The sequence below is a fragment of the Sorex araneus genome, chromosome 3, assembly GCF_027595985.1.
Source record: "Sorex araneus isolate mSorAra2 chromosome 3, mSorAra2.pri, whole genome shotgun sequence".
NCBI classification, from domain to species: Eukaryota; Metazoa; Chordata; class Mammalia; order Eulipotyphla; family Soricidae; genus Sorex; species Sorex araneus.
Genome location: NC_073304.1, coordinates 215,755,394 through 215,821,305, shown reverse-complemented (window position 1 = coordinate 215,821,305; position 65,912 = coordinate 215,755,394). Strand labels below are relative to the sequence as shown.

The window sequence follows — 65,912 nt, the reverse complement described above, 5'->3', positions numbered from 1 at the left end:
AAAAGCAAAAAAAAAAAAAAAAAAAAAAAAAACCCGCATTCTCAAATGCAAAGCATGTGCTTCAGTCTTTCAAGCCATTTTGCCAACCACTGACAGCATTGATTTTAGTGCTATTACTTAACTCATAAAGGCTCAGTGCCATTTTTTGTTCTCTATTAAATGTACTATTTACTAAATACATGCATGTACATATTTTACTGTAGCACTGTAGCACTGTCGTCCCGTTGTTCATCAGTTTGCTCAAGCGGGCACTAGTAACGTCTCCATTGTGAGACTTGTTACTGTTTTTGGCATATCAAATATGCCACGGGTAGCTTGCCAGGCTCTGTCATGTGGGTGGGATACTCGCAGTAGCTTGCCAGGGTCTCTGAGAGGGACAGAGGAATCGAACCCAGGTCAATCTTGTGCAAGGCAAACGCCTTACCTGCTGTGCTATCTACCATCCATATTTTACTAAATAATATATTTATTTTCATAAGTCTAAGTGGATATGGAAGTCCTCTGTTATCTGTGATTTTGCTATGTCAGTGACTGACTCAAGGTTTACTGGCCTAAGAATACTGAATGCAAGGAGATATTTTGACAGAGGCCAATCACATAACTTCTATTTCAGCTATAAATTCTATTTTAAATTTTTCTATTTTATGGTTAGTTATTATTGTTGATTTGTTAATGCTGTGCCTATTTCACAGGTGTGAATGTATCAGGACAAACATCCATGTGTAGGTTTGATAATATCTACAGTTTCAGGGGCTGGAGCAGTAGCACAGTGGGTTGGGCACCTGCCTTGCATGCGACCTATCAGGGTTTGGTCCTCGGCATCCCATAGGGTCCCCCTAGCACTACCAGGAGTAATTCCTGAATGCAGAGCCAGGAGTAACCCCTGAGCATCACCAGATACGGCTCCAAAACAAAAACAAAAATGGTACTTTGAAGGTCAGAGAGATAGAACAGTGGATAAGACATTTGCCTTGCACATGGCCGACCCGGGTTCAATCCCTGGCATTTTATTTGTGAGGGGGGTGTGAGATCACACCAGTTGTGTTCAGGAACTACTTCTGGCTCTGTGCTTGAGGATCACTCCTGGCCGTGCTCAGGGGACTATCAGATACATCATTAAACTCAGGTAGGCCTATGCAAGGAAAACACCCTACTTGGTGTACTCTCTCTCCAATTTGTCAAACTGAATCTGATCTCCGGCATCACAGATGGTCTCCCAAGCCCCACCAGGAATGAACCCTGAGCACAGAGCCAGGAGTAAGCCCGGAGGACTGCTGGCTGTGCCCGAACAACCAAAAGAAGAAGAAGAAGAAAATGTATCCCACTGGCTTCTGGTTTCTAAAATATTTTGGAATCTATTGCTGCTCTAATTACCATTCTTTTGTAGGTCATCAGCCTTTTTCCTTCTGCTTTCCAGATCTTCTATTTATATTTGGTGTCCAACAGATCCACTCTACTGTGACCAGGTATGAATGTCTTTTTTCTTGACCTCATTTGGGACATGCCGTGCTTCCTGGATCTGTGCGCTTACGTTTTTCACTGATTCGGAAAGGCCCAGTTGTCTCCTCAAATATAACTTCTCTGCTTCTCCCCAACGTCACCCTCTGGGGCTGCCCTTAGGTGTACATCCAGCTTTCCACTCTGTTGTGACTAATGTCTCACAGCTCTCTTTGACAGGGATATCTAGCCACTGGGCAGGAGGTGGAGGGAGGTTGAAGAAAGTGTCCTCTTTGCTCCATTCTGTCTGCATTCTTGGGCTTATCGTCTAATATAACTCTACTTTCAAGAATAACTTACAGGGCTGGAGCAATAGTATAGCAAGTAGGGCATTTGCCTTGCATGCAGCCGACCTGTGTTCAATCCCCAGCATCCCATATGGTCCCCTGAGCACCACCAGGAGTAATTTCTGAGTGCAGAGCCAGGAGTAACCCCTGAGAATCATTGGGTGTGACCCAAAAAGAAAAAAAAGAATAATTTATTTACTAATCATACTATCATTGATTTTTTTAAAATCACAGTATAAACTGTTTTGGGGGAATTTTAGTTTGGTTTTGTGTGTGACCTGGGGGCCACACACTGACAGTACTCTGGGGTTACTCCTGGCTCTATGCTCAGGGATCATTCCTGAAAGTGCTCAGGGGACCGTATGGAGTGCTCGGGACAAAGCATGGTTGCAAGTATTTTAGTATTTTAACCCCTGTACTATCTCTTCTGCCCAGTTGAAGTCCTTTTGATAACCATTTTATACACTTCTCTTATGATGTGTCCAGTGTTATGCTTTTTAAAAAAAAAAAAAATTATCGCGGGGCCAGAGCGATAGCACAGCGGGTAGGGCGTTTGCCTTGCACGCGGCTGACCCGGGTTCGATCCCCGGCATCCCATATGGTCCCCCAAGCACCACCAGGAGTAATTCCTGACTGCAAAGCCAGGAGTAACCCCTGAGCATTGCTGTGTGTGACCCAAAAAGAAAAAAAAATTATCGGTGTTGTAGAGTTCGAAGTGTCTCCAGGAAGTACAAAAAGTTTTAACGAGATGATATAGCTGGAATTAAATTTTCAACTGGGAGATGGAGGTGATTAGTGTGCATGACTGCCAGCGCTTCCAGAAGTACAGGGAGATGAAGGGAAGTAGCCCATCCCTGACTCTGAGAGCCTGGAGATTTCAGTCACAAAACTCACATACCTGAATTTTTCAGTAGTTTAATCTCTTTTTTTTTTTTTTTTTTTTTTTTGCTTTTTGGGTCACACCCAGCGATGCTCAGGGGTTACTCCTGGCTCTGCACTCAGGAATTACTCCTGGCGGTGCTTGGGGGACCATATGGGATGCCGGGGATCGAACCCGGGTCGGCTGCGTGCAAGGCAAACGCCCTACCCGCTGTGCTATCACTCCGGCCCCTCAGTAGTTTAATCTCTGGATTACGCTCATCCTGAACAGTGGAGTCCTGCCGAGAGCATGGCAGTGATTGTGGAGTGTGGAGGTTGTGGCTGCCAGGGCTCTGTTTGAGCAAGTGCCTCTTTCGGGGTATCCCGGATAACTGTTATGCTTTTTATAAGTTGTTATTTTTCCAAGTTGTACAGTCCTAATGATTTCCTGTTGTATTTTTCTTTTGCTTTTTTTGGGGCACAGGGGTTCTTTTCTTTTTTTTATTTTATTTTTTCAAATTTTTCTCTACTTTGTTCTAAGCCACACCCATCAGTGTTTAGGGATTACTCCTGGCTCCACATTCAGAAATCACTCCTGGCAGTAATCAGAGACTGTGGGATTCCAAGAATTGAACATAGGTTGACCATATGCAAGCCAAGTGCCCTACCCACTGTACTATTATTCTGGCCCCTCCTGTTGTACTTTTCTGATCATTGGGTTATTTCTGTAAATACTCTTTACATGTCCCTTTTGCATTGTTTTCAAACTTATTTTTATTTTCTTCCCCTACTTCTCTCTGTCATTGTTATGATAAACAGAGCTTCGTGAATTTTGTTGTGGTGCTCACACATTTCAGTTGTGGCATGTGCGCGCGCACACACACACACCACACACACACACACACACTTGGTTGGGGTATGCCAGAGAAGGACACTTTGTTGTGGTTCCGAGGATGACAAACAGCACAGAGGGCAGTTCTGGGGATTCAACTCATGAACTCCTGCCTGCAAGGGACGCGGCCCCCACTGGGCCCTCCCCAGGCCCCAGATTCTTGGCTTGACATTTTCAACACTTGCTGTCTTTGAGGAAGGTGGTGGGAGGGGTGTGGTTTGAAGAGGTTGTTTCTTCTCATTCTCGCTCAGAGTTGTTTTGTCTTCTTGCCTGTCTGGTGGTCTCTGTAAGATCACCTTTAGATTCTGACCATAGGAGGTCGAGAAGAATAACTCATGCAAGGGTCAGAGTGATAGATCAGGAGGGAGGGTGCTTGCTTTGTGTTCAACCAACCCAGGTTCAATCCCCAGCGCCCCATATAGGCCCCCAGGAGTAATGCTCTGAGCACTGCTGGGTGTGGCCCCAAAACAATAAAGTTTCATTTCAAAAAACAAGGTAAGTTTCATTCTAGTGGCTTCTTGAGAAGAAAGGATGGAAAAGATATTCTATAAGAATTGTAACTGGGGTCTGGAGTGATAGTACAGCGGGTAGGGTGTTTGCCTTGCACATGGCCAACCCGGGTTCGATTCCCAGCATTTCATATGGTCCCCTGAGCACCACCAGGAGTAATTCCTAAGCGCAGAGCCAGGAGTAATCTCTGTGCATGGCCGGGGTGTGATCCGAAAAGCAAAAAAAATAAAAATAAAAAATTGTAATCGGGGCTGGAGTGATAGTACAGCAGATAGGGCGTTTGCAGAGACCACCCTCGGTGGGGATGAGAATTCTGATCCCCTTTTCAGCCTCAGTGTTCCAGTCAGTACCACATATGGTCCCCCAAACCCACCCAGAGAAGAACCCTAAGCACAGAACCCTAAGGTAAGCCTTGAGCTCAGCTAGGTGTGGCCCCAAAAATAAATAAAATTAAAATCCTGTTGGGGACTGGAGAGGTATTACAGGGGCTAAGGCACTTGCCCTATATGCAGTCAACCTCAATTTGATTCCTGACACCACATATGGTTCCTTGAACACTGACAGGGGTCACCCCTGAGCACAGGGCCAAGAATAGCCTCTGAGTGCCACCAGGTGTGGGCCCCCCCACCAAAAAAAGAATCCAGAATTACTGGGTAGTTGATAAACATTAGGCAGCGAGTGCTATTTTCCTTGCTATCTTTGGCTTAATGTTGCAAAACAATAAAATTCCTTCTTTTCAACAGAATTGCCAAAGGAAGTTGAATAATTAATTTTATTTTAAAAGCAAGAGCCAGGGGTTTGATGGGGCTGGAGTGATAGCACAATGGGTAGGGCGTTTGCCTTGCATGCGGCTGACCCGGGTTTGATTCCCAGCATCCCATATGGTCCCCTGAGCACAGCCAGGGGTGATTCCTGAGTGCAGAGCCAGGAGTAACCCCTGTGCATCACCGAATGTGACCCAAAAACAAAAACAAAAAAAAAAAGAGAGAAAGCCTGGGGTTTGAGGGTAAAGGGTGTCACACTTGCGTGCAGCCCGCTCCAGTTCCACCCCTGGCACTGCACGTGTCCCCCAGGTACCACCCGCAAGCACAGAATGGGGAATAGATCCTGAGTACTACCAGGTGTGGCCCAACCCTCCCTACCCCCCCAAATAAGAAGCAAGATCTAGCCTGTTTGTGGCTGATGGCCTATAGACAATTATGTCTGTGTAATAGCGGAAATTGACATTTCTACTTCAGGTTAAAGAAGAACCAGCGGAAACCACCCATTTTAATCGTAATCTGTTTCCTTTTTACCCTTCTCCCTATACTGTTTGCTCAGTGATGGGTCTGGAGCCATAGCACAGCGGGTAGGGCATTTGCCTTGCACGCGACCGACCCAGGTTCAATTCTTCCGTCCCTCTCGGAGAGCCCGGCAAGCTACTGAAAGTATCCCGCCTGCACAGCAGAGCCTGGCAAGCTACCTGTTTCGTATTTGATATTCCAAAAACAGTAGCAAGTCTCACAATGGAGATGTTACTGGTGCCCGCTCAAGCGAATCGATGAACAACGGGGACGACAGTGCGACAGACAGTACAGTGCCCCAGTGTTGGGTCATTCCTGTCAGAGTCCCTGTACCCTTCATGGCTCACAGCAGCTCCTGGGCTACAGGCTCCCATGTGATGTCGGTGGGCCCCACTGCTGGCTTATGTGACACAGGAGGAGAAAGACTGCCACTTTCTCCCGATCTGCCTCTGCCACCTGGGACCCAGGGTTACTAGGTTCTTGTCTCACCTCACAGAAAAGAATTTCAGGAATAGACCAGCAGTGAAGTAAAACAGATTTTATTATATCGGGGCTGGAGTGATAGCACAGCGGGTAGGGCGTTTGCCTTGCACGCGGCTGACCCGGGTTCGATTCCCAGCATCCCATATGGTCCCCTGAGCACCGCCAGGAGTAGTTCCTGAGTGCAAAGCCAGGAGTGACCCCTGTGCATCGCCAGGTGTGACCCAAAAATAAAAAAAAAAAACAGATTTTATTTGTTAGGTTTTGAAGGGAAGGAGGAAGAGAAAGTGGGAGAGGGGCTGGAGCGATAGCACAGCGGGGAGGGCGTTTGCCTTGCAGGCGGGCGACCTGGGTTCCATTCCCAGCATCCCATACAATCCCCCTAGCACCGCAAGGAGTAATTCCTGAGTGCAGACCAGGAGTAACCCCTGTGCATCACTGGGTGTCACCTAAAAGGAAAAAAAAAAAAAAAGAAAGTGGGAGAGAGTGGAGAGCGATGTGCTCAAGAGAGAACCCAGCGTTCTCTAAGGGCAGAGAGAGCCCCTACACACATCCCAGCATCTAACATGAAAGCATGAAAGAGGGGAGATGCGGGCGACACATGTGCTCCAGGTGTCACATGTGCTTGGTCGGTCACGTGGGCACAAGCAGCACATGGGCTCGGGCAGCATATGCATACCCTTCCTTTGTTCAACGTAGCTTTTATAGGGTATCTTCTCGGGATGTCTTGGTCTGGAATGTTCTGAAGTCTTCTCTGGGCTGAATTGCTAAAGTTAATCAGATTAAGGGAGAGGTCTGAGGGTATTCGAGGAATTTCCTTCATGGGGAGGGGTCAATCTCCTCAGGGTCCACTGCTGAAGGTTTTATCTTGGGTCTTGTTTGACCTCAGGACTTTTACTTCCCCGAAAGTTCATTGTAAATTCTGGTGGCTTTCTTCCCTAGAAGTTTCATTGTCCTGGGATCCTTCCCTGTCTATGTGCCTGCCTACACCACATCACATGATCTGTGGCTTCCAGAAGGGCAAGTGCACAGCCCAGCGTCTCGGGCAAAAGTGCTGTGAGTCATTGATTACACTGAGGCTCCTGTATCTGTCCCCAGAGTTGGCTGGGGACATGGGGATATGCTGATTGATGCTCCAATACATCTGGTTGGTGTGTGTGTGTGTGTGTGTGTGTGTGTGTAAGGGGAGTCACTTCCAGCTGTGCTCAGGGTTTTCTCCTGGCTCTGTGCTCAGGAATCATTCCTGTCAGTGTTCAGGGAACTATATGTGATTTTAGGGATTGAACCTGGGTTGGCCCCATGCAAGGCAAGCACCCTGTGTCTGTGCTACGGCTCCAGCCCCAACACTCCCATATGTTTGGGAGTGAAAATAAAATCCCTAAGAGGGTCCAAGATGGTTCTCCAAAGGAAATCCCAGAGCTCGATCCCAGGAAGAATGCGGGTTCCTCAAACCCAGCGTGCAGTTACCGCGGAAGAGCCTTCACCTAGGGCCCAGTGGCGATGCAGAGTCCTCCCTACCTGTTGCTACGAGACAATCGGCCAGAGCCAGTTCCGATCAGGTTTCATGGCGGGCCAGGCTTCCTGGCACGGGGCCGTGTGCATGGCACCTGCGGGAGCCGAGATGGCCCAGAGCCAACTGGATCTAAGGGAGCTGTGTCACCGGAGACACCCCGAGTCTGGAAGATCCCCGCCCCCCGTGCCAGTCTGGCCCTCGGGTGATTCCGTCTCTCACCCTACCCGGGGGACTGTGCCCTTCAAAAGCCGCTGGCGGGGGATGGTGGGAGGGATCAGCCGGGCAGGGGCCCAAGTCGGGCCCCACTGAAGTGCTGAAGGACACGCACTTCCCGGCCAGGGAAGAGGCTTTGCAGCTGCTGTCCTGCGGCCCTGGGGTTTTCCAGCCCGCAGACCACAGCTATTCTCGTTCAGTGGATTCTGTTCCTTTCGCCTTCTTTCTTTAAAACAAACAAAATATATATGATAACACATTACATATTATGCCTGTTAAGTATAATAAAATATACTTTTGGTTTGTTGTTACATTATTATTTTTGTTACAATATATTATACCCGCTGTATCGAAAGCACAGTGGGGAGGGCGTTTGCCTTGCATGAGGTCAACCTGGGTTCGATTCCTCCATCCCTCTTGGAGAGCCCAGCAAGCTACCGAGAGTATCCCGCCTGCATGGCAGAGCCTGGCAAGCTACCCATGGTGTAATCTGTGGGGTCCTGTCCTGTCCAGCAGGGAGGACCCTTCGTGGGGCTAAGGAGGGGACGCAGCCGAATGAACAGACGCAGAGCCAGGAGGAGGAGGAGGGAGAGAGAGTTTATTCACTGTAGTTACAATACTTATACCTCTCTGCTGGGAGGGGGGTGGTATAGTATGCATGCTTGGACCCCCATAGGAACAGTAGTAGAATGCCGATCAAGCATGGCCGTTGGCTAGTGAGACAAATGGTGAAATGATAAGATCACAGGAATCCCAGGCAGCCTCCGCTTGACTAGACAATAAGAGCCAAGCTCTGTAAGATGGCTCCCTACAGTAATCGATATGCCAAAAACAGTAACAAGTCTCACAATGGAGACGTTACTGGTGCCCACTCAAGCAAATTGATGAACAGTGGGATGACAGTGCTACAGTGCTACATAATATATATATATATATATATATATATATATATATATATATATTTGGGGACCCAGTGGTCGCTTGCCCGAGTCAGGCTATGAGCTGCATTCCCAGCACACTACCCTCTGCCCCGTCACCACCACGTGAGATCCGGGCTCTGTTGGTGCTGTCCCAGGTGCTGTCACCAAGTTTGCACTTCCTCTCTGCAGGCCACCAGCACGCTGACAGCACAGGGTAGGGCACACAGCCATGCAGTTCGTGTCCATTAGATCACATTAGAGTGTGAAGCTCTGTTATGCCCTGGCGGCAGTGTGTTATTTATCTATTGATGTTTCTTTTTGGCGGGACCATACCCAGTGTTGCTCAGGGGCTATTCTCAGCTCAGTGCTCCCTTGTCCCCCAGTGGTGCTCAGGGGACCGTGTGGTCCTGGGGATGGGACTCAAGCCCCCTGAAGGCACAGGCTTTGCTCCAGCCTGTTGAGTCACCTCTTTGGCCTAAGGGCACAGTTTCTGTTTTGCAGAGTCAGGGGCTGAGTCCAGGGCCTCACACGTACAAAGAATGTGTTCTACCACAGGGCTACATCCCTGGATACTATTTTTTTTTTTAATATAAAACTTGAAAGAGCTCAGTCCGCAGCCCCACCTCTAGAAGTGAAGCCTGTGTGTCCGCCGTCCCTCGGCGCTGGCTTCACGCCTCACCGGGAGCCAGCCAGACGCTGTGAGCGGTTTCCCCGGTACCTGAAGGACAGACACACCCAACGGCGGGGCCGGCTGGAGCATCCACGTGCTTCTCATCAACTCGAGGTACTTTCCCCAGAAACCTTTTCTTTTCTTTTCTTTGGGGGCGAGGGGTGTATTTGGGCCTTATCTGGCTGTGCTCAGGGCTTTCTCCCGGCTCTGCTCTTAGGGAATCACTCCTGGTGCGAGGGAATGAACTCGGGTCAGCTGCATGCAGGACAAACACCTTCCCTGCTTACTATTGCTCTGGCCCCTGAGGCATCTCTCTCTCTCTCTCTCTCTCTCTCTCTCTCTCTCTCTCTCTCTCTCTCCCCCTTCCCCGCCTCTCTGTTCACATCTGACAGTACCCAGGGGCTACCCCAGGTTCACTGCTTGGAGGTGCTTCTGATGGTACTCAGGGGACCATGCGGTGCCAGGAATTAAACCCAGGCTCCTCCATGACACCCTCTGCTCAGCCCATCGAGTTCTCCCTCCCTCCCTCCCCTCAACTCTTCAACTCCTCAGCCTTCCTGACAGTGTCCCCATCATGTCATAAAACACAGGAAGTTCTCTGCCCGATTTCAGTTCTGCCAACGCTGAGCTCCAAGGTTTCTCCTGGCTCCGGGAGGTGCTGAAAGGGGCTGATGTTTCTGACTCCACTTCTTGTCCTGCTCCCCCGACCCTGCCAGTCACGCCTTTACTTATTCCGGCTCTTCCTCGCTGTTGGGGTTTTAAAGAATACACTGAAGCCTCTATGCCCCGGCTTCTATTTGGATTGGTGCCGGTATGGAAATATTTTTGCTTATGCGCTTGATTGATATTTTGGCTGGGTATAATCTCCCCTCAGGATCAGTTAGGATTTCACTTGGCTGTAAATAAGAGGTCCAAAATAGCTGCGGTTCTAACAAATGAAAGTCTATTTTTTTCTACTTAGGAGACTAGAGGGGACTCAGTTCCTTCTGGTTTTCTGCTCCACATACTTAGGGGATGGTCCCAGCCCTCCTGGCCCAGGACGTGGCCTCATCCTGGCTTCCCTGACAGCAGGAGGGATGAAGGAGAGTGCAGTGAAAGGACCGAGGGTTTCGCAGGAGGCTGGGCAGGACCCCCAGCTTCTGAATGACTCTGTGCCCAGTGGCCACCCAGTCTCCCTTCTCAAGGAAGCAGGGGGCACGGGGGCAGAGGGATGGGCGATAGCGGCTTTCTTGCTTCCTCTGACGTTGCAGTCACTGCCTCCTCGGGCCCAGCACACAAGGCAATATCAGACACCAATCTGATTGTCACCCTTGCAGGTGACCTGTTCCTTTCCCAGCAGGGCTCCCATGAGAGAGACTCAGGCACAGAGACCTTGGTGCCGGGGAGAGCGAATCATTTGTTGAAATGTGAGCGATACATGTTCTTTGCTTCATCTTTTTATGGAGATGGGGGGAGGGTTGTGGGTTTTGTGTGTGTGTGTGTGTTTGTTTGTTTTTTTATTTTGGGGCAGTGCTCAGGGTTTACTCCTGACTGCACGCAGGGCTCACTCCTGGTGGGCTCAGGAGACCATATAGGATCAGGGATTGAACCCAGGTCAGCCTCATGTAAGGCATTTTTCTGATGGAAAGAATTCCTGGGGCTGGAGCGATAGCACAGTGGGGAGGGCGTTTGCCTTGCACACGGCCGACCCGGGTTCGATTCCCAGCATCCCATATGGTTCCCCTGAGCACCGCCAGTGGTAATTCCTGAGTGCAGAGCCAGGAGTAACCCCTGTGCATCGCCGGGTGTGACCCAAAAAGCAAAAAAGCAAAAAAAAAAAAAAAGAATTCCTAACATGGACTCGAGAGAAAGGACAGGACAGAGGCACTGGGCTGACCCCAGCTCTATTCCTGGTACTGTGTATGGTCCCAGAACATCACAAGGAGTGACCCCTGAGCACAGAGCCAGAAGCAAGCCCTGAACACTTTGGAGTATGGCTCGCCATCCCCACCATTCCCCCACCCCTAAATATCCACAAACTTCCTAACAAGTTAGTGGGGCAGGAACAAATCGGAGAGTAGATGGGGGCCTGGAGCGATAGCACAGTGGGTAGGGCTTTTGCCTTGCATGCGACCAATCGGGGTCAATCCTTGTCCTCCCATATGGTCCCCAGAGCATTTCCAGGAACGATGCCTGAGCATTGAGTCAGGAGTTAGCCCTGAGCATTACCAGGTTTGGCCCCAAAACTAATTAAGTCATTGTCACTGTCATCCTGTTGCTCATCGATTTGCTCAAGTGGGCACCAGTAACGTCTCCATTGTGAGACTTGTTGTTACTATTTTTGGCATATCGTATATGCCACAGGCAGCTTGCCAGGCTCTGCTGTGCTGGCGAGATACTCTTGGTAGCTTGCTGGGCTCTCTGAGAGGGGCGGAGGAATCGAACCCCGGCTGGCCACGTGCAAGGCGAACGCCCTACCTGCTGCGCTATCGCTCCGGCCCAAAACTAACTAAAAGTTAAAAAAATTAAAAGAGGGTCCCTGAGCAAAGCATATGGCTCAACAGCGCGCTCTGACATTGACCTCGAGATGGACAGCCAGCCCCCACCACTTCCTGACCCTCACCCCAGCTCTGGCTTTCAGACACCCTCGCGGGCAGTGCCCTGGCTCAGCTGCAGCGCTTCGGCTGGCCGCTGGGCGGAGCCCGAGGGCCGCAGACTCCGCAGCGCTGCGCTGGAGACACGGAGCGCGCGTCACCGCACTCTCCCTCCGCGCACACCGAGAGCGGGGGGCCGGCCCCCAACACCCTGGGGTCGTGACCCTTTGTCTTCCTCGAGGCAGAGGCAAGGGCAGGACGCCCCGATATGGGCAGCTGTCTGCCTCGTGCCGCCACTAAAGGAGTTGGGGAGGCTTTGAATGAGGTCGGAAAAGGCACCGGAGGTCTGGTCAATCCAAGGACCAAGGTTCAAGGGGCTTGGATTACAGGAGAGAGACATTTGAAGGAAAAGACTCTAAGTTGGGGGGCTCAGAGGCACAGGCCACTGCAGACTTCACTGATGGAGGAGGGCTGGAGGGTCTCGGAGCCTTTCCAGGAGCTCTGCATTTATTTGCTGAGATCACAGTTGTTGTCTCTGCAGATAGAGATTGCAAATTGTCATCTCATTTCTTTTTGGTTCTTGTTGTGTTGTTGTTGTTTGGGGGGGGGAACACACCTGGCTATGTTCAGGGGTTACTCCTGGCTCTGCACTACAGGAATTACTGTTACCGGTGCTCAGGGAAACATTTAGGATGCCAGGGATCGAACTCGAGTTGGTGGTACGCAAGGCAAATGCCCTACCTGCTGTACTATCTCTCTGGTGGGTCACCTCATCTCAAAGAACAGAAGGTTCCTTCAAGCTCTGCCATGTCATCATTTTACTTTAATCTTGCTGTCCCCCTTCCCTTCTTTGTCCTGTCTTATGATGATCTGCTGGTTGGTCATACATGTAAGTGGCTGCGGGAGCTTGCCAGAGCTGCAGTGCTCCTTGAGGCCTCTGTGCCTGCCTTCACTCACGGTGCTCACGTGTGTGCTTGCAAGGGGTTGCACTCCTTTCTAGGAGAGACACACAAGTTAGGTCGTGGCACTGGCATTGTATATTCTAAAACTAAAACACTTGTAAATAGTTCACAGGAGTCAATGAAGAGAAGCAGGTGAAATTTAAGTTTAGAAATGGAGGGCCGGAGTACAGGCTTTGCATGTAGGAGGCCTGGGTTAAATCCTTGGTACCAGGGGCCAGAGCGACGACACAGCAAGCAGGGTGCTTGCCTTGCATTCAGCTGATCCAGATCTGATCTCCGACAGCCCATCCAATCCCATGAGCACTGCCAGGAATATTTCCTAAGTGCAGAGCTAGGAATAACCCCTGAGCATCACTGGGTGTGGCCTCCTCCCAAAACAGAAAATTCTTGCCACCACATGGTCCCCTGAGTACTGCAAGACTGACTGCTGAGCACTGAGCCAGGAGTAGCTCCTGAAAACCAGCAGTGCAGGGCCCCCAAATAAAATATGAATAAACTTTATTTTATTTTATTTTATTTTTAAAAGTTATTCACAATGTGTTACATTTAATATGTCAACAACAATCCCACCACCATTAATGAATAATTTTTAAATGGACCTAAATGAAAAATGGTTCTGTTGTAATTGTTACGAACTGACTGTCCTTTCCATTCACTTATATTGAAGCTTTAACATTCATTATTGAATATATGAATATATTTATTCAATATCATTCATATATTCAGGCTTTAACACTTATATTGAAGCTTATATTGAAGCTTTAACATTCATTATTGAAGATATGAATATATTTATTTATTCAATATCATTGAATATATTGAATATGTGTTTATTCAATATCATTTATATATTCAGGCTTTAACAGCCTGTATGATTATTTTTAGAGGTGGAGCCTTTTCAGGGTAACTAGGTTTGGGTAAGGTCATGGGGTGGTGCCTCTATAAGGAGTAAGGCGACCAGGGGTGCTCACTCACTCCCCCTCCAGCTCTGTCTCTCTGCCACCCTCTACGTTTCTGTCTCTCTAGAGATTCCTAACACACCCTGTGACAGATCTTCATTTTCTCTAACGCCTACCAAAGGAGATGCTATTTATTATCACTGCTATGACAGATGACTTATTTTCTTCTTATTTGAAAACTTTTCTACAATGAACATGTTTTGATTTTATCAACAGAAAAAAAAAGAGTAACAAGAAATTGCCAACCTGTATAATTTGTATCTCTTGTTCTCTGGATGTTTTTATCATTTCCGAAATAGGGAGGCTTAATCCATCCCATCTTAAGTCACTTCCTAGAAGAAGAGGGTCTGGGGTCGTCAGTCACCTCGACTTAAAACCATTCTCCCTGCTGCAAATCATGTGTCTGCCTCCGGCCCGGTGCCCGCGGTTCCCCAAACCCAACCCGGCGGGCCGTTCCGGTGCCTCCCGTCTGTCCCTCCTAGAAGCCACACAGGAATGAATGAAGTAGCAGAAAATGCTGCTGGAGTCCGTGCCCTGAATGCAGTCCCCGAGGGGAAGGTTGCAGGCTGGCGTTCACGGTCTCGGGTCCTGCAAGGCCGGGTGCAGATGCTGGGGTGGGGACCAAGTTCGCATGTTGGCGTGGCCCTGTCTCGCATCCCAGTGCGTGTCCAGCCAACGGGAACCGGGACCAGGACGAGCGCCCATCCCAGATCTTCTCCGGAGAAGCCGCGCGGCTCTGGGAAGACGTGCCAGAGGACCCGGCGCGCAGGAACCTTCCCGCCAGGCCCCGCCCACTGCGCATACCCCGCCCACACCGCCCAGGACTCGCCCACTCTCCGCCCAGGCCCCGCCCAGGTCCTCCACTCTCCGCCCAGGTCGCCGCATTCCGGCATGTACGGCCCTCGAGCTCCACCCCGCGGCCATCCTGGGGCACTGCAGCCGGGCCCCGGACTGCGTGGCTGACTCCGAGGGTCGGGTCCGTTCCACTTTAGAGGATGCTGGGTGACCGACCATCCCCTATTTCCACCTTTTCAGCTTTCACCGTCGACAGTCTGGAGCCAACTGCCATTCCAGAACTTTCTGCCCGCCCCCCAGCCATCCTGCGGCCCGCCGGGCACGGTCCCGGGCACCCTCTAAGTCCCGCGAGCCCCGCCTGGAGGGATTCCTGAGCGCATAGCCAGTCTGAGCACCTCCGGGCGGAGCCCCCAAACAAATAACAAACGGAACTTTCTGGTCTCCTTTATCGTGGCTTCTCTGTGTCTGACGGGGGAGGCAGGGGCTCCCTGCAGCTCCTTAATTGGAGAAGGGGATCAAGCGGGTAGGAGCAGAGACGCTGATCCTGAGTCCGGGGCGCAGAGATGGAGGCGGGGCTTCAGGTCCTGCCTAGGGCCCCTGGAAGCGCAGCAGAGCCAGGGCAGTCCCGAGGCTCCTAAAACACAGCTTCTGCCTTCTTATATGCATCTTCTTCAATGCCACCTACCTCTCAGACGTCTTTTCCAGCTCTTGGGGGGGTGGGGGCGGGAGTGGGGTTTGAAGGTACCTGGGGACACCTGCTCGCCTTGGCCAACTCCTGGGGACGTGCAAAGGCCGGTTTGTTCCCACTGAGCCTGTGCGCACGTGTTCACGGCCACTTCCTTCGTAATAGCCAGACCCTGGAGGAGGTCCACGACCCTCCACAGCCCACTGGAATCGGTGGAGCCGTCTACCTACCACAGAAAACTACTCAGCCAGACACAAAGAAACGAACTGTAGTCACAGACAACAGCTTGGACGAATCTGCAGAGAATTCGACTGAGCAGAGTGAGGGTTTCTCCGTTGGTTATGTACCGTATTGTTCCAGTTATGTTATATTTTTGAATGACATTTTGGAACCAATAAATGGTTAACTGCTGGGGCTTAGATGGAGGGGAGGAGATGCACAGGGAGGGAGTGTGATTTAAAAAGGGCAACAGGAGAGACCCAGGGGTGTTAAATCACTCTCCTAGCATGCTAGAGGTCTTGAGCATGATCAACCCGGACCATCCCACCCTTCTTTGAGGGAATCCCAACTCTACCTCTTAAGATCGTTGGCCTACTGGGAGTTCAAAACTCTGGTACAGGGCGCCCTGTACCCACAGAGGGAAGAGAAAGGGAAGCAGAAGCAGAAGACAAGGAGAAAAAAGAAGGAAGGAAGGAAGGAAGGAAGGAAGGAAGGAAGGAAGGAAGGAAGGAAGGAAGGAAGGAAGGAAGGAAGGAAAGGCAAGGCAAGGCAGAAAGAAAAAGAAAGCAAGCAAGCACAGATCAGAATGACAACAGGCAAATACCTTGTGATGAAACCACTTAGTATCTTGAGTGTTGATGGCTGCCCAGCCTACATAGGGGAGAATTTGTAGAGAATTAGAAGAAGACTGGGAAACTTAAGCCATAAATAAATAAATAAATATTTTTATTTTCATATCAAAATCATAGCTAAAACATTACATTGTAATTTCACAAAACATTACCAATAGAAGCCACGGAACCAAGTAGATAAGGAGCTTTCTGCCTTTTTTCTTACTGGAGCAGAATGAGCCTTCAATTATATCAATAATTTTGTGTGTGTTTGTGATTCTGGGAATACGACACAGCATCTTTTTCATGCAAAGCAAGTGCCCTACCTCTGGGTAACTCCTCAGGGAGTTACATCCCTGGACCCTTAATAATTTAGAATTGTATCACTGTATCACTGTCATCCCGTTGCTGTCGATTTGCTCGAGCAGGCACCAGTAACATCTCAATTGTGCGACTTGTTGTTACTGTTTTTGGCATATCGAATACACCACGGGTAGCTTGCCAGGCTCTGCCGTGTGGGTGAGATACTCTCAGTAGCTTACCCAGCTCTCTAAGAGGGGCGGAGGACTCGACCCCGGGTCAGCTGTGTGCAAGGTAAATGCCCAACCTGCTGTGCTATCACTCCAGCCCAACAAATTTAGAACAAAATTTAGAACAAAAACAATAATAAAGACAGCTTGGGTGCTGGAGAGATAGGGGTTAGGGTGCTTGCTTTGCGCAGCTGATCCTAGTTCCATCCCCTGGCACCACAGATGGTCCCAGAGCATAGCCAGGAGTGATCCCTGAGCACCCCTAGCTGTGTCTCAAAAGCCAACAATGACAATAACCAAAGCGGGAGGGGCCAGGGACACAGCCGAAGGGGCTAGCGTGCATGCTATACAATATGAGGCCTGGATTCTGTTCCCAGCTACCTGGTTCCCCAAGCAATCAGGAGCGACCCCAAGCACAGAGCAGGGAGTAACCCCAGAACGCCGCCAGGTGTGACCCAAAACTAATTTTTTTTTTTTTTGCTTTTTGGGTCACACCCGGAAATGCACAGGGGTTACTCCTGGCTCTGCACTCAGGGATTACTCCTGGCAGTGCTCAAGGGACCATATGGGATGCTGGGAATCAAACCTGGGTCGGCCACATGCAAGGCAAACACCCTACCCACTGTGCTATTGCTCCAGCCCCAAAACTAATTTTTTATGAGGACCACACCTGGCAGTGCTCAGGGCTTACTCGGGCTCTATGCTCAGGGGTCACTCCTGGCAGAGCTAGGGGATCCATATGGGGTGCCAAGGATCAAACCTGGGCCTGCAACATATAAGGCAAGTACTCTTCCCAGTCTACCATCACCCTGGCCCCCAAAACTAATTTTGTTTGGAAAAAGGAACATGGACCTTGGAAGTAGAACTTAGGAGATGGGAGGGGAAGCCATTTTTACTATTTATTTTTGGTTTGGGGGCCACACCTGGCAGTTCCCAGGGGACCATACAGTGCCAAGGCCATACCAGGCCTCTTGCACACGAAGCCTGACCTGCTGTACTCATTTCTCATGTGGAGGAGGGGTGTTGACACTGGTGGTGGGTTCAGTGTTGAAACACTTTATTCCTGTAACTCGAGCTTCTCTATAAATCACAGTGCCTAAATTTAAAAATAAGAAGACTTTTTCTTTTTTTTTTTTTTTTTTTTTTTTGCTTTTTGGGTCACACCCTGCGATGCACAGGGGTTACTCCTGGCTCTGCACTCAGGAATTACTCCTGGCGGTGCTCAGGGGACCATATGGGATGCTGGGAATCTAACCCAGGTCGGCCGCATGCAAGGCAAATGCCCTACCTGCTGTGCTATCGCTCCAGCCCGAAGGGGACGTTTTATTTATTTATTTATTTATTTTTTGTTTTGTTTTTTTTTGTTTTGTTTTTGCTTTTTGGGTCACACCTGGCGGTGCACAGGGATTACCTCCTGGCTTTGCACTCAGGAATTACTCCTGGCGGTGCTCAGTGGACCATATGGGATGCTGGGATTCGAACCCGGGTCGGCCGCGTGCAAGGCAAACGCCCTACCCGCTGTGCTATTGCTCCAGCCCCCCAAAGGGGACTTTTTAATGAAATACTTGTGACTTGATGGTGTGACTTTAAATGTGATTGGTGTTCAGACACCAGGATGCAGAGCTCTACAGGCTGAGCTCATGCTTTGCATGTGGGAGGCCAGGATCAGTCCCCAGCACCAAGTGGTCCCCAGGCACCATGACCACTGAGCACAGAGCCAGGAGTAGCCCCTGAGCATTACTAATTGTGATCCAAAAACTAACACAAAAATGATCCATAATAAGGGCTGAGAGACAGTGTGGTAGGTAGGGCACTAGCCTTGCACTATGTCTAACTGGGTTCCATTACCAGCACTGCTTATGGTCTTCCAAGTCCTACCAGGAGTGATCCCTGAGCACTGAGCCGAGAGTAAGCTCTGAGCACTGTAGGGTGTGGCCCCAAACAATACCAAATTATTCAATAATAATATGTAGCACTGTAGCACTGTTGTCCCATTGTTCATCAATTTGCCCGAGCGGACACCAGTAATGTCTCCATTGTTAGACTTGTTGTTACTGCTTTTGGCATATCGAATACGCCACGGGCAGCTTGCCACTTTGCCGTGCGGGCGGGATACTCTCGGTAGCTTGCCAGACTCTCTGAGAGGGACGGAGGAATCAAACCCGGGTTGGCTGTGTGCAAGGAAAACGCCCTACTTGCTGTGCTCCAGTCCAAATTTTTAAAAATTTAAAATATAGGGCTGGAGCAATGGCACAGCAGGTAGGGTGTTTGCCTTGCACATGGCCAACCCAGGTTCGATTCCCAGCATCCCATATGGTCCCCCCAGCATCGCCAGGAGTGATTCCTGAGTGCATGAACCAGGAATAACCACTGTGCATCACCAGGTATGACCCAAAAAGAAAAAAAAAATTAAAAATAAGAGATATAAGATTTAAAGGCAATGGGGCCGGAGCAATAGCACAGTGGGTAGAGCGTTTGCCTTGCACGCGGCCGACACGGGTTCGATCTCCGGCATCCCATATGGTCCCCCAAGCACTGCCAGGAGCAATTCCTGAGTGCAAAGCCAGGAGTAACCCCTGAGCATTGCTGGGTGTGACCCAAAAAGAAAAAAAAAAAGATTTAAAGGCAATTATGATTTTTTCCATGCCCAACTCCATCCTCTAACTCATGATAGTTTATTTTGGTGTGTATCCTCACTTACCATTCTTTGTTTTGTTTGGGGGCCACACCTGGCAGTGCTCTGGGCTTACTCCTGGCTGTGCTTAAGGGATTATATGTGGTGCCAGGAATTGAATGCGGGTTGGCCACACATAATCACAATCACGAAATCCCGTTGATCATCAAATTTCTTGAGCAGTCTCAGTAACCTCTCCATTCGTCCTATCCCTGAGATTTTAGAAGCCTCTCTCTACTCGGCCTTCCCATCGATGCCGCATTGGAGGCTCTTTCAGGGTCAGGGGAATGAGATCCAGCTTGTTACTGGCTTTGGCATATGGATACACCATGGGAAGCTTGCGAGGCTCTCCCATGTGGGCAAGAAACTCAGTAGCTTGCTAGTTTCTCCCAGAGGGAGAAGTATGTTATAAGATATCGAAGCTGTGTGCTTCTGGAAGCTTGCTTTTAAGTCTCTGGATGTTGACCATTGATGTGATTACACACACCTGGGTTCCTCTGCCGGTACCTTCATGCGTGAGGCTTGTCCGAACGTGTGCAGAGGGGCCTTGAGCACGGCTGTGGCTAGGTTCTGGAGATCTTCGGCTGCCAGGAGCTCTGATTGGGGTGGGGAGGGAAGCTGGAGCCCATCCCCTTCGAGAGGCCCCGGAGAAGACAGCCAGGCATGCGGGCAAGAGACTCTGCCGGGTTGGCCACATGTAAGGAAAATGCCTTACTCATTGCACTATCTCTCCAGCCCTTACCTTATACCTATATGAACATGAAAAAATATATACATATATACACACACAAATTCATGACTTTAAATTTCAAAATGAATATTAGACCATAACTCAACAAGTGACTTAGCATATGCTTTGCATGTGGGAGACCTAGGTTCAAACCCAGGCACCCCTTGGAATTATCCTCAAGCATAGAACCCTGGCACCAAGCACCACGATATGTGATCCCAAAACCAAAACTAAATTCACTGTATCACTGTCATCCCATTATTTGTCGATTTACTCGAGCGGGAACCAGTAAGGTCTCTATTCTTCCCAGCCCTGAGATTTTAGCAGCCTCCCCTTACTCGTCTTTCCCAATGATTGGAGGCTCTTTTAGGGCCAGGTTAATGAGACCTATCGTTACTGTTTTTGGCATATCAAATATGCCATGGGTAGCTTGCCAGGCTCTGACCGTGCAAGCGGAATATTCTCATATTCTCAGTAGCTTGCTGGGCTCTCCTATATGTGTGTGTGTGTGTATATGTGTATATATATATGTATATATATATACATATGTATATTACTCTCTATGATTTGTTGCCTACTGTCTGAACTCCATCAAATATGATGTGGCAATTATGGAAAATGGGTAGGAAGTGTCTTATAATGTGTGGCCCCGTGGTCCAGAAAGCGGCCTGCTCTGAGGGTAGATGATGATCTTCATAGGGAATTACACATCACGTTGTTTTTTCCTCTACCCTCGAACATATTGTTAATTGCTTGTTATTTTATAATCTTTTTTTTGCATGATTATCATCAGATGATTGAATAATGTTATTTCATTAAATGTTTTTTGGTTGCAATGTTGTTGACAAAAAATAAACCAGGCTGGGGCTGGAGCGAAAGCACAGTGGGTAGGGCGTTTGCCTTGCACGGCCGACCCGGGTTCTAATCCCAGCATCCCATATGGTCCCCTGAGCACCGCCAGGAGTAGTAATTCCTGAGTGAAGAGCCAGGAGTAACCCCTGTGCATCGCCGGGTGTGACCCAAAAACCAAAAAATAAATAAATAAATAAATAAATAAATAAAAATACAAAATAAATAAACCAGGCTGACATTGAAAAAAAAAAAAAAGAAAGCGGCCTGGAGCGTGGCAGCAGTTGGGTAGTGGCAGCAGTTGGGTAGTGGAGGTCGGCTGCCACGGCTGGGTCCCTTGAGGCAGGGAGGGTTCTCACCTGCCCCCCTCTGCGGCGCCCCGAGTGAAAACAGCCTGGTGTGGAGTCTGGTGGCATGGCTATGGGGGCCTCATTTATACTCCAGTCTGGAAGGAGCAACCATTGAGATCTGGAGGGTGGCTGATGAGGAGATTATCTGGTGCCGGCAGGGTGTGGCAGGGTGTGGTTTATGGGTGTGATCCGTGGGTCACCAGAGATTGGAGGATCTCTGCTTCCCTGCTTCTGGGTCCCATTGAGTCCAGAGTCCAAGGTCACGATGTTCCACATTGTCTGGGCTCGGTGGGACTTCATTCATGCATGAGGGTGAGGCTCGGCTGGAGCGCCCGGAAAGCGCTGGGTCCCTTGGGGCAGGAGGGTTCTCACCCGCCCCCCTCTGGGGCGCCCCGAGTGAAAACAGCCTGACGCGGATTCCCTAAAACTAAATTAATAATGCATATTGAGTCATAGTCACATAACGCTTAAGATTGATTTTTCGGGGTGGGACCCACATCCAGCTGTGCTCAGGGCTTACTCCTGGCTCTGTGCTCAGGAATCACTCCTGGCAGGGCTTGGGAGACCATGTGCAGTGCTGGGGATTAAACCGGGGTCAACCACCAGCAAACCCTTTAACCACTGTACTATCTCTTTGAACCATGAAATTTATCATTTTTTTATTTGAGAAAATCATAGACATGTTTCTTGGCCCATAAATATAAGTCTTAGTCATTGTTAGATTTTATTTTCCTTTCTATCTTTTTATCACACAGTATTTTAAAGAGCCAAATTGTTCTGGAAGGCTGGTTATGAAAAGCTTTAGCCTCCCACAGGCCTCATTACTTGTTCTTTAGCACAAAGCTCTTCAACTCAGCTCAAAATAATTTGTTTATATAGCAGCTTATTCAGTTTTTAATTTGCAACATTATCTATTTACTTCCTATCCTGGAGGCGAAGGCCTCATCTTCAGTCCATCACAGCGTGCTCACCCCGCCAACTCACTTTCCCCCGGCAATTATATTGTAAATGCAACTAAAGCCAGAAACGGCTTGAGTGTTCTGCTGCCCATGAGGGGTGCCACCTTACTTACATTTACAACGGAAACACTTAAAAGACTCAGAGTACTTTTCATCTTCTGAACTTTCCCCTCTGCAGCTCATCATTGCTTCTCTTTACTTATGTTATGTTATGTTATGTTATTTATTTTGCTCTTTGGGTCACACCCAGCGATGCTCAGGGGTTACTCCTGGCTCTGTACTCAGGAATTACCCCTGGCGGTGCTCAGGGGACCATATGGGATGCTGGAAATCAAACCCAGGTCGGCCTCGTGCAAGGCAAATGCCCTATCCGCTGTGCTATCACTTCAGCTCCTTTACTTATTTTTTTTCCATGAATATATTACTGTTTGGGGCATATTGAATACGCCAAGAAGTCTCACAATGGAGACGTTACTGGTGCCGGCTCGAACAAATTGATGAACAACAACGGGACAACAGTGTGACAGTGCTATGAATATATTACAACTCCAACCCCAAATTCTGGCAACGGCCTAAACCTGTCCTTCTCAAGCTTTTTTTTCTAACCCCTTCAAATCACATCCCCTTTCTGTAAAACCCCCATCATACAGGTTGTCCCCCTGGTCTCATGCCGTGAGTCCCCATTTGTTTGATTTTCACCAAAGACCCCTTTATCTCCTAGGGGCCCACAGAGAGAGAAAGGCTATTGAAAAATGCTGATCTGAGTCACTTCTCAGTATTTGGGTTTTGGGGGTTGGATTGGGTTGGGTTTTGGGACCCCACTCAGTGATGCTCAGAGGCTACTCCTGGCTCTGCACTCAGGAATTACTCTTGGTGGTGCTCAGGGAACCACACGGGGATCGAGCCCAGGTGGGTCGTGTGTGAAGCAAGTGCCCTTCCGGATGGATGAACTATCTCTCCAGCCCCCAAGAGCTCCTGGTCTTCTAACTTCCTATGCTTTTCCTTGAGAGGTTTTCCTTTCTGATTTTGACCCTCTGTTCTGAATTTCTTTTCTGTCTTGGGAACTGTGACAGGCTTGGGTTTGTACTCTTGCTGTTTTCCCTACCTCTGTTTACTACAGCCAATATACCTTTCCCCAAAAACTGCATTTTGTAATTGGTTTCCAAGGTACAAGGTGCTGGAGGTTCAGTTCTAATGCTAATGAGCGAAAAGCAAATGAAGATCACCACCAGATACCGCAATGCATGATTAAGAGAGCTGAAAACAAGCGAAACCTGGATGACAGCGAGTGTTGAGGGTGCAGCAGTTTGATTAGAGCTCTCCTGCCCTCCTCCCGGCATGCACTGGGCTACAGCCACTTTGGGAAGCAGTGAGGTGTCTACCATGAAATTAAACAATGTGCATTAAATGAAATACATATCTTACACAAGACTCCTCAACTCTGCTCCTTGATATTTACCCAAAGGGAAAAAAAACTTAAGTTTACCCAAAAATCTGCATGCAGATGTCTGCAGTGGCTCTAGTTAGAGTTGCCAAGAACTGGAAATAACCCAAATGTCCTTCAAATGGTGAACAGATAAACACATTACGATCTGTCCACACAATGGAAAACTACTCAGCAATAAAAAGAAATGAATGATTGATACATATGACCACACGAATTGCAAATGCCTTCTGGAAAGCAAGAGGATTCAGGTTCAGTAGCCATTTATGTGGCCTGCTGGACCAGGAAAAATTTTAGGGACAGGAAGCAAATCAACAGTGATCAGGGCCTAGGGATAGGGAGGGAAAAGGCGACACAAAAGCACAAGAGAATTCGGGTGTATGTGATGATGATGGTGGTTTTAAAATGTCTGCATTTGCAAAACACAAGAACTGTAAAGCTGCTTAAAAGGGTGGATTTTACTCTGTCATAATTATACTTCGATGAAATATTGCTAAAATAAAGCCATTTGGTTTCCTTTGGTGGTGTTTTGGCAGGAGGAAAAAAAAAACATGCATATGTTCAATCTCTCCTCTTTCTCTGAAACTTACCCCGTTTCCATTTTAAAGTAGCTTTATAATTTCTGTTGTGTGATTTACACATCCATTTGTCCCTGGATGGAACTTTATTTTTTTTTTCTCTGCAATCAAGACTACGGTAAGCACAGCTACAGTAAATATCTCCTCTTTGGTGTGCTCTTATTGCATAGGATCAAGTTCTAGAATTGGGATCTTAGGGTCAAGGGCTCTTGTTTGCATGAGGAAAAGCATGAAAATACTTTAAAGTCCATGTGGGTTGGGAGGGGAGTGGGTAGTGCTCCCCAACACCAGCGGTGCTCCCTGTGGCCACAACCCCTCCCCACCGCCCCTCATATGAAGAAAATAATCATCTTTTTTTTTTTTTTTCCTGGTGCACGCCTGCCTTCCCTACCAGGCTCAGAAGTTTAGGTAGTAGCTGACAATTGGTACATGATTGCAATTAAAGATCTTCAGGAAGGTTTTATCATGACTCAAAGATTTATATCCACATGATCACAGAAAAGAATAACAGATGCACTCAGTGCAAGGAAGGGGTCTAAAAGATGCTGCTTATCTTTGTCTTGGAGTGGTTATTTTCTTTGTGCTTCTGCATTATTTCCTCTGCGTTATGAGGAGCACCTTAGTTTTTAAGTTACATAACCAATGGAAGGTGCCCGTGCCACTTTACCGTGCAGCTTTCAAACTGGCCCCAGCAGAAATCAGGGCTCACTATGGGTGCTGATCAATAGGGCACTTGGTGCTAGGTGCCTCTGGGGCTATGGGCTGTGAAGGATTTAGCATCGCCTCTGCAATGCTCTGACAGCAAAGGGAAGCCGGACCTGAAGCTAATCAATAGGTTGAGTGTGCGCTTTGCATGCAGGTGGTTTGGGTTCAGTCCCCAGCACCCCCACACTCAAGGGCTTTACCTGATTTGGAGCTCAAGGGTCATTCACGGTAGTGCTCAGGTGTCCATAGAGTGCCGGGAACTGAACCCAAGGCTTTACGTGTACAAGGCAAGTGCTGTACCATTGAGACACATCCCTGGCCTATGTTCAATGTTTACAATGTATAAGCCAAATGAATAATAAAATACATTCTCTCTTCCTTAATTAAAATATAAGTTCATTCTGACCTGGGAGACTGGGTTTGGACATAGACTTCTCAGGGTGCTTGGAGCTGCCTTCCAGGCGAAGTCAGAGGCATGGCTCTGGGCCAGTGACTGGACCCCAGGTCTGGGGCACATTGGGAGGGACTCCACATGGGGCAGACACAGACAGCCCAACGGTGAGACCCAGGCAAGGCCCTAGTTCTGCGGTTCCGACACCACCTGGTCAGGAATTCCACCAGCAATTCCAGAGCTGTCTGCGGAGCAAGGTGCCACAGCCCTGCACCCTACAGAGGCTTGGGGGGATGCTACCAGGGGGAACCGGCCCTTCAAAGCCCAGGTGCTGGGCCAGGCTCTCTAGGCCAAATAGGGAGTCCCCATCTGGGCTCTGCTCAGCTCAGTCCCCATTTACTTCTTTAAAAAGTTTTTTGGCCAGGGGCCTAGAGCGATAGCACAGAGGGTAGGGCGTTTGCCTTGCACGCGGTCGACCCGGGTTCAATTCCCAGCATCCCATATGATCCCCTGAGCACTGCCAGGAGTGATTCCTGAGTGCATGAGCCAGGAGTAACCCCTGTGCATCTCCAGGTGTGACCCAAAAAGCAAAAATAAAAAATAAAAAAAAAAGTTTTTGGGCCATACCCAGTGGTGCTCAGGGGTTTCTCCTCACTCTGGACTTCTAGTGGTGCTTGGGGACCACATGGGATGCTGGGGGTAGAACCCAGGTTGGCCGTGTGCAAAGTAAGTGCCCTACCCTCTGTACTATCTTTTCAGCCTCTTTTGTCCTACTTTTTGCTCTGCCTCTCTTTTAAAAAAAAAAAAAAATTTTAATTTTTAAAAAATTTTTGGTCACACCCGGCGATGCACAGGGGCTAATCCTGACTCTGCACTCAGGAATTACTCCTGGGGGTGCTCAGGGGACCATATGGGATTCTGGGAATCAAACCCGGGTCGGCCACGTGCAAGGCAAACACCCTACCCACTTTGTTATCACTCCAGCCCCTACTCTGCCTCTCTCTTAGAAAGTAGAAGGTAGTGGAAACTCAGGGGAAGTTCTCTTATGAGGGCTGTGTGTGTGTGTGTGTGTGTGTGTGTGTGTGTGTGTGTTGGGGGGTCCCCGGAAAAGCTATGGGGTGGGGGTGAGGGGTTACCTGGAAGTGAGGTCGTACCATAGCAGGAGTCTGGCCTCTACCCGCCAGAACATCTAGGGAACTTCTAGGAGTCGGTGGGGGCTCCTGGGTCTCCAGAAGTGGGGGGGTTCCTGACTCTGGGGTTCCCTGAAATGTGAAGGGGTACAGGGACGGTGAGCGCTAATGAAGACAGCCTGCTTGCCTGTCCTTTCTCACTGCACAGCTGGGCTCAGCCTTTACCAGAAGCTTGGGGACCTGATACTCCAGGATGGAGATCAGACACAAAATTGGTCCTTCCTGGAGACCCGGGCGCCCTCTGGAGGTCGCTGGAGGAATCTCTCTGCCGGTGTTCAAATAGCCTGACTCTCCCTGGCTGTTTGTTCTCTGCTCCTGCGCTGACCTCTCCCGATCCCTGTCCGCAGCCCGGCTGGCCCATCACTTTGAGACGGTTCTCATATTAAAATTTAAAACTAAAATACCACCCTTGAAAGCCGGCCTGAAATGGCCGTGGCGGGAGGCCTGCGGCGATGGCCACAGCCCAGACAGTGGGGCGGCTGGGGGCAGACAGACGCGGGCAGAGGAGCATGCGAGGCTCCGCAGTGAAAGGCGACATCGGATTTGTACCTTGAGCCTGAGGACCTCTGGGCTCTGCTCAGCTCACGCACACTTTGTTCTTTTTGTTTGAATTTTTCCTTATTATTTTGAGGTGCAAAAAATAGAACCCAGGGTGGCCTCTCACACGCAAAACACTCTCTGGCCCTGAACTTCAGAAGCTTTGCTTGCTTTGGGCATTTTGTTTTGTTTGGAGGAGCCATAGCTGGAGGTGCTCAGGGGCTGGTGGTCAGGGGTCTCTCTCCTGGTGGCGCTGGGGAGACCATACGCTGCCAAGGACAGACCCTGGGTCTCCGGCAAGCAGAGCCTGCTCTCTGGCCCTTTGAGATATACCCCTAGCACCACATTTTTTTTTTCAGTTTTTAATTTTTTATTGGTCAAAACGATTTATAACATGATGAAGGGTTGGGTGTAGAGTGTAATAGATAATTTAGCATCAGTAGGGGCTCAGTGAGGACCCCCGGCCAAAGTCAAGTCCCCTCTGCTCATCTGCTCATTTGCTTTGTTTCAGGGGTTCTTGTTGTTGTTGGGGGCTGGGGCCACACCTGTTGGTGCTCAGGGCTTACCCCTGGTTCTGTGTTTGGGGATCACTCCTGGCAATGCTCAGGGGACCATATGGGGGTGCTGGGGATAGAACCTGGATCAGTTGTGTGAAGTGCCCTACCCACTGAAATAGCTCTCTGGCCCGTTTCATTGTTTTTTTATTTTTTTAAGTGGGTTGTGTATTCTTTATTAATCACATATTTTTTTTCTTTAAAAAAGTCAGGCTTGTTTATTCAACACTTATTGAGGGAAAAAAACTAAGTTTATATTAAATCCTCACTGCAAGGTCACTCATTCTTTTTTAAATGAATGGTCGCAGGCCAAAATTTGGGACAATTTTTATTGGTGCTTGGAATGTCACAGCCATTCACCGTCATTAGAGGCAGACTGCAAGAATGAGCAGCAACGGTGGGGGGTGCGCAGCAGCACGGCACCCGGCTACATCGGGGACCCCGCTCGCCCGCGAGCAGCACACACAGCACACATACTCACACACACACACACACACACACACACACATGCATGCACACGCACGTGCTCTCTCACACACACACAGTCACAAACACATAACAGCTCACACACATACACACACATGACAGCTTACACATACACATACACGACAGTTCACACACTGGGGTGGGGGGGCGGAGCCAGGTGCCCGATCTGCTCCGTCTGCTCCCCACCTCTTGGAGAGGTTTCATCAGTTCTGGGGGGGATCCACTGAGCTGGGTCTGAAGGAAACCACTTAGGGACCAAGGAAGGAGCTAGAAGCTGCAGGCGCTTTTGCAGTTTGGGGACTGAGCCAAGGGAGCCCCATGGGGCCAGGACAGGGGCAAAGGGGGGAGAGAAACCCTTCTCTCCTTCACGCATCCAACCACACAGCTGAGGCTGGGCCCTGGGCATGGGAAGCCTGGGGAGCATCAAGGGGTCCCCTGTGTCCTAGGAAGGCACTGAAATGGGGAACAGATCCTGGAGAGCCTGACGTCTCCCCCAGGTAACCAGGGGGAGAGAAAAGGGAAGACAGAGCAGGAAGGGTCTTACATGCCGGTGGTTTGGGGCAACGAGACAGGAAGAGCAGTAATTCTGTTTCCCACCCCAGACACGGGGTGGGCGATGTGCTGGGGTGTGCAACCCCCCTGGCCAGCAGAGGGGAGCAGGCAGAGCCAGAGGCGCCCCTCTGTCCTCCAGGAGCCAGGAGCCTGGTCTCACTCATGTGTCCGTGGGCGCGGAGGCAGGAGGCAGGAAGCTGGGTCTCCTGCCCCGAGGCCGGGGCTACCACAGCACAGCCCCGTCCAGGTTCCCGTAGCCTGGTTCAGCCCGCAGCCGCCAGTACGTGTTGTTGGTCACCCACCACTCCTTCCCGCTGCTGTCCGTCTGCCGTCTGCGGGAAGAGGCCAGGGAGGGGGGACGGGTGAGCAGCCGCAGTGAGGACCAGGTGCCCGGGGCTAGGCCACGGGCTCAAAGGGCGTGTGTTCATATGTGTTCACATTGGGGCCCAAGTTTTACTCTCCCCCACCCCACGCCATCTCGTTCCCTGAACATCACTGAAAGCAAGCTGAGCACTGAACTCAGAGTAGCTTCCGAGTATGTCATAAAACAAAATAAAAACCCGGGGCTGGAGCAATAGCACAGTGGGTAGGGCGTTTGCCTTGCATGCGGCCGACCCAGGTTGAATTCCCAGGCTGAATTCCATATGGTCCCCTGAGCATCACCAGGGATAATTCCTGAGTGCAGAGCAAGGAATAACCCCTGTGCATCGCCAGGTGTGACCCCCCCCCAAAAAAAAACCCCAAAAAACAAAAACAAAATAAAAACCCAAACCAAACAAGGCAGATCAGGCATGTGAGGGACCTGGCGGGAGAGTGCCGGGGCTTAGGGCGCCAGCCTTCAGGAGTAAGGTCATGAGTCTGAATCCCTGGCCTTCTGTGTGCACCGAGCATGGTCCTGTTACTCTGCAATCTACAAACACCGGTGACACACCCAGGTGTGTGTGCACATCATATCAAGGGGCACAGCCCCTGACAAGCACAGCAACTACGGAAGCTGCACAAGCGCCACGACCAAGACATGAGCGCTGGTGAGTGCGTGTGGGCGCCACTGTGACACGGTGAGTGAAGTTGGGAAAATGAGAGAAGCGGAAGCCTGGGGTCTGGGGATGCTAACTCTGGTCTGGGGTCTGGGGGTGCTAACTCTGGTCTGAGATCTAGGTGGGCTGACTCTGGTCTGAGATCTAGGTGGGCTGATTCTGGCCTGGGGTCTGGGACGATAACTCTGGTCCAGGGTCTGGTCTAAGATCTGGGTGGGTTGCCTCTGGACTGGGGTCTGGGGGCACCGAGTCTTAGGGAGAGGTAAAGAGCTAGGGCAGGGGGGCTGTGCCAGAGGGGTGTCGTGATGATCACCCCATTTGGCTTCCAGGGGCACTGACCACCTGGGGGGAGCTCCTAGCACAACCCCGCCACCACCACCACCGTGAGTGCGAGCCCCGGAGAGCATGTGGGCGAGCCCTGCCGCTAAAGGAGCACGGCTGCAGCGAGCCCAGGGGCCACGGGTGCGAGCACTGCACCCCCACGCGTGACTGCTGGTCAGTACCGCGGTTAAACGTGTGACCCCACAGCCAGCACGGGTGTCACCCCCCGGTCATCATGACAACATCACCTGCACAGCAAAGGCAGGGCGAGGGGCAAAGTGAGAATAGATAGATCAGGCACCCGAGGGGCCGGAGTGACAGCCCAGCAGGTGAAAGCGCTGGTCGACACGTGGCCAACCTGGGTTTGATCCCCGGTACCCCGTGGAGTTCCCAAAGCCCCGCCAGGAGCGAGCCCCAAGCACAGAGCCTGGAGGAAGCCCTGAGCACTGCCGAGTGGGACCCAGAACCCAACAGACAAAGACAAGACCAGGCTCCTGAGACACAGCCGCAGGGCCGGGACAGGAGCACCTGAAGAAGCGCGCCTGGTGGGCGATGTTGTTCTCCTCCATCACTCGGCGCCGGTCTCGCTGCAGCTGCTCGATGCGTCTCTTCTGGGCCTCGGCAGCCTGTATGTTCCCCTCTTCCAGGTACCTGAGCACCCAGACGGGTCAGCGGAGTCGCCTCCCCTCTCCCCACCAGGGGTCCCTTGGCCCAAGGCCTTGATCCCTTGGCCAGCTCTGCCTGCAGACAGGCAGCTCAAGGCCAGGGGCTGGAGCAACAGGACAGCCAGTAGGGCCGACCGGGTTTGATTCCCGGCAACCCATATGAGCCCCCTGAGCCCCAAGCCTCAAGCTAGGTTGGGCCCCAAAACAAACAGAAAGAAAAAGGACATAGTGCCTCTACTTGGAAAGGCAGGGCAGGGGGTGTCCGGGGGCCCTGGCAGTGCAGAGAGGGGCACCTGGCACTCACCTCTGGTCTGGCCGGAGCCGAGTATCCGTGGACGGCAGTGACCGTTTCAGCTCCGACGTCAGCTCGTTCAGCTCCAAGGCGAACTGAGTGAAGCCGAAGTTTCGCTCGTGGTCTGGGGGCATCGAGTCTGAAGTGGAGAAGGCCAAAGGCTGGGGCAGAGGGATTGTGCCAGAGCTGCCCTCGCCCCCGCCCAGCCCTGCCGGTCACCCCGCTTACTGGGCTTCCAGATGCACTGACCACCGGGCGGGGGGCCCCGGTACAGCCCCTCGTGCCACTTTCCGAAGAGTCGGTGGAGGACCCGGCCGCTCCGGCTGAACACGGTGCCCTGCACCTCGTGGACGTTGGAGCTCCAGTACTTGGCCTTGGGAGGGTGCGGGACAGGGGCCTTAGGAAGATGTTTCCTCCCCCATGGGGCGGCGGGGGCAGGGCGGGAGCCCACCTTGCAGAAGGTGATCTTGCAGTGGCAGGAGCTGTCCTGCGTGTTCCGGATCAGCACCTCTCCATAGTGCTCGATCCAGCGCTGGCCACTCAGGATGTTGTGGATGCAGGATGTGACCTTGTTCCACTCAAAGTGGTCCCCGAACCTGTGAGACAGAGCACAGGGGCAGCAGGCCGCCCCGAAACAGCTGCACCCCCACCTCAGCCTGGCCAGGGAGTCCAGGGGGGCAGGATGCTCTGATTCCTGCAGCCAGGAAGGGAGTTGAGCAGAGAAAGCTGAGCAGCATCGGGGCGGGGCCCCAGGCTCAGTGCCCAGCATCACAGGGTCCCGGTGGCATCACGCACACCCCACCCCTGCACAGAGCAGCTGGAGAGAAAGGCCTCAGCTAACACCTCTCTGTTCATTCTAAAGCCTCTAAGAGCTGAAAGCCTGCGACTAAGAGCACAGCAGGTCTGGCCCTGCCCTCTCCTGCCCAGCCCTGCCCTTGGGTGCCAGGCACAAGGCAGCCAGGACTAGCTCTGTCCCCCTGCCCCCTTTTTCACTCAAGAAGACACCACTTCTGCCTGCTGCCCACAGAATGATCGACGAGCAGAAGCAAACTCCCAGCTCATCATCATCATCATCATCATCCCGTTGATTGTCAATTCTCAAGCGGTCTCAGTAACGTCTTCCTTCCTCCCAGCCTTGAGATTTTAGCAGCCTCTCTTTACTCATCCTTCCCAATGATGCCACATTGGAGGCTCTTTCAGGGTCAGGGGAATGAGACCCGTTATTGCTACTGGTTTTGGCATATGAATATGCCATGGGGAGTTTGCCAGGCTCTCCCATGTGGGCAGGAAACTCTCGGTAGCTAACCAGGTTCTCTGAGAGGGAGAACTAGGCTATAAGATATTGTGCGGGGGCTGGAGCAATAGCACAGCGGGTAGGGTATTTGCCTTGCAAGCGGCCGACCCGGGTTCGATTCCCAGCATCCCATATGGTCCCCTGAGCACCGCCAGGGGTGATTCCTGAGTGCAGAGCCAGGAGTAGCCTCTGTGCATTGCTGGTGTGACCCAAAAAGAAAAAAAAAAAAGATAGCGTGTGGCTGCTTTGCTCTGCTTCCTGGAGCTTGGTTTTATAGTCTCTGGATGTTGGCCGTTGATGAGATTACACGGCACTGGGGGCAGTTTCTGGGTGTGACTGCCTAGATACTGGAAAATGGGGTATGAGGGCAGAAGAGACCCAGTCCTGATCCGAGCAGACTTGGAGATCTCAGCCCCTGGTCCCACTAGCACCCCCAAAATCCAGGATATCCCCCAATACTGGCATCCAGTTAGCTCCTGGCAACAGAGCCTCTTCTCTGTACAACCAGCTAGAAGAGAGTGTTCAATTTGTCCTGAAATCAATTCAGGGTTTGTGTGTGTGTGTACCTGCACCTGTGTGTGCACCTATGAGATTGCCTATGCACATGTGTGTCTGTGCATGTGTGCCTATGTGCCTGTACATATACATTTGAACATGCTCCTTGCTTGTGTGTACGCATGTGTGTGCCTGTGCATGTGTGTGCCTATATTTGCACATGTGCATGTACGTGAGTGTGTATGTGTGTGTGTGTACACCTGTATGTGGTGTTCGTGTTGCATTTCCTGCTGTGAGTCACAGTCAAAAGTGCGAAAGCCATCACGTCAGATGACCTCGATAAGCCCTCTGGCTCTCCGCCTCCTCACTGTTCTCAGCAGCTGCTCTGCATGTAGGTGTGAACTCCCCAGGCGCGCCAGGCCAGTCCTCTCTCCCCTGCCCCTGCCAGCCTGGTGCACGCCCACATGCTGGGCCTGGCTGCTGAGCACTTGGGGACACTCACCTGGGCAGGCGGACGTTGACTGTCCCCACTGGCACAATCTCCAGGGATTTTCCCCAGAACTTGTTTTTCCACTTCATGTCTGCAGTTGGGTTGGGATGAGAGGAACGGCAGGGATCAGGCCAGAGGGGGTGCCAGCCCCTCCCCCGCCCCCACCCCGTCCCCGAGCCCCTCACCTTGCCAGAAGATGAAGTTCTCAGACTCCGCGTGGCACGCTGAGATGGGGGGGTGGTGGGAGACCTTGATGAGCAAAGAAAGGATACCGTGAGGTGTCCCCCCTGACCCGGGGGCCCCCAAGGCTCTGACCCTCTCCCCAGTTCCCCTGGAAAACAGAAACCTACTCCAGCGTGTCTTTTCCCCTTCATCCCTGGCCACTCTCCACATGCCCCCAGAAGCCCTGGGTCTCCCTCTCCACTGCCCCTCTCCTTGCCCCTCCCAATCAAGCCTGTGAGCCCCCTGCCAGGCCCCTCCTGCTCACCAGCATCTCCCTCAACACTGAGCAGTGCCCTCCACCCTCCGCCCCAGGGCCTGGCTGTGAGGTGTAGAGGGGCTGCACATGGGGCAAATCGACATCTGGCTCCTTGGCCTGCCTCGGTCTCCTCCCTGACCCCACAGAGATGCCAAGCTTTGCCGTGGCCAGTCACTCCCATTTCTGCCTTCACTTCTCGTCCAGCCAGTGGGGACAGCTCCCTCACTCCCCACCATCCAGCACCCTTGCCAACTCCTACCGCCACCCCAACATGACCCCTCCCCCACTGTGTCCCTGCCCCCTGCCTCCATTCCCCCCCCACCCCAGACACAGCACACACTGGAAATCTGCTAGTTTCCAGCTCTTACTACACCCCCTGGGGCCTTCACCCAAGGCTGCCCACCGCCCCCAATCTGGGAGGACGCCAAGGGGCAGCAGCAACTCCCCCCGCTGCCCACATCCCCACCCTGAGCCGGACTTTCTGCCAGGCCCCTGGTTCCTGCCACCCCTTCCCGCACACCTGCAGCCTTTCCCTCTAGGTTTCTCCTGGGGCAATAAGTCTCTCCTGCTCCTTCCACTCCAGAGGAAGTCCTTCCTTCCTTCCTGAGGTGCTCCCGTACACACACTGGGTGGCCGGGGTGCCTCAGAGTGCAGGCTGGCCGGGATCCATTAAGCCACCATGCCCGCGAGCGCTGCATGCACCTCCAAACACCTCTAGATCTATGCCTCTGTCTCTTTTGCTGTTAGTTGGGGTGCCAGGGACTGAACCCAGAGCTTCACACATGCAAGGTGAGTTGCTCAATGCTGAGCCACATTTCAGCCTCCAAACAGTCAAAACATTCTAACGTTCAAACCCAGCGCCTCAATGCTAAGGGCGATGGCTCCGGGCTCAGGCCCTGAGTTCCCCCACCCCAGAACTGCAGCTCTGGTTGTCCCTGGCACCGCTGGGTTTGAGCTGCATCACAGGGCTAGGCCTGAGGCCTGGACCATTGATCTTCCCTCCCCCTAGAAAAACTTCAAGCCTTTAGCACCCCTACGGCTGCCATCCTTTCCCCTCCTCCTCCTCCTCCTCCTCCTCCTTTTCTCATGGTAAAAAATGTTTTGGAAACAACCTGCATCTCTCTCTGTTATTTTGCACTCGCTTCACCCCCCCCCCCCCGCCTTTCTCTGGAGCTTGTGCTCACTCAGGAACCCAAGGACAGCCCCTGGCCCATGGCCATACCCTCCCAGGAGCAGCCTGGGACTCCACCCAACATCTAAGTGGTGACCCCCCTCTGCCAGCCACACCCTGTTCCCTGAGAGGCCTGGAAGCCAAGTGCACAGGGCCAAGGTGTCTCCCTAACCCAGCCACTGGGCCCAGACGCTACCTCTCTTGCTAACTAGACCGCACGCCGTTGGATCCCCCAAACCAGAGGCTGCCCCAGACATCTCCTTCTCATCGACCACCTCAGAGAAACTTTCTGTCCTCCACAAGCAAGGTCACGGACAACACAGAAATAGCTCCTGAATCCACCCTCCCCCTTAACCGTCTGCCAGAGCCTAAGAGCCCAGTCGTGCGCCTTTTAGATGATGGGAATGGCCACCTAATGGCCTCCTCTGACCCCTCGCACACCACTGCCCAGAGTCCTTGATGAAGTTAATTCTACACTTGTGACTCCCCTGCTGGAACCTTCCAAGAGCTCCAATGTCCTCTGGGTTTACATACACAACAAAAACATACTCCAGGTGGGGAAATAGCTCCAGAGGGCTATTTGCAGGAGCCAGCTAGAGCCCCAGCACCTCAGGATTCCCTAAAAGGCTGAACAGGAAGTAGTAACCCATGCTTGGGTATGGAACCCCAAACCAAAATACACCTCACCTCAAATAATAATAATAATAATAATAACACCCTAACTCCTTGCAGGGCTCCTCAGGGTCTGGCCCTGCCTTGTCTTCCAGCCCATCTCTGTTCGAAAAGATCTTCCATCAACTCCTGGACCCGGCCTGAAACATCTCTTCCCTCTACCCAGGGTTGAATTCATCCTAAGGGGTCCCCCGTGAGCCCAGCTCTAGAACCTGTCCCGCAACTTCCGGGTTCTGGCCTGGGGTTTCCGGTCCCCGCGCAGAGGCGGACACAGCACCTGCAAACGTTCCCCGCCCCCCCCCCCTCCACAGGGCAGGGCGCCAGCCCCCCCACACCAACCTGCTCACTGATGAAGCGGAAGCCCCGGTCAGGCCGCTCGCACTCGTAGGTCTCCCCGAGGACGGGGTTGAAGGGTTTGCAGCCGGCGCGGTGGTAGGTGGAGGAGTAGGCGGAGACGGCGAAGGCAGCCACGTACACCTGCAGGGGCGAGGGGAGGCGCAGGGGAGCGGGGCTGGCACCCTCCTCTGCCCCGAGCATGCCGGTGCGGGGCTCCGGGGAGGGGCCCTACCATGCGCTCGCAGGGGTCGGCCAGCCGGCTGGCCTGGTCCAGGAGGCTGCTGTACTCCAGCTCCTCGCACAGCCGCTGCAGCGTGTTGAGCGGCTCGTTGAGCTGCACGGGCATGGACACCTTAGACAGGTCCTTGCCGATGTTGTTCCGCAGGATGTTCCACAGGCTCACGTCGGCCCCGGGACCGCTGGCAGCGGGCAGGCAACGGCGGCGGGGAGGCCCGGGGGCTCTGGCTGCAACACACACATACACACACACACACACCCCAGGGCCCCAGGGCCGCTGGTACTCTCCTTCCCGGGCGCAGCACCCCCCGGACCCTCCTAGGTGACCCTCGCGCCTGCACACCAGTGGGACAGGGCGACTGCCAACCTGATTCCGGAAGAGCTCTGGGTCTGGGGTGGGGATAGCTGAACCCGTGACTCTGGATCATTCAAGGGAACACGTTCCTCACTGCCACCAGCCCTGTACCCCAGAAGACCTTCCCAAGGCCCCCACCTGCCTGTTCCTTTTTATCAACCATGTCAGAATGCAGGTGATTCCACCCATTTTAGAGGCGTGGGAACAGGTTCCAAGAAGTCAAATGACCAGTGCAAACCACACCGTGAAACGGTGGTGAGAAAAGGGGCCAGAGTAACCATGAGGGGGTCAGGCACTTGCCTTGTTAGGCAGTGGACCCCAGTTCAACCCACTGTCACTGTATCTGGTCCCCTGAGTGCCAGCAGGGGTCATTCCTGAGCAGAGTCAGGAATCGCCCCTGAGCACTGCTGGGTGCCGCCCAAATCCCGGCTCCCAAACAAGAGTGGTGAAATAGGACCTTCTGCCCTTATAGAAAGTTCATGCCCCAGCTCTCAGCCTAACCCAAACATGGAACATTCCAGAGCTCAGAGCTTAGCTTCATCTCCTGAGGTTGCCTCTGGAATCGGCATCCAGAGCCCTCAGTGGCAGTTGTCCCAAAGGACAGTCTCCCGGAGGGCCCTGGCTCACCCATGCCCACCGCCCTGCCCCCCAACCCCCAGCACCTTTCTGCCATGGCTCCACCCCTCTGAGCTCCAGCAGTTCCTCTGACAGGCTGGTGGTGACCTCGCTGGCACACGACTCCTCCTCTTCCTCGGAGCCCTGGGCCAAGAGAGAGGAAGGCAGGCAGTGCCTAGGGAAAGGGCTCCGCGGGTCTGAGCCCTGGGACACTGTCCTGGGGTGCTGGCCTGGCGGGGGGTGTCATTTCGAGGAGAAAGCCCAGGGGGAGATCCGAGGAAAGGGAAGGGGGTCTGAGGTCCAGAGTTGGGGGCAGGGGTCAAAGGAGAACAGACTAGAATGAGGTCTCGGGGCGAGGGCTGGGGTGCAGCGCAAGTGGCAGGAGAGCCCAATGCGAACAGAGCACACCTGGGAGGAAGAGCCCAGCGGTGATTTCTGAGCAGGGTCCCCGAACCCAGCAGGGGACAGGCCTTGGGAGTCATCTCCCGAGAACAGGGAGCCCCTCCCCCCTTACCTCGTTCTCAGAAGAGCTGGCCGACAGGAGCACCTCGCAGGCATCAAAGAACTCTGTGTGCGAGTCGGCCAGGGACAGGACGCTGCTCTGGGACAGCTGTGGGGTCAGCTCACGCCCCTTCATGTACAGAGCTTCCTGCTGTGGGGGCAGGAGAGGCCAAGTCAGGGGTCACACAGGGCTCCCCAGGGCCCAGAGAGGAAGCTGAAACTGGACTTGTGACGGGAGCAGGATGAGTGACTGCACAAGGAGGAGGGAGGTGCCCGGGCATCCCCTTGGGGGCACAGACTCTGTACCCCACCCCAGCCCCGGCCCTCGCTGCAAGGAAGTCCCCACTCAACAGACGAAGGCACAGCACCAGCAGGTGATGGTGTCTGGTGCAAATCTGCAGGGCACTGCTCAGGGTTACTCCTGGCTCTGCACTCAGGAATCGCTCCTGGCGGGGTTGGGGGACCCCCGGGGAGGCCGGGGATCAAAGCCCAGTTAACTGCGGGCAAGGCAAGTGCCCTACCCCACTGTGCTATCACTCCAGCCCTCCTTCGAGCCTTTTGTTGTTGTTTGGGATCCACATCGGCTTACTCCTGGCTCTGTGCTCAGGAATCTGTCCTGGCATTCTCAGGAGATTGGACTAGGGTCAGCCGCATGCAAGGCAAGAGTCCTCCCTGCTGGACCGTCCCTCCAACCCAGGCTCTTTGAGCCTTGGCCACTCTGTGGGAATCTGCTTCGCTGCTCAGGCTGGGCCGTGGGCCTCAGGGTGACCACAGAGGTCTCATTGCACGAGTCCTGGGTCCCTGCACTGGCAGCACCTGCCCTTCAGGTGGCCGCCATCAGAGCCTAGCCTGAGGGGTCCGGGACTCCAGGACCCGGAACGTGGAACACGACTGTCTATGGCCCTGGTGGCCTCTGGCACTAGACACACTAGGGGCTCCGATGCCCCAACCAGGCCCTGCTCTTCCGGGAGCGGCTCTAATTGAAAAGAGTCCAGCAGGGCCAGGGAGATGCATGCAAGAGGCCCGGACACCACGCGATTCCCCCAGACAGTGCCGTGGACAACCCCCAAGTACCGAGCCTGGAGTCATTCCTGCAAGTATGACCTTCCCCACCCCCTGTGCCCAAATAATAAATGACTCTGCTGAGTGGCAAGGGACACAGAGCGCTGAGTGAGCAGGCTGCGGGCAGACATACTGACCCTCCCCCCTCCCGGTACCCCACAGCCCCAGGCCCACCTCCTCGGGGTTCAGGGAGCTGAAGGAGTCCGCAGTGGTGTCGGAGGAGATGGACAGAGAGTGGAGGCGCCTCGAGGCGGTGGAGGCCTCAGAGACCTGTGCAGGGGAGAGGGAAGACCAGAGTCATCTCTGTGGATCAGTCTCGCCCCCGCATCCCTCCACACCATGGAGCCCTCTCCTTCCACCAGCCCACCAAGCCTCACCCCCAGCCTCGGCAGCTCGGAGCCCTGGTGCAGGTCTCGGAGTCGGTCCCGCTCGGTGGTGAGGGCGGCCAGGACACTGCTGAGGGAGGTGTGTACTGGGGGTGGGGGCAGGCCATGAGCCCCCTTTCTCCGCTCCCCACCTGCCCCCGCTTCCCCTCCAGCAACCACTCACCCTTCTGGGCCAGGGCCCAGAAACTGCGCTGCAGGTGGGCATAGTCGGGGGGCGGCAGCCCTCGGGGGCCCGAGGTGTCCCGGGACTCCAGGTAGCGAGACAGGTTGGGGACAGAGCCATGGAGACGCCCGACCTGCGGGGGGGATGGGAAGGGATGCAGGGGACAGCCTCCTCGAAGCCTCCCGCCCAGCAGCGGCAACGTGGGGGTCCACACCCCACCTCACCCGTCCGATGGTGTCGTCCTTGGCAAAGTTCTGGGTACACCACATGCGGCTCGTCCGCTTCCCCTTCTTGGGCCTCTCGGTTGTCACCGAGGCCTGGAGGACCGAGGTGGGGGACTGTCAGCTCAGGGTCAGGGGACGGGGAGAGGCAGATGGCCACAGAGGAGGGGCAGAGACGTCGGCGGGCGTGTGGGCACAGAAAGGAGTGGCTCCAAGGGGCAGAGAATTGTGAGGCAGTGTGGACAAGGGCAGGGGGCAGCTGTCCAGGAGCCCCACAGGAGGCCCTGGGAATGGAGGGGGAGTGAGGGGGTGAGGGGAGAGAAGCGCAGACCGACCTGGTGCGTGGGGATGACGGGCGCGGAGGGGATGCGGTGCAGGGACTCCAGGCTCTGGAGGAGCCGGTGCAGCTCCTGGAGCTTGCCCTGGCACTCGGAGAGCTCTGTGGGGAGAAGAACCGGGGCATCCCTCTCCCAGCGCCAGCCTGGCACCCAAGTCCTGCCCTCCAGGGCCGCCCGCAACCGTCAGGGAAACAGAACTCCCTGCAGGAGCCCCCAGCAACGCCCACCCTGGCTCTGGCCTCCTAGGAAGACCAGAACCCCAGGCCCCCTGGGTCTCCTGCAGACTAGGGGTCCTCACTTGCCCTCCACTTGACTTGCACTTCCTACTCGTGGGACGAAAGCCCAGTGGCACCCCCAAAAAAACTCTTGAGCAACCCCTTCCCTGGAGCTTCTTGGAATGGCCCCCAGGAGGGGCATACACCAGCCTTCTTTCCATGCATCCCAGCCTGGCATAAGGGCTCAGGGTATGAACCCCATCATCTTCTGAGAGATTGAGGCCCCCTGAGGCAGGGATGGAGGTCACAACCCCCCCACTGCTACCACCACCCAGACAACTGTGAGGGCCAGGGAGAAAGTACAGCAGGTAGGGCATTTGCCTTGCACAATGCCGAGCGGGTTCGATCCCTAGCATCCCATAGGGGCCCCTGAGCACCACCAGGAGTAATTCCTGACTGCAGAGCCAAGACTCAGCCCTGAGCATCGCCAGGTGTGACCCCAAAACAAAAAATTAAAAACCACCCAGACAATCATGGGTACCCCACGTCCTGCGGAGGTGCTGCTCACCGTGGGAACAGCGGTCTAGGCCATCGCTGTCCCTCAGCCAGGAGGACACCTTCTCCCGTGGCCCCAGCCCAGGGATGGCTGCAGTGCCCGCTGCTGTCTGGGCACCAGGAGCCTGCGCGGGAATCAACAGGAATCAAGGAAGGAAAGGGTGGCCCCGAGTCCCACGATTCCCACCCCCCACCATTCCTGCCCTGTCTTACCTTCCGGTGGGCAGTGCTGGGCAGAGAGCCTCGTGACACATCCAGGCGCTGGGCCAGGCGGTGGGCACGCAGCTGGGCCACCCAGCTCTGGAACATATCCTGGGATTTGATCTGCAACAGGAGGATGATGAAAGGAGAATCCTCTTTCCAGGGGCAAAGTCAGGGTCTCCAGGCCAGCCAGGTCCCTGGTAGTAGTGCCCAGCCTGTGCAGTGGCCCTTCGTGGGGGCAGGCACAACCCCCAGAGTTGGGTCTTGGTTCTGGCCTGTTCCTGCCCCAGTAACGCTTTGCCCTCGGCTCTCCTTTGTGTTTTCTTTTCTTTCCTTTTTTTTTTTTTTTTGGTTTGAGGGCCATTCCCAGCAGTGCTCAGGGGTTACTCTGCGCTCAGAAATTAGTCATGACGGTGCTCAGGACACCATATGGGATGCTGGGGATGGAACCCAGGTCGAGTGCACGCAAGGCAAATGCCCTTCCCGCTGTCCTGTCTCTCTGGTCCAGCTTCTGTTCCACCCCTTCTTTTCTTTTTTTTTTTTCTTTTTGGGTCACACCCAGCATGCACAGGGGTTACTCCTGGCTCATGCACTCAGGAATTACCCCTGGCGGTGCTCAGGGGACCATATGGGATGCTGGGAATTGAACCCGGTCAGCCGTGTGCAAGGCAAACGCCCTCCCCACTGTGCTATCACTCCAGCCCCCCACCCCTTCTTTTCAAACACGAGTCTACCGCACTTGCCCAGACTCCAGCCCTGCTGCCCTCTCTCGCCCGCTGCCAGGGTAGGGTGCCAAGCTGCCCCCTGGCTCTGGGCTGTCACCTTGAGGTGGTAGATGTTGTCTTCGGTGTCCAGGTCAATGCGCTGGGCCTTTCTGTTGACGGACATGACGGATAATCGGACATCAATGGAGCCATGGAGCTTCCCCTTGGTGATCTGGGGGCAGAGGGGGCAGGACAGTTGCTTCGAGGCTTAGAGGCCACCATCTAAGCTGTCCTGGTTCGGGGTCTGGGGCACAGTTTTCACCAGTGGGCCAAGTGACAGCATCCCCAAGAACCCCTGAGGCATCCACCTGTGCGCAGAGCATCCTGCTATGTCCACTTACATTTTAAGATTGAGAGAGCCACTGAGCCAGGAAAGCTCTGCCCCCCTCAGGGGTCCCCAAAGCTGAGGAGGGAACACCAGGCACCTTGGTCCACCCCCCCCACATAGCAGCAGGGAGGATGGCGAGGTCCCGCCTTTCTGACGCTCACTCTTCACTTGGGGGAGCCTCACCTCCCCTTCAGGTGGTCCCACTCTCCCCATCTTTAAGGGAACGGAGACCCCCACAAGACGCCACAGCCAGCCAAGGGCAGGCCTGGGCTTCCTGAACCCCCTGCCCCCCAGCGCCCGCACCAGCCCCAACTCACATCTTGCCGGGTGGTTGCGTAGTGCAGGATTCCATCTTCCAGAACAAAGTATCTCTGTGATGGTCCCAGGAGGCCGAGAGGAAGGCGGGGAGGGAGAACCACCACACATGTGACCTTTTCTTCTCTGCGCCCGCACCACCCCCGCGCCCATCCGGCCCAACCCCTGGCCCCGCGCCTACCTTGTGCCAGCCCTTCAGAGGCCACTTCCTCTTCTTGAGCAGGTGACCTTCCTGCCTGTCGGGCATGATCCCCTCCGGCCCCTGCCTGCCCCGAGGCTCCGCTACCTCCTCCCACAGCTCTGAGGCCTGTAGTGGTGGGCAGAGATGGGGGCGCCATTGGGGAGGCCACAGCTAAACCTCCCCGCTTTGGGAGACTCCCCCCTCCTCCCACTAACAGTCAGCTCATGCCCCCTCAAACCTGCTGGGTGCTGCTGGACTTCGCAGACTGGGTGCTCTCGGCCAGCGAGGGGGGCTCCCGCTCCTGGAAGTCCATGGAGAAGGCACGGCCCCTCCCTAAGGCAGCCTTGGGTGGGCGTCACCTTGTCTGAGGGGGCCCTGGAAGGAAAGAGAGCCTGAGCACAGCACAGTTATCACCTTCCTCCCCTCTGACACCTCCAGCACCCAGGGCTCAGCTTCGCCTCACCTGCCCACCCCCCCCCCACACACACACACCCTGGGTGTGTCCCACCGTGCCCCCAGGCAAAGGAAACCGCCAAAAGTCTGCCCCGCCCCAGCCCGGGCACACACTCTGGGGCTCCAGGAAACACTGGGTGCTTTCTCAGGCTGTCCTGGGGGGACCGGGGAGTGGGGTGTGAGTGCTCCCCCAAAGGACTGAGGGATTCAGAGTCTGGACCCAGGAGACACAGCCCGGCTCCCCTTCCTCTGGGACCCCTGCAGCCCCACTTTAGGGCTCGGCCCCACCTTGACCTTCTGCAGTGCTCCCCCCCATGCCTTCACCCAACTGGCCTCTTGGACACAGGCCCAGGACGGCCGCTGGCTCCCCTTAACTCCTCCCATCAAACATCCCCCTAAAAGTCCCACCTTGGACCCTCAGTTCCTCCCACTGAGAGTCTCACCACCCCCTTTCCTACCCTCGAGGTCTGCGGGGCAGGGCAGCACCCACCAGAGCCGGGGACTGGGCATTAGCGCCAGATGCACACATGTCCCGCCGCGGTGCGCACGGGCGCCCGGCACCAGCCCGGGCCCTGCTGGCTCCGCCGGGAGATCAATAATGCATGAGGTGGCGGGGGAGGGGACAGAGGGGCGAGGTTGGCCCGAGGCTGGGAAACCGCTCGGCGGCCCTTCAGCACGCTGGCAGGTATCTGAGGGGCAGAGCCCAGGTGGGGTCAGGGGCGTGGGGGGCAGCAGTGGCCCGGCGGTTGGCGTAGGGGGTCCCCTGCTGCAGGAGGCTGATCCCCGGGAGGCGGCAGGGGGGGAAACTCCTCCATTTGGCCATTGAAAGTTCCCAAAGTCTTGCGGTGTCTGGGGAGCTGTGTGCCCTCGGCCTGGCACCTGGGGGCCCAGGCCCCTCACTGCCACCGGGTGGCGGTGGGGCTCCCAGTGGGAAGGTGCGGCGTGAAGGTGAGCCAGGTGGGCACCCCCTCGGCACCTCCATTCCTGCTCCCGGTCCCCGGAGGGGCAGAGCTGCCAGCTTCAGGTGGGAGGGAGCTCTCTCGGGGCATGTCAGCTGATGCCAGCGCGGCCCCCTTACCCCAGGGTCCATGGACGCCCCGTGCTCCTTGGCCCGTGCGCCGCGCTGCCTCTGAGTCACCGTCTCCGGGTCGCCCGCTCCCTCGTCGCCCGGGCTGAGCAGCGGCAGCAGCTGCTGCAGGAACCAGGAAGGAAGGCGACGTCGGAGCCTCCCCTCCAGCCGGATCTCCCTGCCTCCCCCTCCCCGGCCCCTCCTCCTGCCAGCGCCGGCCGCTCAGCTCTGCCCCCCTGCTCCCCGGAGGACTCAGGGCTGAGTGGACTCCCCAGCACCGTGGCTTGGGAGTGGGGACACGGGGACACAGTCCCCACTGGGCAGAGTTCCAGCGAGATCACTGAGAACCCGGGAGCTGAGGGCTCGGCCAGCGCTGGTAAAGGATTTACTCCAGCAGCCTGGCCTTGACCTTAGTTAGCACACGAGGCCATTTTCTCATTTTACTTCTGAAAATAGATTGCACAATTTGCAGCCAGCAAAGGTATCGGGTTAGAGGAAGAAACAGATGCCCCGTGGGGACCGCAGTAGACCGGCCAAGACCGGCCAGGGGAAGTCAAGGCTTCGGAGGGCCAGCCAAAGACCCCCACATTAAAGCTATTAGGGGTGACCTGCCCCAGGGCAGCCGGGGTCTGACAGCACCCGGGAAGAAGGGCAAATCAGCCACCCAGGGGCAGGGCAGGAGCCAGCAAGAGGCGGGGCCCCGCTCTGCAGCCCCTCGTCCCCCTTCCCTGCGCTGAGCACTTTGCCCCCGGGTCCAGTCTGGTTGCATGATTCTAGCAAAAAATCAGCTCTTTCAAAAGATCTATAATGCACTCTGATGTGAAAAAGTCTGACAGCTCTCAAAAAAAAAAAAAAAAAGTCTGACAGCTCTCAGCAAAGTCACTTTAGGGAAGAGTCTAGCTGTGGGGCCCGAGGCTGCCACGCCGGTGGGCGAGCACAGCGCAGGTTTCTTCCCTTCCAGAAAGGTCGCTGCCCCCACACATCCACCTGGACTGTAGCTCACCCTGCCCACGCTCTCTGCTCCATTCAGAGCCCCACACCGCTCCTGCACCCCAGGAGGCGGGCGGGGAGCAACTGGCACAATCGGAAGTCGGCAGGATGTTGGGCAATGCTGGCCAGACCAGCTCTGGCATCCAGGAGCCTCAAGGGCCTCTTAAGTCAAGTCACTGTCCATTGATTGGGCATCCCTGGGTGTTGGGTACGAGCTGGGCACTGTGGACAGCTGGTCCTGGATAGGCTGCTGCAGACTGTCACTGCCAGAGTGGGAAATGCTCAGGGCGAAGGAATCTGTGGCATGGCTCCAGGCCCCAGAGGAAATGGACCACACACACACACACACACACACACACACACACACACACACACACCTGTATACACACTACACATGCTACACACACACACCCCTACATACACTATACACAGCCCCTACACACACCTCTACACACACTGTAAATGCCCCCTACACATACACCCACACACTATACACCCCACACTATACACACACCCCTACACACACTGTACACACACCCATAACTCTACACACAATACACACACCCTACACACTGTATACACACCCATACACCTACACACAATACACACACCCCTACACACTATACACACACCCCTACACACACTATACACCCCTTTACACACACCCCTATACACACGTTATACACACCCCTACACACACCCCTATATACACACTACACACCTATACACACACCCCTACCCACACACTCTACAGATCCCTACACACACTGTACACACTATACACACCCCTACATGCCCACACACTATACTACACCCCTATATACACACTATATACAAATATACACCTCTACACACATCCCTATACACACTATAGACACATACACCCTGCCACACACTATACACACACCCCTTCACATACACCCCTATATAACTATACACATACACTACACACACCCTACATACACAAAACACATGCACTGCCCTACACGCAACACACTGCTACACACATACACTATATACACACTCCTGCACACACACACCCCTACACACAACATGCACACATACCGATGCACAACACAGCTCCAGACACATCCCTACACACATACATCCCTACACACACACATCTCCACACACATACACACACACATATTCCTACACACATGTACTTACATCCCTACACACACATACACGAGCCTGGATGAAGCCCCTCATTAATATAAAAACCTGGTTCCCGTTGGTCTGGAATGATAGCACTGTGGGTAGGGTTTGTCTTACATGCACCTGACCCAGGTTCAAACCCTGTCATCCCATCCAGCTGACAAGCACCACTTCGGGTAATTTCTGAGTGCTGGTCCAGGAGTAACCCCTGAGCATTGCTAGGTGTGGCCCAAAACCAAATCAAAACACCCTGTCCCTTCAGCTTTTTTGCTCTTACTAGGAGAAAAAGAACCTTTTACTGGGCAAAGTTGTGGAAAGCCTTTATTATTTATTTTTTGCTTTTTGGTTCATACCCAGCAATGCACAGTGGTTACTCCTGGCTCTGCACTCAGGAATTACTCCTGGCAGTGCTCAGGGGACCATATGGGATGCTGGGAATTGAACCTAGGTCTGCTGCATCCAAGGCATATGCCCTACCTGCTGTGCTATTGCTCTAGGCCCCATGTGGAAAGCTTTTAAAAGCACCTGAGGGACACCCTATTATCCCCAAGAACCACCAGGAGTGACCCATAAACAGAGCCTGAAATAGCCCCTGAGCACCACTGGGTGTGGCCCAAACCCCAAACCCTGCTCCTCCCCACCCCCAAAGATGAACAGTGTGTGAAGGATGCCATCTGTGGGAGTAGGCACAGGCAAGACACATGGCAAGGTCTGCACATGAGCGGGGAACGAGAGAGTAAGTCTCAGACCAAGAAGCTTGTAGACAGAAGCACTTTATTGTATCGTAAAGCAGAGTCCCCCCACCTTCCCAAACCTGGCCCAGCCTGAGGGCAGAGCACTCCCCAGCACACCTGGGACCCCCCCACTGAGGAGCTCGTGTAGAAACCCATGGCACAAGCTTCATCTGGACCGCTCTGGCCCACCACTTTCAACCTGCTGACATCAGGCAGGCATACAGTATCGACGTGTCCACCACAGTCACAGTCTCTCGGGGCTGGAGCGATAGCACAGCGGGTAGGGCGTTTGCCTTGCATGCAGAAGACCCAGGTTTGATTCCCAGCATCCCATATGATCTCACAAGAAATTACTCCCAGGAGTAATTTCTGAGTGCATGAGCCAGGAGTAACCCCTGTGCATCGCCGGGTGTGACCACCCAAAACAAAACAAAACAAAACAAAACAAAACAAAAACAAAAAACACAGTCACAGTCTCCTTCACAGCTGAGAAGGGACGTTAACGTGGTGAGAAACCAAGACACCAAAATGGTGGCTAAGGGCAGTGCCACTGCAGGTTCTCCAACGAGAGCCAACCGAAGCACAGCGAACAGGCAGGTTGGACTCCAGGGGGCCGGGGGCTGGGGTGCACACACAAGGGACTTAGCTTTACTGCTGCTGTCTTGATCTTGAGCCAAAAGAGACCCCACTCCCATCAGGCCCCCTGTCAAGATGGCAGGGAGAGGGAGGAGGTCTTGGTTCTGATGTGGATGTGGGGGCACGGTGTCTGAGGAGGTCACTGTCAGTGGCCAGGCCGGTGATGGTGCACGGGCTAAGAGTCCTGCCCGGTGCTGGGAGCTGGCTGCCCCTCAGCTGGCCCCGTGAGGTCCTCCGTGGGCTGCTGTCTGACGTGCTGATCCAACAGGGCTGTGAGATGCAGTGGCTGGTTCTGAAGCAGGGTGTGGGTCTGGGCCATGAGGTGGGAGAGTCTGCCCACCAGCTCCGCCTGCGCCAAGGCCAGGCTGGGAAGCTTGGCGTAGTTGACAAGGCCCTGCCTGCTGAGGATGGTGTCATCGATGCAGCCACCTGTGGGGACAGAGGCAGTGGGACCCCTGAAGAATGCCCGTCTCCTTTTCTGCTGTGCCAGGCTCAAGCCCCGGGCCTCACGCATGGGAGACACTTGCCCTGTTCCGGGGCCACGGCCCTGGCTGGCTCTTCTTTGCAAGCTGTGCTCCAGCCCTCAGTGCCCTCCAAGGCCCTCCCCCCTCCCAGCCGGACTCCCCATCTGGCTCCTGCTTGCACCTCGCCCCCGCGCCTCATGTTTAGCACTGATCCCCGTCCTGCCTGACGCTTCCCTCCCAGCACCCATCTACCTGACCTGGACCCCAACAAGCCTACATTCCCTAAACCTTCCTGAGGAGTCGCACGTATGGGGGAATGCAAGAGGGGAGTCACGCACAGGTTCCTGCTCCCTGCACCCCCGAGCCTCAGGAAAGCAGAATTCTCCACAGGAGCAGCTCTGGGGAGTCAGCCGGAGGTGCAAGCCCGCTCCCCGGCCCCTAGGGCTACTTAGGCACCTCCATCTAGGTGGGCTCCCATACCCCGCAGCTAGACGGGAAGTGTCTTGAACACCCTGTCCCTCAGACGCCCCCCACCTGCGTGTGACTGATCCCCCCTCCGGCTGCTCACCGAGCAGGGGCAGGAAGGGCACCCCCTTCAGGATTCGGACCATCTCCTTGACCTTGGGCTCCTCGCTGACCAGCAGCAGGTTGTGCCCCACGAACAGCGGCAGCAGGTTGCGGTACTTGGAGTCCTCCAGGAAGGGCTTCAGGATCTGGAGGCGAGAAGGGCTCGCTGGGGTGAGTGGGGAGACCCCTCTGCCAGTCCCAGGTCCAGGGAGGCCGGCAGGGAGGGGGTCTCCTGAGCCCCTCAGAGGCACCCAGTCACCAGCTGGGCAGGTGGCGGGCGGCAGGGGGAGCTGCGCCCCCTAGTCCCTGGGAGAGGCGGGCGCGGCGACCCACCTGGTTGGGGTAGACCTTCATCAGGATCTTGTGTCTCCGCAGCTGGTGCCGGAGCAGCAGCTTGTCCTCCGCCCCCATAGCCACGTTCTGGCAGACGGCGATCATGCGGTTGTCTCGGAAAATTGCCTCGATCTCCCGACGGAGGAGCCGGATGAGGCCTGTCTCCTGCAGCCACAAAGGGGGGTGAGCAAGGGGGCGGAAGGTGCTCTTTCTCCCTCTACCCCTTCTTGCCTGTGGGGCAGCTGGCGCCTCCAGTGACTGCCCCCCACCAAGAGGAAAAGATCAGGGTCCCTGCAGGGGTGGGCCCAGACCCTGAGAGACAGTCTCCCCTCCCCCCCTTCTCAGAGTTGCTGTAGAACAGAGCCTCAAGCCTGGGGAGGCTCCAGCCCCAGAGCGGCCAGTGCCTGAGCCCGTCAGCCTTACCTGACTGCAGTGGTGGCCAAGTTACTTCAGTTCTCCCTTGGATGCTTTTCTCATTATTTTGACAGTTACAAATACAAGATAAGGGGCCGGAGGGATAGGACAGCAGGAAGTGCATTTGTCTTGCACACAGCCAACCCAAGTTCGATCCCGAGAACCCCATATGGTCACCCAACCCCGCCAGGTATGATTCCTGAGTGCAGAACCAGGAGTAAGCCCCGAGCTCAGTCAGGCAGGTGTGACCCAGTCCACAAACAAACAACAACAAAAATGAAAACAGGGACTGGAGGGGCCAGAGTGATAGTACAGCTGGTAGGGCATTTGCCTTCCATGTGGCCGACCCAGGCTCGATCCCTGGCATCCCATATTGTCCCCTGAGCCCAACAAGAGTGATTTCTGAGTGCAGAGCCAGAAGTAACTCTTAAGTGCCACTGGGTGTGACCCAAAAAAATAACAAAAAAATAGGGGCTGGAACAACAGTATAGCAGGTAGGGCACTTGCCCTTCACATGGCAGTCCCAGGTTCAATCCCCAGCATCCCATTCAGTACCCCAAGCCCCACCAGGAGTGATTCCTGGATGCAAAGCCAGGAGTAACCCCTGAGCATCACCAGGTGTGGTCCAAAAACCAACCAACCAAATAACCCAAATACAAGATAACTCTTCTGAGTGTGCAATCAAGAAGGAGGTACTGTCACAGAATATGACTTCATTTTAACATGCTGTTTCTCAGGCCGAGACACACTTCAGTAAGATGGAGTGTGTGCTTCACATGTTCAGTCTCCAGCACCACATGGTTTCCTGAGCACCACTAGGTGTGGCCAAAACAAATAAGACTGTTCCTCAAAGTCTTGGGAACTTTAGAGGTCTGAGAAAGTATTCAAGACCTTCATAAAGTAGCTGACTTTTTTGTTTTTGGCTTGGGAGCCACACTGAGAATGTTTGGGGTCTATTCCAGAGGCAATGCTCATGGGTCACTGCCAGTGGTACCTGGGTTCTTGAGGTTTCCATGGCTCTGGGGATTCAGCATGCAAAGAAAGCAAGCCAGTGCATTAAACGACCTGTCTGGGCCAACAGATTTTTTTTTTTGTCATTTGGCAGGGGAGAGGGGTGAACACATAAACAGTGCTCAGGAGCTATTCCTGACTCTGTGCTTAGAGAAAGTACCCCTGGCAGTGCTCAAGGGACCATATGTGGGATTGAACAAGGGACTGAACCCAGATCAGTGGGATGCAAGGCAAGTGCCTTAACCCCTGTACTATCTCTCTCCGGCCCCACAAGAGAAGTCTTTTTTCCAACTACAGCAGATTCTAAACTACGTTTAAACAGTGGAGTCAGGTACTCTCTGCAGAAATCCACTTAAATATACACAAGTGAACACATACCATCTCTACACATACTAGCCTATTTACTAGTTAGATACAAGTTAAAGGGAAGGAAGATTTGCTAGTATGAACTTGCTCTGTCCAAAGAAGTAACTACCAGCCACACATGCTGGTTATATTTAAATTGATGAAAGTTAAATGCACTTAGGAGTCCAGTTTCTCAGTTGCACACTACCATTGACCTTAAGAGCTGTAGTGCAGGTTCTCTTCCAGATGCTTTTAAGTTATGAGGTAGCATGCACCACTGGCTTTAAAAAAAAAAGCAGAGCTGGAGCTATAGTACAGCAGGTAGGGTGTTTGCCTTGCACGCAGCTAACCCAGGTTCAATCCCCAGCTTCCCATATGGTCCCCCAAGCACCACCAGGAGTAATTCCTAAGTGCAGAGCCAGGAGTAATCCCTGTGCATTGCAGGTGTGACCCCACCCCCCCTGAAAAAAAAAAGCGGAAAAAAAAATGCAGACCCCAAACCCCACCAGGAATGATCCCTGAGGACAAAGCCTAGAGTAATTCCCGAGCACTCACCCCAAGCCAGGAAAAAAAAAAAAAAATGAAAGAAATCCTGGAGGCCTGTGCATTCTGAAGCCCTAAGGCCAATGCAGAGCTAAATGGCATGGACCATCCTACACACCATACTATCTCCCCTCCACCGTTCCCCCCCACCGCCCATTGACTTCCTTTTTGTTGCTTTTGGTTTTGAGGCCACAGCCAACACTCAGGGGTTATTCTTGGCAATGGGGACGATACGGGATTTGAGGGATCGATCCCAGGTTGGCCGCATGCAAGGCAAATGCCCAGCCCGCTGTGCTATCTCTCCAACGGGCCCCTGCAGTGGATGGGCCTTGGCCCTGGAGTTTCACATCACTACAATCACTAAGGATCATTTCTGTCACTGGCCCAGCATCAGGTGACATGACATGCCCAGTTTCCTCCTTACCTCCTTGGGGGGGCTTGGAGGAGGTGGTAGGCATCTTGGATTGACTGCTGGTTTGGGGGGGATGTACTCCGTCACAGCCATCAGCTTCTGCCTTTCAAAGTGCATCACACGTCGGTGGCGGGTGACGGCTTTGGAGCCACAGCGGACAATCTGGAGGGTGGGCAACCGGCCTGGAGGGAAAAGGAATGTGTGAGATGCAGCTTCCTAGTCTAGTTGGCTTGGATGGAGGACGTCTCCTGTGCAGACTCCTCCACCTCCTCAGCACAAACGTGGGACAAAGAATTGCCAGTCAGAAGTTCTGAACCTTCTCTTTCAATGTGTGACCTCAATGAATGACGTAATTGTCTGAGGTTTCTATTTTTCCCATGTTTCCTTACGAACAAAGATGACAAAAAAAGGAGAGGGTATTTTGTTTTGTTTTGTTTCGGCTTTTTGGGTCACACCTCGCAATGCACAGGGGTTATTCCTGGCTCTGCACTTAGGAATCACTCCTGGCGGTGCTCAGGGGATCATATGGGATGCTGGGAATCGAACCCGGGTCGGCCGCATGCAAGACAAACTCCCTACCCGCTGTGCTATCACTCCAGCCCCACGAAAGGGTATTTTGAACTTCTTTTTTTCTGTTTGTTTTTGGGTCACACCCGGCAGTGTTTAGGGAATACTCGGTTACTTCTGGCTCTGTGCTCAGAAATCAAGTCCTGGCAGGGTTGATGGATCATATTGGCCAGGAATTGAACCTGGAATCGAACCTGGGTTAGCCACATGCAAGGCAAGTTTCTTACCCGCTGTACTATCTTTCCGGCCCCTGAACAAATTATTTTTAAAAAAGGGTTCCCTTTTTTTTAGAATTTTTTTTTTCTAAATAGCTGTCATCCCGTTGCTCATCGATTTGTTCGAGCGGGCACCAGTAACGTCTCTCATTGAGAAACTTATTGTTACTGTTTTTGGCATATCCAATACGCCAGGAGTAGCTTGCCGGGATCTGCCGTATGGGCGCGATACTCTTGGTAGCTTGCCAGACTCTCCGAGAAGGGCAGAGGAATTGAATACGGGTCGGCCGCGTGAAAGGCGAACACCCTACTATGCCAAAAACAGTAAAAATAAGTCTCTCAATGCTAGACGTTGCTGGTGCCCGCTCGAACAAATCGATGAGTAACGGGATGACAGTAAAACAGTAAAAACCAGTAAATAGCTAAAGAGGAAGTTTTGTATTGGAAAACCTTGTGGGCCAGAGAGAGTACTGGTGGGTGTGAACCCAAAGCAAAACAAAATAAATTAGAGTCTTCCAGGCTCAGCAGAGAATACTCAGCTCTGCCATTGTGTCACAAAAGCAATCAGAGACATTATGTAAATAAGCAGTTATAGCCGTGTAAGCAGTTATAGCTGTGTTGCAATGAAATTTTATTTACAAGTTTGGATAGTACAGGGGTTAAGGCAATTGCTTTGTATGCAGCATATCCATGTTCAATCCCCAGCACCCATATAATCTCCTGAGTACCACCAAGAATGATCTGAAGCTCAGAGTGAGCCCTAAGCACTGCAGGGTAAGGTCCAAACAATTTAAAAACAAACATACCAAAAAATTATATATAAGCACGGTAACCAGCCCTCCCAATATCAGCTTACTTGTGTCTAAGTCTTAGCTACTTAAATTTTAAGTGGGGACTGCATATGAGGGTCACCTAATTGAATATGGGGGTTACACAACATTGACAATAGTAAAAAAAGTTTCTGAACCATACAATGAATTTCAAGGCGCTTCTGGCACTGCTCACTCATGTTGCATTTCTCTTTCGAAAAGGAATCCTGAGCAGAAAAAGCTTAAGAAGCCTTGATCTTGGCCAATGGCTGGCAAAACCCAACCAGCCACTTCCGTATTACCCAGAAATTCGTGAAAACCACACACTTGCAGGACCCATCCTGGACCAACTGCATCAGCAGTTCAGGAACGGAGTACCACAAACTGTTCCATCCACCCTGCAGCTGCTACCCCCACGAGCTAAGGTTTGAACAAGACTGACTGACTGCTCAGAAACCTTCACTCCTCATAAGAAGCAAGTGAGAAAAATGGTCCCCACAAAAAGTCACCCATGAAATACATTTTGCGTGTCAGGTACCAGGCCACCTGCTGGCAATGCCCAATTCACATGGTTCTGCCCTTATGAATTCTAATAACTTCTTAGATACCAAATAAAAGTCTACAGAGATGACAGACGAAAGGGTCGATAAAAAGGTGCAATATAGTTCTAACAGGGATAGGCCTCAGGAGACGACCTTCAGCAAGACCTTAAGAAAGGGGCTTAATGCCAAGGTGGGTTCAGAGGAGGCTGAGGGGGGTTAAGGGCTGGGTGACAGTCAATCAAGACGAGGTTACGGGGCGGCGGCAGGAAAGGAACACTGTGGCTGTCGTGGGCGTTATCGCTGTGCTGCTATTATTACTAGAAGTTGGGGTCGCGGCACCAGAAGGAGGAAGGAGGCCTCCGGCGAACTAGCCGGTGCCCAGGGGTCAAGGGGAGCTGTCCGGGGTCAGAGACTATAGGTGAAGATCAACAGTGGCGAAGGGAAGACGAGGACTAGAGAGCATCGACCGGTTCGCTCAGTCAAGCCTGGGCCACCCCTTACCCGCCTGGGGCAGGAGACCCCCTCGCAGCATCCCAGCCATGGGCGCAGCCATCGCGACCGGAAGAGGGGACGGAGGCGGGCGAGACGGAGGAGCTGAGGATTGTGGGAAGTCTGGAGCCGGAAGCAGTGGGCGGAGCCGCTCATTGGGCCGCAATCCGCACGCGCCGAGCCCGCCCCCTGGTCTCGAGGCAACGACGCCAGCGTCCTAGCAACGGCTTTTTTCTCTCCACACCCACACATACTAACCCACAAATACACACACACGCGAACTTATATCCAGAGTCTCCCGGTTTGCAGGCAGCAAAGTCTCTCTACACCCTTCAGTCTCCAGACCCCGCGCTTTCATTTTTTTCTTCCATCCCACCGACAGCGATTTGCTCTGTATCAAACCCTTTTCTTTGTTCCCCTCCTCTCTGAGCTTCTTTAGCCTCACACCATCTTGCATTTCGCCGTCCCTAGGGCTTGTCCAAGGGCTCCTCTTAGTTCCCGTCCCCTCTGTCCCCACCAGCCTGTGATGATGCCTGGAGGTGAGTAGGTTGGTGGGATGGTGAGTAGAACAGATGGGGGGCAGGCCCCAAGAATAAGGAAATGCAGCAACTTGTCTTTTTTAACAGATGAATCTTCTCAGAGTTCAGAGGAAAGTGGCGTGTGCATTACAGAAGACCTAATAATTAAGCGCAATTTGTCCTTCCCTGAGGATGAGGATCTGTCAGAGAAGATGTGAGTTCATGTGGGAGGAAGTGGATGCTGAAAGATAGAAACACCTAGGTTAACCAGTCCTGTGAACTCTGATGATTCGTCATCTCATTTTTTTCTCTTTATTTACTCCACAATACAGTCAGTGGTCAGGTGCAATTGATTTACCCTTCTCAAAACTCATTTTTCTTCTTTTCCACCATGCTCATTTAAATGTTTTAGATGTAGCTCTTAGTTCCTCTCAACAAACTCCTAATAAATCTTCCCGTGCCTCATACAGGCTTCTCATACTGTTGCCTTCAGAGTGATTTACATGACAAGTCTTATCAGACATTACCTGATGGTCCCTATCTTGGCCCCTCAGTAGCTCCAGAATGAAAACCAAATGCTTTAGCATGAGTTGCTCTTTGATATGCTTTCAGACCTATTTCTTGCCACTCTCCAAAAATATGCAATTCTTCTAATACCCATGTTCTCATACCTTAGCACCTTGCTACTTGGAGTGGGCTAGGGCTGGAGGGACTACACCACCAGCATCTTCTGGGAGCTTGTAATAACCCAGAATCCCAGGCCTGTGCCTTACTTGAATTAGAATATGCATTTTAACAAGACCCATTCTCTCTCTCTCTCTCTCTCTCTCTCTCTCTCTCTCTCTCTCTCTCTCACACACACACACACACATACCACGCACAAGTTCAAGAAAGGCTTAATTAGCATATATTATTCCCTCTCCTTAAATCCTTAAAATTCTCTCCCACATTTCTGGTTAACTAATTTTCATTGGTCATGTCCAGGAACCATTCTGAGTCCCCTGCTCTGGACTTGGTACACTGATCACATATTTTTTTAGTCCTTGCCTGTGCCAGCCATTTGTCATAGGTGTTTGGCCTGCTTCACTAGTAGAGATGATAGGGACTCTGCCATTTGTCTCTAGTAGGCACTTGGCAAGAATGGATTCGCCTGTAGAGACAGGTCCATCTCTGTCCACTCCTGTCCCAGTCCCATACCTTCACCATCCACACTGGCGTGCTGAAGGCTCTTGGGCCTCCGAGTCTCTCCAGAAACCATATGCCAGCAGCACTCAATGTCCTACTCCAAGCGCCCTTATTTCTTCTCTCATACTAATCCTTCCCAGAGCTTCAGAGACCCAGGGCTCCAAGACAACCCATTTTCATAGTGTGAACGTCACTTCATGAATCAAAATTTGTTTCTGACATCTCCTCATCACTTAATTACCCACATTTACACTCCCTACCTCCCATCTTCCCTGCTGAGAGACCTGGGAAGTGGCATTCCATTATACCACCCTGTTGGCCATTCCCCAGATTCCACAGCCTGGCTGAGCTGCAGACTGTTCGCCTGGACCGGGAGGGGATTACCACTATCATGAACCTGGAGAGGCTTCAGAATCTTCACAGTCTCTATCTGCAAGGGGTAACTTCTGTCCCTGCCCTCTCTTGTCCTCTGCCCCACCCTGTGAATCAAGTCCCTCTACTCTCAAAGGAGCCAGCCTGTCCCTGAAGTTTGGGCTATAGAGCTTCATTTCATCTACTCTCAGATGAATCAGAACTTCTGAGTTGAAAGAGCTGTCTTCCCAAAAGGTTCTGCATGTTTTGGAATTCCTCTTTTTGTCAGACACTTTTCTTGGTCTGGAAGTCCTTGGGGTCTACCTCAATTCTTCATGTTAAATAGGGAGCACATTTGCTGCTTTGAAAAAGTGAACCAAGATGATTCCCAGGGCTAGAAAGATGGCTAAATGGTCTAGAGTATATGCTTTGCATGTTCAATCCCCAGCACTGCATGCCCCCCCCCCCAAACATTGACAAGAACGATTCTCAAGTGCTTTCAGATGCACCCTTTGAACCAAAACTATCATTCCTGGATCTGGGACGACAGTACAGTGGGTGGGGCACTTGCTTTGCATGCAGCTCACCCAAGTTCAGTCCCGGACATCCCATATGGTCCCCTGAGTCCTGTCAAGAGTAATTCCTGGGGCTGGAGCAATAGCACAGCGGGTAGGGCATTTGCCTTACACATGGCCGACCCAGGTTCAATTCCCAACATCCCATATGGCCCCCCGAGCACCACCAGGAGTAATTTCTGAGTGCATGAGCCACGAGTAACCCCTGAGCATTGCCGGGTGTGACCCAAAAAGAAAAAATAAAAGTAATTCCTGAGTGCAGAGCCAGGAGTTACCCCTGAATATTGCTGGGTATAGGCCCCAAAAAATGATTTCTGAAAGAAGTTTAGTGAAGGGGGAGCTAGTGAGTGATCTTCCATCTCCCCTCCACCCCAGTTTAGTAACCCCAGTTCCCTTAACCTTATCCACAGAAACTTCACAAATCTAAATAATGTATGTTCATGGTTCCCTCTGCGGAAGCAAGCCACCCCAAGGCTTGGATCTTTTCTTTGGACCCCTAAGACTCTTGAAGTTCACCCCCACAGACTTGGGAGTGCAGTTCTTTCATAACCACCACCCCCCCCGCCCCGTGTACACTCAGTAGCCCACCTAAAGAAAGCAAATCATTTCATAACGTGGTAACAAACAGGTCAAAGAGTGGGGTGACCATGCCCCACATGACATATTTCTAGTCCCAAGAGACAGGATCACTAGGCGAAGCCCCTTTAAGGCCCTGCCCCAGGTGACCTCCCTTTGGTGTCTTTCTGCAGAATAAGATCCGGCGAATTGAGAACCTTAGCTGCATCCCTTTCTTGCGGTATGTGGGACCAGGGTCCAGGAGGGTGAGGGGAACCTGGGACACCTACTGAAGAACCGATTGCCCTGACCGCCACTACTCTGAATGTGGCTTTTTGTCACCTGAGGATCCAGCCAGCCAAGCTCTGCTTCCCTCACCCCCAAAGCCACATCTCCCCAGCTGCTTAGGCAAGCACCCTGCTCTGGCCTCCCCCCACCCCCAGGCACAGGCAGAGCCTGCGCCCCTTCTTCCACCTGTTCTGGGACTCACTCTGTGCCCACCCCTCCTCCCCTGCAGCTTTCTGTCTCTGTCAGGAAACCTCATCAAGCAGGTGGAAAACCTCCGTGACCTCCCACACCTCCAGTTTTTGGATCTTTCTGAGAATCAGATAGCTACACTGCAGTTAGGTAGGAAGGCCCCTGCCTGGCCAGGGAAGGCGTCTCCTCTGCCCCAGCACCTCCCCCGCTGGGGGACAGCCGGGTTGTACAGAGGCCGTGGCTCTGGGCCAGAAGAGGGTCCGAGCACCCTAATCTCTCTGCTTGGTGTGTACAGATGAGTTCCCCCAGTGCCTGCTCATCCTCAACCTGACAGGAAACGGCTGCACCAACCTGGATGGTTACAGGTGAGGAGGTGCTGGAGGGGGTGGCAGCCAACCTCCTCCTCGGTTCCATGGGAGTCCCTCTCAGCGTGGAAACCTGGGGCCAGGGATGGCTCTGCAGGCTGAGCCTGGGGCTGGAGCTATAGCACAGCGGGTAGGGTGTTTGCCTTGTACAGGGCCAAGCCGGGTTTGATTCCCAGCATCCCGTAAGGTTCCCCCAGCACCACCAGGAGTAATTCCTGAGTGCAGAGCCAGGAACAACCCCTGAGCATCGCGGGGTGTGACTCAAAAAGCTAAAAAGCTACAGGCTGACCCATAGCTTTGCTTGGCTGGAATGCCCAGATTCAATCGCTGGCACCACGTGATCCCGACTCTCACCAGAAGCAACCCTGAGTAGATTGGGAGTAGCCCCTGAGCACTGCTGGGTGTGGCCCCAAACCACCAAAACAAAACGGGCTGAAAAGCTCATTGTGAGTGTGTGCTTTGCCTGTGAGGCCTGGGAGTGACCTTTCAAGCACAGAGCCGGGAGTGGCCCTGAGCACCCCCAAACAAACCTGGGGTCATCCTCCATGGCACCTGCTCCCCCAGCCCAGCTCCAGGCAGTCCCTCCCTCCCTCCCTCCCTCCCTCCCTCCCTCCCTCCCCACCTCCATGTGGATCCAGCCCTTAGCCTTTGAGCAGAATCTGCGCCCTGCAGGGCTGGAGGTGTCAGGCACCCTCCCCAGCAGCCTCCCCTGGCCCACCTGGCAGGAAGCAGGTGGTTCGAGCGCTGCCGCTGCTCCTGGACCTGGATGGTGAGCAGATCATGGAGCGCTGGACCTCGGATGATGAGGACAGAAACTCAGAGGAGGGGGACGTCAATAAAGACGACCAGGAGTATCCAGAGCTATCTGGCCCCTTCTCCACTGAGCGAGGTGACCCGCTTCCCAAGGCTGGCAAACCCCTGCAGCCCACCCAGACCTCGGGGGCCTGGGGGAGCTGAACTGGAGGGTATGAAGTAAAACTGGGGGGGTGTGGGGAAGCTGAATTGGGAGGTTTGGGGGAGCTGAACTGGCCATGATGTCTGCAGACGGGCCTCAAACCCAGAGCAGTGCCTGGACCACAGCAGGGCAGGGCTGCCAGACCGTCAGCTCCTTTCCCTGCCCCACGGTGGGCAGCGCCCTGGAGCTCCCTTTCGCCCTCTGCAGGCTTCTTCAGGGAGCTGGAGCAGGAGATGGCCAGGCACCGGGAGCGCAGGGAGCGGGAGGCCCTGATGGAGCACCAGCTGCGGATGGACACTCAGCCAGTACTCACCAACCTCCCCACACTGTTCCCCGGGCCCTCAGCTGACCAAAACAATGCTGCTGTCGCTCCCGATGGAGGGCAGGAGACGGCCCCAGAGCCTACCTCGGAGTCCCCAACCACCTCCAGCCACAGGCACAGCAGCCAGCGCTCCCGGAACCAGCCCAGCTCTGAGCAGGCCAGGAAGGGGTCCAAAACAGCTTCAGGCGCCAAGACCTCCCCAGTGGGGCATCTTCTTCAGCCTCAGTAAAATGCTGACCCAGAGCAAGAGCTGAAGAGCAGCCTGACTCACTCAGCTAGTCGGCAGAGGTGAGGAATAAGTGTGTGGGGAGGCTCTCCTGCCTCTCCAAGCCTTTCCCTGGGTCTCCAATAAAGTGTCCCAAGGCCTGACAAATGAGCTTCTAGGTCATTTGCTGGGACTCTCGGGAGGGTACAGACACAGGCTCCCAAGGAACAGCTGGGAGAATCCAGAGCGGCCCATTCTCAAGAACCAGTTCAGAGGGCTGGAGCGATAGCACAGTGGGTAGGGCGTTTGCCTTGCACGCGGCCAACCCAGGTTCAAATCCCAGCATCCCATATGGTCCCCTGAGCACCACCAGGAGTAATTCCTGAGTGCAGAGCCAGGGATAACCCCTGTGCATCGCCAGGTGTGACCCAAAAAGCTAAAAAAAAGAACCAGTTCAGAGTGGCCAGCGCGCTCGCCCTGTACACAGCTGACCTGGCTTCAATTCCTGGCACCCCATACGGTCCTCCAAGCACCGCTGGGAGTGACCCCTGAGTACAGAGCCAGGAGTCTGATGGAAGACACTGATGGAAGTGACCCCAAACTACAAAATAAAAATAGGCTCAAAGGGCCTATACCCTGGCTCCCAACCCTGATGAGGGGGAAGTGGGCCCCCCCTGGGAGAGAGCCAGCTCACTGCACCCCTCCCGAGGGCACTGCCCACTTTCAAAGCAAACACCACTGCTGCTCGTTGTTCCAGGATCACAGTCACGAGTGTTCAAGGCACGACCTTCCCTGCACCCCAGGAGGCCACTTCCCATGACCTAAGGTAGAAGAGTCTGCCCCCAGCAAGACAACCAGCGGCCCCTCAGCCAGCTCTCTGCTGACCTTTACCCTCATTTGCCAGCCCCCCAGGCTTCCCCTACCCCCAAGGCCACTAAACAGGGAAATAAAACATTTATTAAGATAAAGGTCCAACCAACCACTGAGAACAAGACTGGCAGGTGGAAGGGATGACACAGATCCTGGGACCCCCATCCGCCTCCCCCCAGAGGCAGGGTCTCAGGCATACGCCAGGCTCTCCCTCTCCACAAAGGCCTGGAAAAGGCCCCCCAGCCCCTGGGCAGGTGGGGGTCCCTCCCCAGCCAGCAACCTTCGCACAGCCTCCAGGCCTTCCCGCTCCAGATCCCGCTGCTGCTGCCGGAGCCGCTGCCCCTGATCCTGCCCGGGGAATGGCAGAGAGGTGGCCCTGGAATGGGGTGCCCTCCCGAGGAAGGGGGACACACACATCATCCACCAACACACACACAAGTAGAGCAAAGGGCAGCTGCCTTGCCCAGGAGAGTCTCTTCCAGCCCTAGGGCCTACACAGGACGTGGGAGGAGGACACAGACACACATACAGGCACACATGCACATGCGCACACACATGCATACGCGCACGCACACGCACACGCATACACACGCACGTGCGCTCACACACACACACACATTACCTGCTCACTCTCCATAAGCCCCAGCGCCGCCTGGTGTCTACAGTACAGGGCGTGGCGTCGATCCACCTGAGTCTGGAACCGGGGCAGCCTCCGCACAGGATCCTGGGCTCCAAAACTAGGGGACAGCACCTGGGGAGCTTGGGCCGCCCCAACCCCAAAGATGAAAGGTTTGAACACTGACCTAAAAGGGTCGCAGGAGGTGGGGCGGGACAGAGAGAGTGCCGGGGTTAAGGCGCTTGCCTGGCCACTCCAGCTTGATCCCTGGCACCATCTGGTGCCCCAAGCACCGAAAGGAGCCAGGAAAAGCCCCTGAGCACCGCTGGGTGTGTCCCCCGCAAAAATTCAGGGAGCACAGTGAGGCGTCCCACCTCTCTCACCGGGAAGGGTCGGGCGTGGCGGTAAGGAAGTGGACGCAGGGCAGGGCGGGGTCCTGGGGCAGCACGGACACCATGCTGGCCGTGGTGCGGAAGCCACCGGAGTCCATGCAGATGCCGCTCTCCTTGTTCCTGAGGATGTCCATCATCACCTCGGCCGTAATGACCCCTGCAACGAGAAAGGGGGGTGAGGAGCCCTTGGCCCCTGGAAGTGATGGGAGGGGAGGAGGTGGCTCGGCCCGCCCACTCGCTCACCCTGCTGTTGCCGCAGCAGCTCCCGGCCGGCCTGGAAGCGGGCCTTGGCGGCCTCCATGCGCACTGGCTGCTGGGTCAGCGAGAAGACCTGGGCGAAGTCAAAGGTGCCCTGCCCATCCCACCAGCCCTGCGCCTGCGCGTGGGGCCGCAGCTCGGGGTGCTCGGCAGAGACATCCGTGCCAATGCTCAGCTGGTTGGAGAGGTTTCGAGCCCCCTCTGTGGAGGAGACAGAGGTCAGGAGGTCACTGACTTATCCAGCACTGTTCTATGCTGGGCACGCAGCGAGGGGCCACAACCATGACGAGGAGAACAGACACAGACACACACACACACACACACACACAAACACACACACAGACAGACACACACACACACACCCTGTTATGGGAGACAGGCAAAAGGATGACAGAAATAAATGGGAGCTTGATCTGTGTCAAGAGCTTACAGCAGGCACCAGGTGGAGTCTCAGCGAAAGGGGGATCTGGGTTCTATGCCCCGCAATACATACAGTCCCCAAGGGCTGAGAGTGACCCCAAGACACATGAAAGGGGAGATCTGATCACCAGGGAGTTCAGGGACTGCCCTGGAGTCATTCATGGAGAGGCAGATCCTCACCCTGAATCCTCTGGGCAGCCCAAAGCCTCCCCGCTGTCTCCAGCACCCATGCCTCTGTCCGGTCTGCCAGCAGGAAAGTGTTGTGGTAGGAGAAGGGCGTGGGGTCCTCCCGGCAGCTGCCACCCTGCCCGTAGCGCTCCAGCAAACCAGTGATCACGTCCACAGCCTCCCGGGCTGAGCGGCTCCGTTCCAAAGCCAGCCTGGCAAAAGAGGTGCAGAGGACAAGGTCCAGGGAAGGTTGGGGACAAGCTGAGGCCATAGAGAGTGACCAACGCAGATGGTATGACACACATCTGAGCCACGAGCTGTCGAGCTCAGCTCAGGGGGCACCAGAAAAAAGACCCCAAGCCATCTTGGGGAGACAGAAGTACCCTGAGCCTCTCAGTCCTCAATCAGAGCAGCGCAACTTTGTTTCATTTTGGGTCAGATCCAGCAGTGCTCAGGGCTTCCTTCTGGCTCTGCACTCAGGGATCTGGTAGTGCTCAGAGATGCTGGGGACTGAATCTGGATCTGCCCTGTGAAAGGCAAGTGCCACCGTACGTGTGATACCTCAGAACACTGCATGAGATTTTATTGGAAAAAACATTTACTTTGTTTTGGCGGGGGGCGCGGGAGGGAGAGAGCCACATCCAGCTGTGCTCAGGGCTTACTCCTGGCTCTGAGCTCAGGGATCACTCTTGGCAGTGCTGAGGGGACCATATGGGGTACAGGGAATAAAATCCAGGTCACCTAAAGGAGCCAGAGAGAAAACACAGCAGGTAAGACCTTGCATGAGGCCAAGCCAGGTTCAATTTCCAGCATCCCATATGGTCCCCTGCGCACCGCCAAGAGTGATTCCTGAGTGCAGAACCAAGAGCAACCCTGAATCACCAGGTGTGGCCCCCAAAAAAAAATAAATCCAAATCAGCTGTGTGCAAAGTAAGGGCCCTACTCTCCATACTATTTCTCCAGCCTCTCAAAACATTTTACCTCTGTAGGAGATAAAATACATAGATAGTACACAAGACTAAGGCCCTTGCCTTACATGAGGCAGACCCAGGTTCAATCCCCAGCACCACCTATGGCCCCCTAAGCACCACCAGGAGTGATCCCTGAGTACAAAGCCTGGAATATAACTTAAACTCTTCCGGGTATGATCCCAAACAATCCCTCTTTTCCCTGCCTACTTCCCCTCCAGAAGAAAAGAGAACACAAATTTACTACTCTCCTCCTAAGCTCAGAGAGGCCTGGAGAAAGCCACGTTGTTTTAGCTTACCCGATGGGGCCATGAAGAGGGGCAGGAGCACCTCCCTGGTGAGGGTGTGAGGGCACAGTGGGCAGAAAGGAAGAGCCCCCGGGAACGGAAGCAGGTGACCCAAGTCAGTGCTGGATCCCGATTCTGGGGAGTGGAGAGGGGGCGGGGTTCGCACCTGAGCAGATCCATGCCCAGCAGGGCCTCCCCATCCCGGACAGGCTCCTTGGTCCACACCGCTTCATTGCCAATGCAGACCCCGTGCTCGTTGGCGCCCATTTCGGCCCCCCACAGCCAAGAGGGGCGGCTCAGGATCACAGCATGGGTCTTTGGTACCTGTTCCACCTCTATGTAGGTGCACTGTGAGGAAAAAAAACGAAGGGCCCGCTCAGAAAGGGGGATGCCGCTGGAGGGCTGATTCTGTGCCAGTCACCTTATCCCGCCCTTTGAGAGAAGTTTTCTTATTCCCATTTTAGAGTAGGGTACAGATCAAGAAGGGCACGGCCCCTCCACCCTGGGGGGTCGCTGAAGAGAGTACAGCAGGTTGGGCATTTTGCCTTGCCTGTGGCCAACCTGGGATTGATCCCCCAATGGATCCCGTATGGTCCCCAGAGCACTGCCAGGAGTAACCTCTGAACATCTTGGGCTGTGGCCTCAAAACCAAAACAACAACAAAAAGAAAAGAGTAGGGGGGTAGAGGGGAGAAAGTATAATGTGTAGAGCACTTGCCTTGCATGCAGCTGACCCAGATTTGACTTCTGGCACCCCATAGGGTCTCCTGAGCCTGCCAGGAGTGATCCCTGAGCAGAGCCAGGAGTAAGTCACACACGTAAACATGCTCACACACACGGCTACGGGGTAGGTCCTGTTGGCCTACTCTGAACTCATGCTCTTTCCACTACATCTGGTGGCTTCCCAGGTGTGGGGAGTAGGGGGGCCTAGAAGAGATGTGCCGCACAGTCCTGCTCCCGTCAAGGTCCGACCCACCTGGAGCCGGCTCCCTGGGGCGTGAGTGGCTGCTGGGAGGAACACCACCTCTTGCACCTCATCCCGAGGTCGGTCAGAGTTCTTGGCAAAGATCACTGCCGGCGTGGCCGAGGCCGGAGGCACCGAGACAAAGCAGTCACAGGAGCACGGGATGTCGGGGGCCGGCGATGCCATCTGGGAAGAGGTGGGCACAAGTGAGTCCCTCCTGGATCTCCTCTCCCACCCCCAGCCCCCACCCCTGGCTCAGTTCCAGAAAATCCCTCATCTCAACATACGCAAAAGAACTCAGAGAAGGCACTGCCACGGGGTTCTGGACGCTTAGCACCCCACGCCCACTAGACTCCAGCCGTGTGCAATGGGCTCAGCCACTCTCCCCGCAAGCCTTAGGCTCGGGAATCAGCAGAGCTGGGTGCAAACCGCACGCCCCGCGCGTCCTGCCCAGGGAAGAATCTGACCCTTTCGTGCAGCCAGGGGACCAATTTCCTCGCCAGCCCACCTTCCTCCAACAGTGCTACACTCCTCTTGCCCTCTTTCTGGCTTCCCAAACTTTATGTGCCCCTCACCCTCTCTCCCTCTTAGACCCCCAGCAAAGTCCCGGGCGCCAACTCCTCCCCTCCGCCTCCGGTGCGTCCTATTGGCTCCCTGGCGACCTTTGCCCGGGGCGGGGCCGCGGGCGGAGCCGGAACCGAGCGCCTGAAGTTCCGCACTTTTCCGCCAGGGTGCGCGCCAGCACCACTTGTGGTCGCCCAGCGACTTTGCAAACCCCTCCCGGCGACCCGCCCTTCTGGGCAGGCGCCTCTTTTCAAATCTGCGGTGGATCCGCGGGTTCCCGGAGTGGAGTCACTGTCGGCGGGTTGGTAGGGGTCAGGGGGGAGTGGAAGGGAGTGGAAAGGGAGGAACGAAAAACCGGGCTTCTCTGTTAGAGAACCAGGACTGCTGCACTTGGTTACTTGTGCCCTGGTGTGAATGCCAAAGGCGCAGTCCTAGACTGGTCGCGCCCCGGCAATAAAATCTACAGGAATGAACACAAGTACGCGGACTGGAGGTGACATAGGGCCCTAGGAGGCGGGGGGGTGGGGGGGTGGTCAGAGGGTAAGAGGTCTTGGGCATTTTGCTATTTTTTTTTTTTGAGGGGGTGCTACACCTGGTTGTGCTCAGGGCTCCCTCCTGGCTCTGTGCTCAGGGTTATCAATCCTGGTAGGCTCGGAGGAACATATGGGGAGCCGAGGATCAAAGCCCGGTCAGCTGTACACTAGGCAAGTGGGTCACTTTGGTGGTGTCATATGAGGTGAGGTAACAAGAAAATATCAGTATTGGGGGCTGGAGCAATAGCACAGCGGGTAAGGCGTTTGCCTTGCATGCGGCTGACCCGGGTTCGATTCCCAGCATCCTATATGGTCCCCTGAGCACCGCCAGGAGTAATTCCCGAGTGCAGAGCCAGGAGTAACCCCTGTGCATCGCCGGGTGTGACCCAAAAAGCAAAAAAAAAAAAAAAAAAAGAAAGAAAGAAAGAAAGAAAATATCAGTATTATTGTAAACACATTACTGTAACTAT

At 53.8% G+C, this 65,912-nt stretch overlaps 4 protein-coding genes across 8 annotated transcripts; 1 reads left to right on the top strand and 3 right to left on the bottom strand.

The window, feature by feature from the left end:
• Positions 1 to 27,702: 27,702 nt before the first annotated feature.
• Positions 27,703 to 43,839, bottom strand: OSBPL7 (oxysterol binding protein like 7). 2 transcript variants are annotated; one of them, XM_055133629.1, is made up of 23 exons: positions 43,676 to 43,839; positions 42,383 to 42,519; positions 42,145 to 42,270; positions 41,966 to 42,019; positions 41,379 to 41,492; positions 40,569 to 40,679; positions 40,369 to 40,480; positions 39,583 to 39,686; positions 39,251 to 39,343; positions 39,027 to 39,159; positions 38,855 to 38,949; positions 38,652 to 38,747; positions 37,429 to 37,566; positions 36,962 to 37,058; positions 35,940 to 36,172; positions 35,711 to 35,848; positions 33,236 to 33,299; positions 33,063 to 33,141; positions 31,223 to 31,367; positions 31,000 to 31,144; positions 30,784 to 30,910; positions 30,343 to 30,465; positions 27,703 to 28,788 (listed from the first exon to the last, which is right to left on the bottom strand). In XM_055133629.1, the coding sequence occupies exons 2-23, from the start codon at positions 42,455 to 42,457 to the stop codon at positions 28,680 to 28,682; spliced, it is 2,511 nt and encodes an 836-aa protein (XP_054989604.1). In that variant the 5' UTR covers positions 42,458 to 42,519; positions 43,676 to 43,839; the 3' UTR covers positions 27,703 to 28,679. The 2 variants fall into 2 exon arrangements, with proteins under 2 accessions (XP_054989604.1, XP_054989605.1); XM_055133630.1 differs by lacking the exons at positions 42,383 to 42,519; positions 43,676 to 43,839 and having other exon boundaries at positions 41,379 to 41,430; positions 42,145 to 42,269.
• A 2,732-nt stretch (positions 43,840 to 46,571) lies between these two features.
• Positions 46,572 to 54,029, bottom strand: MRPL10 (mitochondrial ribosomal protein L10). Its single transcript, XM_004608917.2, has 5 exons — positions 53,908 to 54,029; positions 51,286 to 51,455; positions 48,549 to 48,713; positions 48,217 to 48,361; positions 46,572 to 47,613 (listed from the first exon to the last, which is right to left on the bottom strand). The coding sequence occupies exons 1-5, from the start codon at positions 53,957 to 53,959 to the stop codon at positions 47,360 to 47,362; spliced, it is 786 nt and encodes a 261-aa protein (XP_004608974.1). The 5' UTR covers positions 53,960 to 54,029; the 3' UTR covers positions 46,572 to 47,359.
• A 220-nt stretch (positions 54,030 to 54,249) lies between these two features.
• On the top strand, positions 54,250 to 59,440 carry LRRC46 (leucine rich repeat containing 46). The gene is made up of 8 exons (XM_004608916.2): positions 54,250 to 54,434; positions 54,522 to 54,627; positions 55,929 to 56,037; positions 57,274 to 57,320; positions 57,597 to 57,706; positions 57,852 to 57,921; positions 58,647 to 58,810; positions 59,084 to 59,440. Exons 1-8 carry the CDS (start codon positions 54,422 to 54,424, stop codon positions 59,425 to 59,427), a joined length of 963 nt encoding a protein of 320 aa, XP_004608973.2. The 5' UTR covers positions 54,250 to 54,421; the 3' UTR covers positions 59,428 to 59,440.
• Positions 59,441 to 60,340: 900 nt separating this feature from the next.
• On the bottom strand, positions 60,341 to 64,992 carry SCRN2 (secernin 2). 4 transcript variants are annotated; one of them, XM_004608710.2, is made up of 8 exons: positions 64,921 to 64,992; positions 64,358 to 64,531; positions 63,549 to 63,730; positions 62,140 to 62,339; positions 61,525 to 61,740; positions 61,273 to 61,438; positions 60,896 to 61,076; positions 60,341 to 60,621 (listed from the first exon to the last, which is right to left on the bottom strand). In XM_004608710.2, the coding sequence occupies exons 2-8, from the start codon at positions 64,529 to 64,531 to the stop codon at positions 60,463 to 60,465; spliced, it is 1,278 nt and encodes a 425-aa protein (XP_004608767.2). In that variant the 5' UTR covers positions 64,921 to 64,992; the 3' UTR covers positions 60,341 to 60,462. The 4 variants fall into 4 exon arrangements, with proteins under 4 accessions (XP_004608767.2, XP_054988309.1, XP_054988308.1 ...); XM_055132334.1 differs by having other exon boundaries at positions 64,854 to 64,955; XM_055132333.1 differs by having other exon boundaries at positions 64,813 to 64,922.
• Between the last annotated feature and the right edge of the window lie 920 nt (positions 64,993 to 65,912).

Coding starts and splice junctions, on each gene's coding strand:
- OSBPL7 (XM_055133629.1), bottom strand. CDS start 42,457: ATGGACTTCCAGGAGCGGGAGCCCCCCTCGCTGGCCGAGAGCACCCAG. Junction 39,687..40,368: donor CCTAGACCGCTGTTCCCACG/GTGAGCAGCACC, acceptor TTCTCCCCACAG/AGCTCTCCGAGTGCCAGGGC. Junction 30,911..30,999: donor TCAGTGCATCTGGAAGCCCA/GTAAGCGGGGTG, acceptor TCTCCACTTCAG/ACTCGATGCCCCCAGACCAC.
- MRPL10 (XM_004608917.2), bottom strand. CDS start 53,959: ATGGCTGCGCCCATGGCTGGGATGCTGCGAGGGGGTCTCCTGCCCCAG. Junction 51,456..53,907: donor GGGTCTCCTGCCCCAGGCGG/GTAAGGGGTGGC, acceptor TTTTCCCTCCAG/GCCGGTTGCCCACCCTCCAG. Junction 48,714..51,285: donor CTCCAAGCCCCCCCAAGGAG/GTAAGGAGGAAA, acceptor TTGTGGCTGCAG/GAGACAGGCCTCATCCGGCT.
- LRRC46 (XM_004608916.2), top strand. Junction 56,038..57,273: donor ACAGTCTCTATCTGCAAGGG/GTAACTTCTGTC, acceptor GTCTTTCTGCAG/AATAAGATCCGGCGAATTGA. Junction 58,811..59,083: donor CCCCTTCTCCACTGAGCGAG/GTGACCCGCTTC, acceptor CGCCCTCTGCAG/GCTTCTTCAGGGAGCTGGAG.
- SCRN2 (XM_004608710.2), bottom strand. CDS start 64,531: ATGGCATCGCCGGCCCCCGACATCCCGTGCTCCTGTGACTGCTTTGTC. Junction 62,340..63,548: donor CTGGGCATGGATCTGCTCAG/GTGCGAACCCCG, acceptor CTCTTTTGCCAG/GCTGGCTTTGGAACGGAGCC. Junction 61,439..61,524: donor GCTGCTGCGGCAACAGCAGG/GTGAGCGAGTGG, acceptor TTCTCGTTGCAG/GGGTCATTACGGCCGAGGTG.